Source organism: Metopolophium dirhodum, chromosome 9 (assembly GCF_019925205.1).
Source record: "Metopolophium dirhodum isolate CAU chromosome 9, ASM1992520v1, whole genome shotgun sequence".
NCBI classification, from domain to species: domain Eukaryota; kingdom Metazoa; phylum Arthropoda; class Insecta; order Hemiptera; family Aphididae; genus Metopolophium; species Metopolophium dirhodum.
In genome coordinates, this window is record NC_083568.1 from 4,478,277 (window position 1) to 4,550,365 (window position 72,089).

Below are 72,089 nucleotides of genomic sequence, written 5' to 3' on the forward strand. Positions count from 1 at the left end.
TTTTCCAAGTTCTTACGAATACAATTCACCGAATTCCTAAAAAATACCTAAAAACGTTATTTTTCGTTCACATTTCCAGATTATTGTTAAGACTTTAATAAAGTCAGTATTTGCAGTACCGTACGAGTGTGTGACTACGGAAAAATATTTTCATTGAAGCCCACTAAGATTTTGTAGCGGCATTAATTTTCCATGAAATCATGTTATACGCGATGCGTGGGGGGGGGGGGGGAGCAAACTCCCCACAGTACCGAGCGAATAAAATATGTGGGTGGTGTAACTAAAATGTTCTCGAATCGCCGACGAAAAAGTTCGCACCGCCACTGAGTCTGCAACAGCTATATATATATATAACTGAACTCTTACGTTATTTATAATCTCATATAGTGTATACCATCATGTTGCTCACGTTTTTTCTTTTGATTCCCGTTTTTTTTTCCCCGACGATTAACAATTCACGACGTCCTATCGTCGGATCGATTGCCTCGCTCCCGTGTAGGGTTTACGTTACCTCCATCAATCGGGTCGCGCGCGCGATGTACCTACCGTCTGCAGAATATCAACGGGTGTTACATATATGTATAATATATTTGAATGTATATTATATATTATAATACGTTTGAAATGTTCACGGTCTTTGTATATTATTTATATTATATCATAGAGTAGTCTCTGTTTCGATTCACCAGGACGAGAGTATCGCGATGAAAATCAGTCCCATCCCCTCCACCGGTGCACGTCATCTTATATCGTATATTATCGAACGCGTGTTCGGTTTGGCCACCTCCGCCGCAGAAAATGTCATTAACTGTGTCGAAGTAATCAGTCGATTGCGTATTCACGGGCTTACCACCGTGTGCGGTTGTAACACGGTCATTGTGCCATCGCCAAAACCAGTAGATTAGTGATTTCGGTTTTCAATACTTGTGTTTTGTTAAACGAAAATAATTCCCTTTTTTAATTTTGTATCTTTCACAATATATTGCTTTGGCTTTAGAACGAATTTTTCAAACAATGGAGATTAGACCACTAAATCGTTGTAAGTCACGCATTGGCCTGTTGCCAAAAAAAAAAAAAAACAACAAATAAATAGAACTCCTAAAATCACATTTTCCTTGTAAACAAAAAAAAAGCTGTTATCCGCTTAGTTAGTATAAGTAGTGCGACAACGTCAACTCTAAGACCGTTTAAAACACTACATTATGTTTTTCCATACTTCACTTGTACTGCACTGTGCTAATGTGTTAAGAGGAACTAATATATTATATTGTTTGATTTTTCAGAAAATTGTTTCCAACCATAAATTATATAATATAATAAATATAATGTGTAATTAATTAATTTACAAGGTATACATAGACAAGCATGGAAAAACTGTCGGTTAACGGAACTCAACTTTTAAAATTGTTGTACATAATTCTTAATTTGATATGCTATACTTTTAGACTAATAATATAAAAAAGTTTATTTGCAGGTGGTGTGACGAGGTGGTCTACCAAAAAGGTTATTAAATTTTAATTCCACGATCAGGGGATTTCCAAGATTTTGGAATCATTTATAATATTATTCAAATATTTCATATAAGGAAATATTTAATGAAAAAAATCGCAGCAACTATTACGCAACAATATGTTACAGTGTGATCCACCAAACTTGCTCATCCTCATCTGTTCCTATAGTAATAAAGTTATTTAAATTCTGATTTTTTGAATTTTTAAATATACTCAGACATTTTTTCATACTCTTCATTTTTTTTTTTTTTTTTGTACTTATTAAGGTGTGTCCTGTACTCCTGTGGCGATACAAACTTCAGTTTTTCAAACAGGAATTCTCCTGTACATTATTTAGTGGATATTTTTTATGAACATTTATTGATGTACTTACCAAATTCAAAATTCGGATGAGTAGTTTTTCAGTTATTAAAATGTTTATTCTAAGGATAGTATAGGTAGTCTTTAAACAAACTATTAATGTTAATAAATTAATGTTAATCATCAACATGTTTAAATGACCATAGCCCCAATATCTTCCAAACCCATTATCATGGGCCTATTATTCTGAGAACACTAAGGTAAATAACTTATCAACTACATGTTTGAGTTTTGATTTCTTCAACAGAAAAATTTGAGAACTCTCTTTGAAAAACAGAAGTTTGAGTCACCACAGAACACTCCTTAAGTGTCAAGAAAATCATTCAAGAATTTAAAAAAATGGTCTTTGGGTAGGTATATTTAAAATTTGAATAATTTCATTATCAATGGAAAAAACGAGGGGAGCATGCTCGTTGAATCACCCTGTATATTTTATGTATACACCGTCCAATAGCGTTTCAGCTGCTAAATTTTGCATAACGGAGTGTAGCAGCAATGTCGACACAATAATAATATGACAGTATATATTATTTAAATACAATCATCACATTCCTGCAACAGACGTATTCATATGATTGTACGGAATACTGTAATATTGCTGTTGTTGAGTATTGTGACATTATAATAACAATATAATATTATGTATGTAAAGTGATGATACAAAAAAAAAAGAAAAAAAGTCGCACCTAGAATTTATTTAAAATATGAATTAAATAAAAACGCGGCGGCGAACCGATAATTCAAAATCGAAATGCTATATTTCATGCTTGCACAGGATGTCGGCGGTATATCATGTATAAATATTATATTATGTGTGTGCTCGTGTGTACCTATATTAACGCACTGGTACAATTTTTTTAAACGCGTGTAGTAGACACACACACACACACACACACACACACACACACACACACACACACACACACACACACACACACACACCACAAGTATAAATACTAACGCCCAGATATCCGACGTGGTATGTTTTATGCCATATAATATAATATTATATTCTACTGGGTGATTATGTAATTCTATTGTTGGTCACGATCATTATTTTCTTAGTCGATTACCGAAACGCGTGCTTTCGATGAAATGCTATATTTATACGATATTAAAGTGTATATCAATTTTGTAACGAAATCGAGTAATAAATCGTTCGCGTATACTGTTTTTGTTTTCAGTTGCTCGACGACGACCTAACTTTTGATTCCGTGTAACCAGGTCGATCGAATACCAAATAAATATTTGTTTTTCTAAACAAACATATTATATTTTAAAGTTGCGACGAGCAGATACGTTTTTCCAGGAATGCCTCCTACTCATCAGTAACTGCGATGCTCGTCCACTACACTCCGCTCGTTAATTAAAATAACTGCGGTAGGTACAACTGCTATTTTAAATGATACAAATCGGTAATAAATATTCGTAGTTTTTCATAAGAATTAAGTCTTATGAATACTATATACATAATAATTATTTGTTTTTCAAAAACACTAAATTTTACTTGGAACGTGTTATAGTTACCCTCACGTCGAGAATGCCGATAGATCACCCGGTATTACACAAAATATATTATGACCACAATATTATATAGAGAACGATCGAGCAAAAACAAAGCCCGTGCACCGACGTATTGTGTTGTATACCTATATATTATATGTACTATTATACTGCAGGTGCTCTATGCCTCTATTATCCGACGGTATTCGTGGGGCGTAATTAAAGAAAATAAATAAAGCGCTCGACGGCGGATTTATATATTATGTATATGTAAATACGACTTTTTGGAAACTACGTCATTTCGAGTGGATGGGGCGAGAAGAGGACGTCTGGTTTCGAAGTGCGTGAATTATTATTACACACAAATCGCGGAAAACACGAATAGTTTTTTTTTTTTTTTTTTGGAAAACGGCCGACCCTGCGGTAAACGTTTTAAAATTTACGATCAACACAAGGATCAGATTGATATGGGACGAAGGATCGATATCGGTGGAATAGGTAGTCGTCCGATACTCAGTGTCGTAACTTGTATTACTTGTTTAGACGTATCGAGTGAACTCGTCTCGGCGTGTGAGAAAAGTCGAGGGGTAGGTGGCGCGCGAAATACGATTTCCACTCGCAAACAAACAGATAATATTATGACGATGATAATATTATTATTATCATGTTCATGTGCGGTCATACCTGCAGTATTGCGAGACGCGTCAACCCTGTCTGATATCGCATTGTCGCCGGTCTCGCGGGCCTTCCAGACGGATCGCTAATGACGTCCCGGCGGGGATAGGGTATATAGACCGTAAAACTTTGAGCACTCCGTATACGTGTATACGACCCCTGTCGGCGAACCCCGGCGACCCCGAGACCATTCTTTTATGCCCTCGCAGGACACATCATCTGCAGTGTGTTCGAGACAAAAAAAAAAATACAATTTAAAGAAGAGAGAGAGAAAAGCGACTACCCCGCCGCCTCGCCGCGGTCGTCGCAACGGGCGTATTACGCAGCGCCTTTGTTATACGCGATGCTAATAATAATAATAATAATAATAACAAAAATAATAATAATATAATATTACGATAACGACGATGACGTGCATAATGTATAACATTATGTATATAACGCGTGTGTATATTAATATGCATAGAAGTAAAAAAAAAAAAAAATAATAATTTAATAATGCACCGCGACGGCTGCACATAATATGCAGTTGCAACACAATATGCATGTGATTAATTTATATTATTATTGTTATGCATGCTTATTATACTAACTGAAATTTATAGAGAGGCGAAATGACTTTTATTTTTAGAGAATAGGTCGTCGGTGCACGCAATCCCCGTAGTAGAGGGATGAACATGTTATTATAATAATAATAATTATTATTAAAATACCTGCAGCTATATTATAATATCCGCTGTTCGTCATTATTATTATATAATATAATATCGAAGATGGCGGCGGAAGCGAACAGATTTGCGGATATAGGGTTGGACGGGCATTCGAAGACCTTTCTTGATGGGGCCTCCTTAAATATTTGTCGTATTTTTCTCATACCTATTTCAAATATGATGTGAATCACGGACGATCACGGGTGACAAAGGATTTCGTATTGTTTTCTGATAATAAACATTCTTAAAAATGGATCGAATTCGTTCATAAGAATAGCTTATCATTATGAAGACGATCGATAACGCAATCTTAAAATGTAGCGTTAATACTTAAAAGATTCAAGATAAAATGTCAGCCAAGTCATGGACTGATTCATGTGTGCCAGAGAGCGTGAGGCGAACGCAGTAAACTGCAAGTGGTTCAAGTATCAAGCATTAAGAAATATTATGGTCGAAAGAGTGAGTTTTATGAACTATAACAGAAATCACATTAGACTCAACATAGTACCTACGTACAACAAATGTAATATAAAATTAAAATATTGATTTACGAGTAAAAAAGATACTTTCAGCACATACTACAATCTATCACGCAAATAAGGGACGCACAGAAAGTTGCTTCTCTTCTTCGATCTTTTATTTTTTTCTGCTTTTATTCACATTTTTATATATATTCACTCCGTCAGTTTGCTTTCACATTCTTCGTCCGAGTTTAAATCGTTCGTTCTATACTATATTTTAATATATTATATATACTACTAGCTGTCCCAGCCGACGTTGCTCGGGCCAAAGATTTATATTTTTTAATAAATATATTTGTAGAAAAATTTAAATCAAGTGTGAGTTATTCTTTAGCTATAAGAGTTGAAAAAAGATATAAACAACCTCGTCCAAGTCTCGAAGAATCTATTGATATAACTTTTGTCAAAAACAATTCGGTAGTTTTTGAGTCTATTCACTTCGAAACGAACCACGTCCATTTTTAGCTGTACGACCCGACTTGAAAAAATTAAAAATATGAAATTTAGCGATATACCTAGGTGTATCTTGATTTTTGTGTACTGGCAAATTTGAGTCGGTGTACCTCGCTTTGGGAACTAATTCGACTGATATTGACAGTATTGGATACAGCACTTGATAGAAATCGAACGCGATTCAAACTACTCTCTAAATGTTCCTGATATCTCTAAGAACGATTCGAAATTTTCACAAAACCGGTCAAGTATTTTCGGAGATTGGCGTGTTCGATCATCGTGACACGAGATTTATATAATGTCTAAATATATATTTTTTTTTTTTTTTTTTTTTATTGGGTAACCCGCGGCAACATAGGCCATTGGGTGTGGGGAGGGCACTGTAGGTTTTATATTGGGTAGGTTTGGTAGGTTTTATATTGGGTAGGTTGGTACACGTGTGTGTTGTGTTTGGCAGAATTTCTAATGGGGCACCCGTAGGTTTCTGCCGTGCCCCGGGGTGGGGGGATGGCGGCACTTGTTCTCCGGACACCGTGACTTGCACGGAGAAAAATGCCGCCCAGTGGTCGAGGATCGAACTCGGACCGGCTGTGCCGAATCCGTCGCGTTAGACCACTCGGCCACCTCGTCCCCCTAAATATATATTATACAGTATTAAGTCGCGGTTAATATATGAGTTTCATTATTCGATTCGTCATAGGTGTACGCGTTCAGTGCTACATTAGACATATTAATAATATGTCTATGAGTGCTACACACTGTTACAACTCAACTCTAACGGACTGGATTAGGCGCTTTGCAGTGGAAGACATAAGCGCCAAAACGAGATAAGAAAAATATAAATCGTATCGTACAAGAGCGCAAAAGTACTGAGTGCTTCGTTCCAGGTATTAAATTTAGAACTAGATAAATATCGTTTAAACATTTCCAAAGGTATAATCGCTTAATCGACAAATGCATATATTATCTGATTACGATAGAGCGTCAGAGTTTTTAATAATTTATAACAAAGTATTGTTAGTATAGGTAGGTACTTGGTATAAACAATCGCGTAAGCAACGCCGTAGTGACAGTTGGTTTTACAAAAACAATTGCAAATTGGTGTGCAAATTTCGTATATACTTATCACTTGGTAGTATTGTTTCATGTTCTTTTGCAAATTAAATAAATTAAAAATTAAAATTCAATTGCGTATAAAGGAGTTTTATTGAATTGATATGACCTAATTAATGAGAAAATTAAATTTAGACTCTTACAACATTTTATATCGTTGTAATAGGTTATTTGAGATTTTCATTATTTTTAAATAAATAAAATATTAATATTGGTACAAATTATATTTCTTTTTCACAGTCTGGCGCTTATGTCCCACGCATTTCGGAGCAAATATTATGTGTGTTTTTTAAGTAACTTTGGCGCTTATGACACGCTTCGTTTCTTTTTTGGCGCATACGTACCATAAATTTAGTCGGAACCTGATGTATTGGCACACGTGGTTTATATTTCCGCTTTTGAATAAACGGATATCCAAATCCCTCATGCCGATGATAAAGTGAGCAGGCGGCGTCCACCTGCAATTGTCTTAAACATAATACAAATACCTACACTATTATATTATTATACATAAATTGGTAAGAGTATACGAAGGGATGAGATAAACCGTTTTTTTTTCAAATATACAATCATAAATCATTCATTGAGATTTAAAGTATTTATATAATATTATTATAATGACGTAGATACGATTTTTTTTTTAGGGTTTGAATTATGTATATTCGCGGTAAGTGTTAGTGTGTGCGTTCGTTGTTAAACATAAATTATAAGTTGATACACTATTATTCTTGTTGTTTTGTGTTTTTTTTTTTCTGTTGAGCGAGTAAATGGTGCGGCCCCGCCCAATACCAACCCCTTATATATATAATATATCTGTGGACCGCAAGCCGTACTGATTTACAGTAACGTTTTTTCCATAACTTTCAACAGTTATTCGAACAACAAATGGTTGAACATTTATATACATATTATATTGATTTACTGTCCAAAATATCGATAAGTTTAAAAACGAAATTGTTAAATTGTTGTCCCGAAATACACAGAAGTTGAAAATTCGATGTTATACAACTTGCAATACATTCGAATCGTCGTACCGTAACCTAACAGAAGTACAGAACACTGGTGAATATACGAATTTTTTTACAACCATATTATAATATATGTACATATGGTATAGCATTCAAATATATTATGAACAATGCAAAGGTCCGAATAAACATTCTTACGTAATACAACATTTAGTATGTTATACTTATACAAACACAATTCATGTATATATGATATGTATAGTTATTTGTTAACAATGGTCCATTGTACATAAAATATATTGTTTACAAGATAAAAGAAAACAAATAATTAAACCGTCTTTTATTATACGTGAAATTGTTCATTATGGGAAACGAATAATGTTTTTTTTTATTTTGCATACAATCTATATGGCTCCTGTGAATACATTGTAAAATTATATTCTGAGAAAGTCAATTTATCTCTCTGGCAAAACTAATAATGTGCAAAACTTCCTCTTTATTTTTCAAAAACATCAGCTATAGAAATCCCATATATGGCCTCAGTCCCTAAACATTCTTGGTATTAATGTTTATATACCCATCGCATCATCCTTATGAATAATACTTAGACAACATATTTCAATAAGACGAAAATAAATTTAAATGCATATTTCGTAACAGGATTCATAGAAATTAGTCAATATAATACTTTTTCACTTAAACGAAATGACATTTAAAAATAATAAATCCCACTAATTTGAGATGTCACACCAATGGATATAATATTATGATGATAGTTATTGTGTATTAACATATCGAGTGTACAATTGACTAATTTGTAGAGAAGATTAAAAATGAAAACTATTTTTTTAAATCTTTATTCATTATCAGACAATTACGTTTTTTAAATGTAACGATGTCGAAAAATGAAAAGTGTTAAAACAAAAATACGAAAAGAAGAACAAATTCATCAAAAACTGTGCTGTATGATTATTTGCAGTAAATAAACACGTTCGTATATGGATGAGATAAAATAACAACGAATAAACGTAATTTTAATTTCGAATGGTTATAACTTATAATATATTATATTACCAAACATTTTTATTTTTTAATTGCTATAGGCCTCAACACCATTGGGCCATTATGGCCGCTATTCAACACACTGTTACCCATAGGTTATAAGTTATTTTTTATATATTATCTATAATATCAAATTAAATAAATGTTTAAGTAACAATTAAAAATGAATAGATAAGTACAATAATTGTACTTTTATTCTGATTATATGGTTTTGTATAAATTGGTGTCTTTGATACATTTTATTAACACCAAAATATTCAGTATTTATAGAAGATACAAAATTGTACATGATTTGATGTTTAATGTTTTGTTTTACAGTTATGTATGACGTGTGTAATACTGCAGTACCTATCAATATATGCTATATATTGATCGTTATGAATAATATATTATAATATACAGTATATACCTAGAAAGTTTTCTGGTGGATATCATCGAACTGACAGTATTTTCGTACACGTACTATATATTCCACCCAGCTCATCCATAAAATATATTAATTAAACTGTACAAATAAGACCTACGTAAACATTACACGAAGGACATCTCGTGCTTGACCGTTATAACAACACTTTTGAATTTAATTTCACTCGACAATATTATAATAACACAATGGTATACGTATGACGTATGTGTATTGTGTGTGTGTTCTCTACATGATTCGAAAACTAAACTCGTTATCGGAGTAGAGATATATCGAACGTTTGGATTTTCCAATCATTGTTTGCCGCGGTTCCTTTATGTTATTTATATTTTCCAACGGGATTTGTAATCCAAAGAAAGTCAAGTGCGGTCTGTCCTATAAATCATAAGTAGGTTATGTGAGTGCATGCAGTGGTCTATAACATGATCGTATTGTTCAAAGATTTGGATTTTAAGACCTCACGTGAATCAGCATCGTCTGTGTATATATATATATTCAAATTGAGATCAGCACCGTCCGGCGACGAGCTTTCGTCGGCAACGGTCAGATTACGTCAACAGCCCCCCCCCCCACCAAGTCATTCGCCAGACCAAAGCTTTGGAACGAAGACACGCCCCTGCGCACGAGTTGACCGCTCGGTACTGATCTCATTTTGAAAATAGGATTTTTGTATCTACACACAATATTTTGTCGCTTAGAATAAGTATTATGATATATTATACAACCTGTAGTGTAGACGATGTTGTAGAGTATGTCAAAAACGCGGAAAAAATAGTATTTTTTGCTTACCCGAAATCCGTCTCAAAGTAGATAATACTAGTTTTAATAACCTCCTATCGTCAAAACTGATTTCGGAAAGTTAAAATTAACTAGGACCTCAACGTTGGAACTAGTTTTAACTCGCTTTTCTTAGTTAAAACTAGATGTGTCTGAAATGTAATAGCAATAAAATAGGACTATCTAGAGAACATCGATTTTTATGAGTAATTTTTATGAGTTATTTTTATATCGTTAATTAAAACTAGTTTTAACAAGGGAAAAGTGAAAATAACTATAGGTGAATATTAAATTCATAGGAAAAAATGTACTCATTTTTTGAACAAATAATTGAACTGTATTATTTGTTTCGGCAGGGCAAACTATCGTGGAATATTTAGAATTGCACAATATTTGATTTAAAACTAGGTTTGACGGATTCCGGGTTTTGAATTCAAAACACAAACGATATCGGAGGATAACGAGAGTGCATCATCGTTGTGCGAAATCCGATTACACTGGCGTATTGTCTGTTTGGGTACGCAGGTTCACCGACTGATAAAATGGATTCCACGAACGGACGGCCGACTGCATATTATAAGGGTAAGTTATATGCTTATCTGTCCATACACAATACACATATTTAATATTATTTACCGGAAACAAAATATGTAATGCAATCGTGTATTCCATGTAAGTACAAATTGTGCGACGAATGTATAATGTAGGTCGCTGGGGTATTAAAAAAATTCAAAGTCGACGGTTTACCGGGTGATCCATTTACCGTTAGACAGTCTGCATTATTTCTAAAGCTATCAAAGGTTTTGATGCTACATATATTCTTTTACATAATTGTAGGTCATAAAGAACAACATTTAAAAAAAAAAAAAGGTGGATAAGTGGATGTCGCTCTGCTGTACACTAGGTTACAAGTAGGTCACTGTAATGGATGGTGTTAAAATTGAATTCAATGATATAAAATCATTGTATAAGAAAAACGATTCTGAGCGAAAACGGTCAGTCAGCCTATGATATTACCAAGTATATTTGATGATATTATTGTGAATAAAGTAATTTATATATAACCTATTTACGTGGAGCCTTCTATTAAATTTTCAAGCTTTTTTACTCAACAGGTAAAATTTTATTGATATTTATACAAAAAAAAACTAAAAAAAATGGAAATTGACAATGTCCGTAAACAGCTCAAAATAAGTCAAAATATTTGGAACATTTTATGGTGTATAGGAAATGCAATTATAAACATTCAGACAAAATTTCATGTCCCTACGGTCATTTGTTTTAGAGTTACATTAACCTAACCAAAATCGATTTTCTCGAAAACAGATTTTGCGTAAAAATTCCCATTTTTCCTTAATTTTTCTTTTGTTTTTCACGTCGCTTTTGAAAACTACTAGAAATTTACTTTTGACCCCCAAAGTACCAACTAGATTCACTTTCCTATCAGAAAAGTTACTGTTGAAGAAAATCCAAGCACTTTTATTGTCCTAAAATGTGATGACACAAAATTTAAAAAAAAATAAAAAAAACACACATCATTGTAAAATTAATACATTTATCGCTTTGCTCAGAATCTAAAATATAACGTATTTTTTAGTTTTTAACTTTTTTAACGACAAAGTGTATTTTTAATTCCTTTATACGATGTAAAATATTTTTTGTGTATACTTGGATATATTAAAATCGAATTTTGGACGAGTAGCTTTCGAGTATTTAAAGTTTATAGATGAGACGATACGTTTAGTATATAGTACTTATACCCCGTAAAATATTGGTCCACTATTCCCCTCATCTAAACTTTAAATACTAATTAATTACTTGTCTGAAATTGTATTTTTATAGATCGCAATACTCCGAGTGATATTCTGCTTCAAATAAATAGTGTCTTACGTTTAATCTGATCACCTCATATACTTCTTATAGGTACATTTGTACCTGCAGAATGTTATAACATAATATTATGCTATTAGTTTGAATAGGCGGAAATTAGATGGACGAAATTGAGATGTGAAAAAAACCTGAAATCCCCTTCTGAGACTATAATATAAACCATCTCGATAATTGATAAAATTTAACGATATACATATTTTATTATAATGAATGTATTTTTTCGTGTCCCGGCATGATAAAGTTTTTTCGCCACGATTCGATCGACGTACTTCCCACGTACTATCTAACAGCACGAATTCGACAAAACCGCTCTTCCAGTAGTCACGTAATTTAGACGTCGTGTGAAGTTGGCCGCAGAGTTAAAAAATAGTTCAAACAAATAGAAATTTAAAAACCAAATTTGTTAGTGAGTTTTTCAAAAAAGTTTTAAATCCGCGTTTATAGACGTTCTCGCCGAGTCCATCGCAGCCGCGGCTAAACTGATTCGGTCGATTTGCGAGTCATACATAATACAATACGCAAACTTATTATTATGTATATTAATACAATTATCAAATATTAATTTCATGTAGGTTTTCCAAATTTATACGAACATATTTTATAATTCCATAATCCCCGAGGGACCGTACATTATTATTATACTGTATTCGGGATTTTCCACTATTCCGTATATAGTATTATACGCTCCAATGAATCGCCTTGCCGGCCGCTAATAAGACACTCGCAGAGGAATATAATACAATATAATATTATATTATATCAGTATATCTCTAGGACTTGTTTATAAAGAAAGTCTTCGCGAAACAAGTGACGGAGATTACTGGGCGTGTAACGATTATAACTATAGCTGTGTGTAGGATACTATAATGTTAATGACTTTTGCATTTTTTTTCCTCTAGGAACATCGCCTGCACTCGACGATGCTAATCTAGCTGCGAATTCGTTTCGTATTTTACAACTATACTGTTCGGCTGAGTATCTAGTTTAAATATTATTATTTATTTTTTTAAAAAAATGCTTCCAATTGTGTCATACTTTTATTGTTTGTCATAAAAATTATTCCAAAATATTAAAATCAATGATATAATGTTGCCTATAAATTATAGCCATAGTTTTTGAAGCATTTTAGATGTTATTTTTTTAACGAGGTTACTACAATATAATATTATGTACTACCTATCATTATATTATTAAACTGTTGTATTGTTTTTGTGGGAAACATTCGAAACCCATTATAATATATACATACGACGAAAACATTTCATTTGGCTGGCAAAAGTCCTTTGCGCTATAACTGATTCAAGTCGCCACGTTTCACACTCCGGTAGGGAAGTCTAATATTATGTATATATTATATACTTAATACTATTTGTTCACCATTAAACTACTTAATCGAATGTAATTGCACAGTAATATATATAACCACAATTGCCGTCAACCATATTAGCCCTTTTGTCCCGTTTTCCTTTGACGAATTCCTTTGGTTCGGAAAATGTTCCCTCGTTGACCTAGCGGTGGTTTGGGTCGTGTGTGCGTGGTCAGTGGTTGGAAGTGAAGAGGAAGAACTTTCAATTCGTGACCAACGACTCGGAACAAATATAGTCTGTGCAAGTTGTTGGTAAATAGGCTACACTCATTTTCTCAGTCAGTTTAATAATATTCGTTCAGTTTAAAATATATTTCTGCAAATTTTTATAATTTTTTACTTTTTTTTATCTCACTGATTTTTTTGTGTAGCACTGCTGTTGATAAACGATTTTTTATTTTTTAAATACATGATCCGAATATTCTTGAGATTTCATATTCCCGAGATCAATATACTTTATATCTACAAAAATGTCCTGCAAATTACTGTAAATTATTATTACCCATATAAAATATCGATAGTTAAAAATTGAAAATAATGATTGTTTTTATTTCAAATTTTATTCCATTACAACGACTAACGAGTTCTAATTATTGTTCACTATACATTTTTCAGCTATTGTCGTGCTTCGCCGCCCCATATAAACAATGTATATAATATTATGTAAGGTGATTATGTTTTTGAGAATTTCATTACAAAAAAATCGAATTTTGAATAAGTCGTACATATATAGGTAAAACAACCGAAAAATTCGGGAACAAAAATATTCAAAATGGATTCAACGCAATTTAATGCGATGGGTGGCGCTCAATTATTAGGTTATCGCAGTGTTATTTACATTAATGTCCAATGAGTTTTATACCATAATGTGATATGACGGAGTAAAACACAAAAATTAACGGAGTATTATTGTGTAGTATAATATAAGCACTGGTCACGTTCGTTTGACAATAATCGACTCGGGAGCTTTCGGGTTTAGCAGAAACCGTTGCGAAATTATAAATGTGTAATACCATCATCGCAATAACGCCGCCGTTGCAGTATTTCACACGGCAGATTCAATTTCACAGCGACATTATCATTATTGTTATCGTGCGATGATGATATCATGTTATGCGCTGTATATGTGCTCTGTGTGCAGCGTAACGATTGCTCTGTATATTATAACAATTAAAACGCTACGTATACATCTTCTATGCTATAGCTGAAAACGCACTGAGTGTAATGTCGTTTTCCGGGCACAATAATAGTGGTGCTAAAAACGATATTTAAACTAGGATTTTATGCATCGCGAAAACACGACGCCGAAAACGCTCAAAAACGAATCGAAATTAACGACGTGATTTACATATTCATTTCGAAACGGGCTAAATTCGAAATTTATATTCCTCCGCGACAGCGACAAATTGTGCGTGGCCACCGTTTGATTTTCCTGCTCATAATGCGTGTAACACGCGTATTTTTACTATCAGGCTGTGTCTCGTTCACGCCTATACGTCTTATAATGTTTCACCAAAGCCAACGATGGCTATAAGTTTCGAATTTATAGCTGTAATGTGGGCCGCCCGCGTGCTCTTGAATTCCTGTAATGCGCATACTCTTCCACTCTAATCCTCACCTATTATAACTCCACTATTTTATTATGATATATGTTATGCCTCATTCACTTATTATGCATATCGACTCTTGAGAGTACTTGTATCTTTGTCCAGTGGCGTAATCTGGGAGGAGGGGTGTTGCATTTTCCCCAGTCTAGCTTTTATATCAACCTTGCTGACCTTGTGCTGACTGCACATTTAAAAATTATAAGAAGTCTCATTTTTAACTTCTAAGGCCATTGTCATAATATTGATGTTTGATAATTTATTATGATAAATATAATTTCTATAACTTATAATCGATGCGGTTACCAAAACGTAACCCACATCAGAATATCAGATAAGACATATTCGCTAAATATAAATAATATAATATATAATATTATAAATAACTATGTTTCATTTCCATTATTAGTTATTTTTGACTATAGAGACATATTATTTTGTATTTTAGTACTTCAAAATCCGGTGTGTGACTTTCAAATACCTGAATATTTACCTACTATAGCACTATGCTATGTGAATCTGAGTGAAAAATATGTTGAGTAGAAAAATCAGTGAAAAGTTGCTCTAGTCTAACAAAACTGAAATGACGCCACCTGGTTAGGCATCCATCACATATTATTATTAAATTTTGATCATTCTATGTATTCTTTGTACACTATGACGGTGGTTGCGGAAACTGTTACACCTACCGTTGCACATCCTTCATCTTTGAAACGCCTACCTACTACAAGGTTTGATGTTTTAGCATATTTTCCTACCCGTGGTCTCGTACATATCTCCATTAGCACTATAATAACTAAAACGTATTAGGAACCATTGTCATAAAATATTATTATGACGTATTATATTATATATACTTAGAATATTACCGTTAAACTGATTATTGAATTTGAATGAACGATGTATCCATCTGGTGAAAGGATGACTAATTCCTTCACTTTGTCTGCGCTGTTTTGTCACTCACTATTCCAATGCAATAATCTATAAACAATATAAACATCCTCGCTTCTGCTAGTATTGTATAATAAGAATATTATTCTGGATTCACTATGTATTATTGGTATGTCACAAGTAATGAAAATATATTTTATACCGAGTTAGTCACTTAAGATAGTGCATTTTTGGTGATTTTTTTTGTTGATATCCTTAATTGACAATAATTTGGCTGATTATACTTTCACTGTATATATTGAGCATGTGGTTGGCAGTTTAAACCATTTTTTTATTTATTAAAACTAATTTATAACATTATAACGTGACGAAATAAACTTTAATTTACGACGGTACCTACAATATATTATATTATACTATACAACTCAATTTCCTTGTAGTGATAAAAGAAAGTTTTAAAAGTCATTAATATCATACCGGAACCCGGTTCCCTTATAGACACCGATACTGTGAATAATCGTTTTTAGAACAGTCTTATGAGCTTTATAGTCATGAGTCATAAACAAATCGACGGTACAAGTTCAGTTTGTAAAGATAAATTTGAGTTTTAATTTAATAATTACCGTACTGTTTTGAAAATGACAAATTATAACACTTCATTAAATTTAGAAATAACCAGGTTATTAAAAAAATTTGGTATTTGAAATTATAAAAAAATATCGATGGTATTGCATTACGTAGTATATTTACAGGTACTGCCGTATTACAGTTTTAGAATAATTTCAAAGTTATTTATTATAATACGATAACAGATATAAAACATTTTAAAATTGTATTCCACTTCGATGACGTATAAATTCAAAATTAAAATATTTTTAACGATACAAAGAGTATCAAATAAAAAAAAATTATGAATAACTCAGGGAATTTATCACACAAATCTATGAAAGCATAACTTTTAGATTGTTGTGTCGAAGTAAAAAGTCAAAATTGTGATCAATTTTTGTATGAACATTAACAAAGTCAGATTTAAAAATTCATCACAATAAATATATTATAAATTTCTAATGAGTGAGTATTAATGAATGAGAAAAAAAAACAGATACAGTTGTTAAATTAAGCTACTTGGACAAGTACATTTATAATTGGAAGAAATACTAAGACAATTTTTTGTTATTTTTCACGATTTTCTAGAAAACTACTGATGAATCCAATAAATTTAATTTAAAGTATGAACTTTATTAAATTTAATAAGTGGTGGCTAGTAGTGTATCTAACTTATTTAGCTTTTCGAGCGAGCATTATAAACTTGTAAGGTCACTCATACCCAGCGAACATTTTTTTTAAAAAAAAATTGATAATTTCAAATGACTATTATACGTGTATAGCTCAAAAAGAGTCAACATGTTATCATGTATATAGAAAATGGCTTATAAACAGTTGGGAAAATCTCAAGTGTCTACAGTTATTTGTTTTTTATTTACATAAATATTATAATGTGAAAAGTAGATAGGTGATAGGAATGCATTATTTTCGACCCACCAAAGTACCAACTAGATTCAACTCGTTACACCAGAAACCACCCTCAAAATTGAAAATCGAATCATTTTTAATGACTCAAAAGGGATGATTCAAAAAAAAATAATAAATATAAAGATATATATATAGGTATACAATAAGTCCTCATTTAACGTCAAGGATAGATTTCAGAAAACACAACGTTCAGCGAAAAAAAAATATTTATGTTGTAGTTATATTTACTGGTCCCTGGTTACCTTATTTTCTTGATTATGGTATGTGTTTCATATAGGTAATATAGGTTAGTTAATTAGTAGAGTGTTACAATGCTACTAGATATTTCTCCTCTATTTACAATTGTTAGATTTTCATGACTATTAAACGATAAATATGAACTTCAATTATTATTGTGATAGGTAGTATAAAACACTTAATTTTTTTAAAGTTATCATCTGATATAAGCTTAATGAAGTTTGTGGTTGGACAAAATCACAAAATTGTTAGAATATTATAATATGAAAAACGATCAATAAATTCTCTTCTAATATAATACTTTTTTATTTCGCAAAGTTTTTAGGTAATATTAATTATTTAATATTATTATACACTGATGTTAAAATATGGTATGTGTTATCCTGCTGAAACTAGTGAATAATAGTTTATTGTTTTTAATATAAAATTGTTTTTGTTACTTCTATAATTCCCATGTTAATAAAATCGAAAGTATATAATATTATGACTGTTTTATATACTTGGACATTTTGACTATAATACGCAATAAACGTTTCAAAAAAAAAGTTTTGTAATATAGCGTTAACTGTCAAAAAGGAACGAACAATATTTCAAGAACACCTCTTAAAGGTTGAAATATGCTAATTGGCTAATAATAATATATTACGTCATAAAAACGTTTATTTCTTTCACTGTGGAACATAATAACTTAAATAAAACGTGGAACATAAATTTGCACAAACGGTAAACTCAAATGTGATAAATCAACCGAATATATTTAATTATAGTAATAAGTATTAATATATTACATACTGTATGTCTGTACGTTAAGACACATAATTATTGTAAACAACAAAATCATCATAATAATTATGTACTGTTGGATAGAAGTAAATATTCTAACGTTTCCTGCTTATTACGTTAAATGCCTTAAGCCAAAAATTCACACAAAAAAAAAATGTCTTAATATAAGAACTCATTTTTAAATATTTTTAGACAGACTTTTTTTTAATAAAATATATATTATACATTTGATTTTTTAATACGGTATTTACGCTAAGGTCACAATCAGTATAATATATCATGTTACAATAATATATTAAAACCATAATTTGTTTTACTTTATAGGATAGGTGGTCGACCACGAATTAGATAGGTAATATAATTTGATCGATAGGTATCTACAATAGAAAGCTTTATCTATATCTATATCTTATCTCGTGTCCTACTATACATTTAATTTATGTATGTTCTCTTTGATTTAGTTAAATGTAATATTACATTATGAAATGTAAAATTGATAATATTAAAGTATAGTATCAATTATATTATCAATTTCATATCGTAGCGTGTACCTATTATGTTCTATTAGTTCACACTAATTGTTCTGGCGAGCCTAGAGCTATCTGAGTGGTCCGCTGTAATTAGGCATTTGTGTTGTTCCTTGGTAGCCATCAGTCTTGGGCTGTTGTCTGTTCGTTTTTGTAGATGAGAAAAATATGTACTTTCCGATTCGCACTCGTATTTATAGGCGGCGGCGACACCATCCGGGGTCATCTGTGATTGGCTCTTACGTTCGGCGTCACCCGACTTTTATGTCTGCATTACCGGTAATCGTTGCCTGCACTCATGGCCACGCCCTATGTAGTTATCGTTGTGACTTGCTATCGAACACCGGTACGTTGGTACGCCACCGTGCCTCGAGATTCATCCCTTATTTGATTCTATTGGTGCAGTCCTTCTTCGATTGGTAAGTAATAACTGCATGGTATTTATAACAGTAGCCCGGATATCTGTGTTGTTTTATAGCTCAGCAAAACATTCAATTACGTGTGACGTAACAAGCATTACACCATAATGCACCATGCACGGACGTGGTCATCAAGAATAGATCGATTGGCCAAGTTAGTCATTGTACCTAAAATTGCGTTTGTTTTGTCTGAATAACCAACCGATCGTGAATCGTTGATTCTCGTAAACCATACAACAAATAGTGGCCGTGGACCTCAAATCATGTAGAGTATATTTACTAAGGGCTCGAACACAATAGTTTATAGCTAAGGTTAATACGTCAATTTAAAACAAGGAAACAAGCACGGTTAACAATATTTTACTTACTTCGAGTGGCTAAATCACTTATGTTATATCAGGGTTTTTTTTTAAACAACCCATATTTTAATTTCATTGAAGTTAATATACTTATGCCAGTCGTCAGTGTCATTCGCCAACCATGCTCATCCCCATTTCCTCCGTTAGTCCGATATTTGGAATTTTAAGTAGGTACACCTACCTACTTCAGGTCTGTATTTGCAAATACTTAGTTTTTTATACTATATGTAAACTACTTAAATTGTTATTTAAAGACTAGCCTGTACCTAACTACTTTTTTTTAAACGGTATTCGTCCTTTTTCGTAATAGTTGTTTAATGTAAAATTCGTGGTTTTTAAGTTATTTAACTTTGTGTAGGTACTAAGAACAATAATTATTATAGTTCCACGGTAATATACAATTTTCATAAGCCTGCAACCGGTTTAACAATTTAGAGTGAAAAAGTTTGATTCTCATTTGAAAAGAGCGTTATACGTGGCTACAAGGTACTCATTTAATGGAATATAAGCTTCAAGTATTTAAAAATATGGTTTTTGAATAAACAAGAATATTCCAAATATCAAAATTTGAATAAATTCATTATTAAAGTAAAGCTCGATGGTGTGCATGCTTGATGGAACACTGTGTGTATTACGCAGAAGACCGCCGTTTGGTACAAACTACAAATTCAACCATCCACAATAATCATTACAACAAAAACCGCGTGCCGTATAGAGTGAAGAGTGAAAGAGAAAGGGGGGGGGAAGGACAGACAGAGAGAGAGGGAGAGAGCGAGTGAAATAGAGTGAGATAGTGAACGAGTGTTGAGCGAGCGTTTGATAATTGGACAATGCTCGGCATTAAATAAACCTATATATTATTATATGCTCGAGTCGTACGTAACTATACCATCGACCGAAAACAATTGCGCTGCACTATATTATATTAATTCGTTATATTGTGTGTATGGTGCGTGTACTATACAAACAGCGACAAGGATTTTGGGAAATACTGTCGTTTTAGAAGATATATATTTTCCGCGGACGCGCGCAGCTATAATACGGCGTACGAGCACAGCTGATCCATTTCGTCTCCACTCGATCGTAACACACACACACACACACACACACACACACACACACACATATATATTATAACCGTGAAATCACTTAACAATATACGAAATCGCGTATATATGGATCGCGGGCGTGTTGCCGTTATCGGACACGAGTATACAATGATCAACACGACCGCTCGAGCTTTACGACCGCGACGGTCCCCGAACAGTAAACATACAGGGTGTTTGAGGCGAGTCCGCCGCCCGCAATACTGTCGATAGCTCGTGTTTCGATGTTTTCTTTTTTTTTTTTTAAATATTTTTCTGGTCATGGGAAATAATACTATTATCGTACACCACCCGCCCGTGCACTGATGTCCCCGAAATCGTTGGCGTTTCTCGACGTTTCGAAAAAGCCAACACGCGAGTTTATCGAGTTGATTCATATACGTCAGGTATATAGTGTTTATTTAAAAATCGAATTTCCGATTCCCATTATAGGTAAGTATTCAAATATTTGTGCGTACCTATACGTTTTGAGATTTAGCCGTCGGGCGGGTATTGCGGGGGTAAGTTGTATAGTGGGCGGGCGCAGGTGCAGTGTTCGAATAGACATGAACGTATAATAATATGGCAAAACACCCTGTATATACGATATTCGACCCGTTCGTCGTATCCGAGTGAAATATATTATATTAATATCATATCGGACGCGAAACACGAGAACCGATGGTCGAGAAATAATAATAATAATAATAATATGTTGTACGGAAACCCGGCTATCGACTCGTGTGTATGCAATAAAATAATATATATACATTATATTATTGTCCCTTCGGGGTCGGAAAAATTGGAAACAAATAAAATGCGGACAATGCGATGTCGGTGCTCGTGTATAACAAATAACAATATAATATATATATATAATACTTTAACGAGTTGCAGTGCGGGTGATTCGGGGTGGTTAGGGTTGGGGGGAGGAATGGTTGAGGGGGTTCTACTTGAAACGTGAATTTTTTTTTTCTTTGTCTAACGGTGGTCGAGACGACGACGACGACGACGACGACGATACATCAGCAGCTATCTCGAGCTGAAATTTATATTGCGTTCGGAATTCGAGGTTAAACCCAACAGCTATTCGTGGCCGCCGCCGGTGTCGATCAAACGGCGGAGAAACCGTCGCCGAATATAAACGCGCGGTAGTTTAAATGATATACGCGTCGACAGAGAACGAGAATAGGGTTTTGGAATTCGTTGATGATGATGATGATGATGATGATGATGATGATGATGATGATGATGATGATGATGACGATGGTGATGACGCTGATGATGATGATGACGATAGTAGTGTGGCAGCGACAAGGACAAGAGTTTCCCGGACGCGCGACGTTCGGATAAAAGTATAATATGTGCGTAGACGGTTTTGTATTATACACTCTCTTGATTATATTACTTTTCATTCCGTGTAATAATAGTAATTTTTATTAAGTTTTATAAAATATGTTTAAATATGTATTACTAACCAAATGACAGTCGTTTTATTGTTTCCTCGATTATTAATTATGTATAATATACCTATTTAAAATGACGCGTTGCACGCCTAGTGCCTACACGTGTTTAAACGACCTTACGCTTTCAACAATTTTTTTTTCATTTTGAAATAATGTTTTTGTATATAAATTACAAAGTGCTAACAACACTCCTTTTTTTTAAATTAAAATTTTTTTTTAGATTTATTATGACGGTTCATACTTTTAATATCATATATTATTTTTTAAACGTTAATGTACATTTTTATAATTTAATATTAAACTAAAAGTTTTATATTAGGTATCTATCTAAAATAACTTTATGTTTAGTATAATATAATATTAAAAAAAAAACCCTAAAAATCATTTAAAATTACTACGATAAAAAACACAAGTATTATAATAATGTATACGTATATCATACTTATAAATATAAAGTGCAAAAAAATACGCTTTATTTTTTTGGAAATCACATAAATTTACCGATATACTAAATGTAACACGTTAAATGGACCGTCCTGTATATGAAATACTGTTTAAAGGGAACAGACGAGAAAAACAATTCGCCGCCGACACGACCTTCTCGTGTAACCGTTTTTATACGAAAGTCGTTTGAAGGAAAATAAAATACTAATATTATAATAGCCGTCCCTCAAACTTTTGTCGAAAGAGCTTATACAGCATAAATCGGTTAGACGGCATCGCGTCGTTGTATTTCAAGAGTTTCTGAGACATTTAATGGGACTTGCGAAAATAAATCTGAATGGAATTCCTCTGTTTTTGTGCACGCGAAAGTCTCCAAATAATAGTTTATCGCTTTTAAGTGTGTACTCGCATTGTATACACGAGGATAGTATTATTATTATGCAAGACAATCGAAAGTATTGTTATAATATTATGCACATCTCAAAATGTCCAGAACGAATTCATCCCTATTGTGGAAACAAGACAATAGTAAATATCGAATAAATTTCGTTTCGCTGTGCGATATATTAACGACAACGACCAGCATCCGACCACTGCAATTGTCGCGTATCTGCGCAGTAAACTGTGCGATATTAATAGATATTATCAATATTATGTAAAAAAATAAAAATGCCACACCAATAATATCATATGAACGCGTTTGTTTGCGAAATAAAAAATATGAAACGTCGACTTACGAAACAAAACGCCGTGGTGACAATAATAATATATCAATATTAAAATTTTATCGGTCCCGCGTAAAGTATATAACTCCGTCGGAAACGCGGCGTTTCGTACACATATTATAATATTATAGGACACTCGTCGAAGAACTATCATTATGTTTGTGTGCGCTTGGAAATCGTCTAAAATATCCAATTCGGATGGCTGCAGAATATCGTTCGACGGCCGGCTATGTATCATTATTTTGATTTCCAAATAAACATTCGCGTTTGCGGTCGCCAGGTCACGGACGTTTACGGGATATACGACCCAGCTCGGGACGTTAATTATGTCACGTATCTCTGCGGTCGCCGGTACGCGGAACCGTCTGGATATCGTGGGTTTTGAATATTTTATTTTATGATATTTTTTCGACCGACCCGCCAAGACTTGGTGGCGACGGCCGGCAGATCCGTTTCGGGCGAAAGTGCGATATAATAATATATTAATGCCCCGTGGTCATTACTCATTACTCATTTGTCACTAGAACGCACTATATGACGTATCGTATGGACCAACCGATCTTTGACCTTATTGGACTCGCGCACCCATTTTAGTTATAATTTATTGTTTACGACCCACATCAAACGACAACAAAAAATGTGATTGACAAATATCTATTGTTTCTATATATGCGGGTAAAAACGGACCATTTATTCTTATAATTAATGTAGTATTATTATTATCGTTCTTATTGTCATATCGACTGAAATACATTTTTACGACATAATAATTTTTTTAATAACCTATTATAAAAGTATAATGTCGCAGTGGTTGAAGACCACGACTGTTCAGTTACGGGGATCGAAACGGTCTTGAAACGATGACGGTTAGGGCTCTCCCAAGCGGTCTTCAGTCGTCTCACCCGATAATGTAGCCAATAATCAACGATCATAATCCATAATACCTATATATAATTCATATTTTTGATCCTGGGAACGCGTTTCGATTTTAAGACTGACCGATTGTTGGTTAATTTAAATTTCACGAGTACACCGACAACTTAGTGGTAAAAATAAGCAACGGAAACGTGTTAGGCATTTATTAGATTCAACCGTGGTTTATGGGTTTCGACTTTTATGATTCATTTTTCAAACATTTCTTGATTTGAAACATCTTTCAAAGCGATCAAATAAGTACCTAAATTGGGTAAAAATTATAAAAAAAATATTTTTTTTCTCTAGGAAGCTTGCTCATGTGAAGCTGTCTGCTGGAATTTTGGTGACTATTTCTTAAATGTATGCAGTTCAAAAAAAAATTAATGAGAACAGCCTTCATCTTTAAATTCTCATGTAATTAAATAAATCAATGTTCTTATCAACATAACAGTTGTGTAGATCTACAACAATGTATGCTGTAACTATATATGCTTTATAATTACTATACTGAACATTGTTCAATGCCTTGATCGATACCTTCTAGAAATACAGAGACACATCGAGCAAGGGTACACAATACGCTGAATAACAATACCAACAGATACAAATGATACAATACATATTATAGTTGATTAAACAAACTTTGATATCGCATGTTTGCGAAATTAACGTCTCCGGTATGCCGGTATCAATATAAGTGTGTGTGTGTGTATTGTGTAGTTTCATATTATTATGTGTATAAACAAAAGGTGTAAGAATTCGGGAATAACATGTGATCTTAATAATTCTTATGAAAGGCGCAGTATAAAATTGAACGACACCCTTATATTTTAAAAAAGATTCTATCCATCATTGAAATGAGATCATTTCTCAAACTTTTAATGGACAACTCCGATGTAGGTACATGATACACATCGTTGCGTACTGAGTGATTTTTTAATAATTTTTCTTACATAGTTTGAACTTTGAAGTCATTACAAAACAACATTTTTGAAGAAAACTAAATTTACCTACCTAACTATTTTTTAAGTTACTATACTTTTTCGAATGAAAACCTAACATTTAACATAATACTCTGCTTTAGCATACAATTTATACAATTAAAATGCATTTTGCCACTAAAAAAATAAATAAAAAGTTTTTCAAAAGAAATAATAACGATAAAACTTTTATAAACATAATATTTTTTTTATTTCATAAATTCTTAAACTATGTAAGACTATAATTTACAATAACTCGTAATGCTTTTCGAGATGATGAGTGTAAAATGAATCGCAGTGTACGTTATTTTTTCATTGGTGACGTCATGCACGGATGTGGGTGTCTAAGTTGATAACGCAGTGGACGACGAACGAGACCCGCCGACAGAGCGTATAAATTAAAACGGACGTTAAATTATTATTATTATTATTATTATTATATATCAGGGGTATTACGGGTTTTTATTTTCTCGCACCCAACGGCCGTCGTCGAACGTGCTCCGAGGTCGTACATCATATACATTCGTACACCAACGGCGGCAGCAGCAGCAAAACTAAATACGGTCGACCTAAGTCGGCTATGATTTTTTTTTTTTTTATGTTTTAGTTCTTTCCTACGTTCTTTCATTTCTTCTCCACCCGTTATAATAAATAATAATAAATAACATTGTTTACGTGATATTTACATAAAACGTTCGCGTACACGGTATAAATCACGCTCGCGTTTTGAAATAAATATATATATATATACACACGTTCGGGTGTATTAATATAATATACGACGCGTTTGTTCAAACTATAATAATATATATATATATATATATATATATATATATATATATATATATATTGTAATAATTCTCGTTCTGCGGCATTCGGAATGAATTCAGGTGTGTGCGCTCGAGAAAGTATTGTAATACAACACACACTGAGAAACGTGTAAGACGAAAAGAACGTCGTTATAGGTGTGCGTTGGCCTGTTCGGTATTTTAAGAGGTAAAATAATAAATAATCGTGGCCGCGCAACACGGCGTCTTGGATAGGCAATTTCGGTACATCCGTGCGTATGGGGCAAAACCACGATCTTGAGTTTCGGGTACCTAACCCGGATAAAGCAGGTGCGACAAATCTGCACGATACGAATGTGATATCATTATTATTATTACCTATACGACATTAAATTTTGATTAAAACTCATAATTTCGTATCGTATCATATCGCTGCACGTGTTCGGTACTCGTTCAAAAAAAAAAAAAAAAAAGCTAAAAAATCGTTAAGTTTCGTCCCGAACGAAAATGTGTATACGGTGATTAAAAGTTTAATGCCGTCCCGTGGACGGCCATTGAAATAAAACCGCGTTGTCACTCCAGTGGTTTTTATTTTTTCTAACATGCAATTCCTGCGCTAAAAGTCACGGTCTCTGCAGGGCGAACCGTTATTGTTGTTTTTAATCAACCGCACTTTTAAAACAAAAAAACAGATTTTCATTAATTTTTTTTTTTTATTAGAATTATTAATTAAACTAACGATATTATTAATAGTAACTAGATAGTAATCGGTGGCAAGCGAATGGAATTAACAGTTTCGGTACTTCGCTCGTAATTTAATGAAAACATCCAGCTAATAATTTGGTTTAATTTCTAAATCTTTTTTTTTCGAATAAACGACTGCGTATTTAGTTGAAATATTATTCTGATCGCTAATATTGAACAAAATATTAAAACCAATCGTTTGATTACCTGCTCTCGAATTCTGCTTTACAAAAAAATAAATAGATTTATGCAATACTTTTTGTAAAATCGTTGAGACATATAAAATAATTATTTTTATATAACTCAATAGTATTTATATTTAAACAGATCAGACTTTGACGGCAGAGCGTCCGCAACTTCAAATACATAGTAGCTCGGTAAAATAGATCTTAATCAGCATTTAGTTTATAAATGCGAAACGTAACACAATTCTCGTTCATAAATTTTAATTTGAACGTCCAAACTAATTAAAACAACAAATTAATATTTATTCGATTGGAAATACTTTTACTATTTCATCCACCGAACTTTCATCGTATGAACGCAATTATTTACATCGTATAATACCGAGAATAACGTTATTTTAATTCCGAAAACAAACGTATATTTTTTCAATGAACAACAGTCGAATGAAAAAAAATGTGAACTTTATATCAAAATAGTATACACATGAGGAAAAAAATACAATAAACATAATTCAACACGTTTTTTTTTTTATTATGTTTTTATTGTCAGTGCAGGTTATAATATCACAATGGACCGTCATCGGTTAATCCAAAAGCCACGGTTGTGGAAATGACAATATGCAATGTTATCGCTTTTTCCGAAACGGCCGTCTAATTTCCCAGAAAATCGTTTTGTATTTAATAATAATTACTGTCGTTCGGAAATTTTACTGTACATAATATACATACGCTGATGAATGCAATACTAATATCATTATACTCACAGTTTCTCTTTCGCAGTTTCACTGTACAGCAGGGGTCTTCAAAGCCGTCTCGTCTTTGTTTTGAGGCCCACAAATACATTTTATGTAGGTTAGCGTGTATTTTTTTTATACATTATTAATCATTTAATTCACGTTTTTATTACGAGTGTGGTCCGCGAATTTTTTTTTTTCCAAAATAACAGGTGGTCCGCCGCCCAAAAATTTTGAAGACCCCTGCACTTCAGTTGTACAGAAATGTTTTTTTCTCGATTTTTAAATCGTGTACGCAAACAGTAATGCACGTGATACATAATTTTTTACGATCTCAATTCTCAGCCCCACACGCTTGTTATCGAAATCGTAACAATCCACATGAAGGATATTATGTGTATGGTTTTTATCTCATATTTCCACTGTCGTATTATTTTATCTACGCTCGTACTGAATAATAACACAATATAAATACATATGTGCGTAAACCTAGGTAATCTAAATATGTTCGAATTTTTTTTTTACAATTTACATTCTTATTTAGCTTTTCGACTTTAAAGTCAAAATTAAATATTATTATAGCTTACATACCTGACAATTCAAGTAACATGTTATCTTTAGAATCTAGTCATTATTTCAAAACAATTACTCGTCTAACTGCAAATCAAAATGTCCCTGTAAAGTGCAAATAACTAAAATATATATTGTGTAATGTGATTAAGAACAAGTGACTCGGTATTTATTATTTATAATGGTTTACACTTGGCTCACCGAGACACGAACATTATACAGTTTTTATAAATATTCTATACAGTAACAGTGAACTAAAAATTGAGCATTGGAAATTATAATAAAATAGAAATAACTGTGAAGCATAATTTATCAGTGACAATCAATTTTTAAAACAAACGAAAAAAAATACTCAGATTTATGGTTGATATTTTTGAAAATGAACAAAGCACGCCACATATATTATATACGACCGAATATCGCGAAAACAAAATTCATTTATTCGCTAACAATAGTCTTGGTTTTTTCAAAAGCTCTGTCATCTGTTCAAATATACTCATTTGAATCTGTATTTATTGTTTGTACCGATTAATTTAAAAATGGCATTTTTATTGCCAGCAATATATAGGTACATTTGATATTAAATTACACGATACAATAATATTATTATTCGCGATTTAATTAACATTTTTAAAGTATATATCTAAGAATTAAATAGGTTTTTCCAAATAAAAATAAATTAACACTTGTTTGTCATAATGAACTGCATACGAATTTGGGAAAAATACTCTTATAAAATAAAGTTATACTTGCTTTAGATCATCATTTCCAGCGCAAAAATATAATTTTAAACCATATAAACATTTATAATTATACATATGTAAGTACCTATAGTAATGTTTTATGCATAAATAATACCATCTATACATAGTAGTTAATACTATAATATTACAGTTGTTTTCATATCATACAATCGTCTTTTATCACACGAAATTCGTCATGGACATTAAACGTTCGCCGAGTCTTCACTTTGTTCTCTTCGCAAGCGTCAATGATAATTATTTTGTTTACTTCGGAATAGTATTATTGTTAAGACGTTTATTGTAATATATTTTACCGGCAGGGTTTCCATTTGTCTTTCTCTCGACTTGAAAGTCATACGCCACAGTATTAACAGTGTACGCCTATGTCGCATGATTACAATATACTATGCGCACTACCGCGTGCGACTTTCTCGATCAAATGTTATCATCGCCAGCTATATATTATATTCTCAGATATGTCGAGTTTTACTCACACCCGCAGTTTGCATATCATGCGGTGTGCGCATTCCAAAATAATTATAGCGTATTTCATCGTTTAAAAAAACAAAAAACATCATTAATTAGACCTCGTGAGATGTTTACGGGTACAGCTGGACACAACACGTCCCCCCGCGGCTTTTGACGGCGTGCAGTGAGTCGACTCTTCGGGGTGTCTCGCTCCGACGTATGGTTTTATTATATCGAATTCGCAGTCGTGTGCATTATATATGGTGCGTACGAGAAAACAAACGGAGCGTAAAAGATGAAATACATTAGAAAATAAATAAAATGTGCACATAAAAACGCGGACCATCAAGTGGATGTATTATATTTTCTTTGTGCCCAAGACCGCATTGAAAAATATTGATCCGGACCGCGCGTAGAGTTATTGTAAACGACCTTAGCCGGTGATGTAGGTACTGAATATATTATTATTATTCCACCAAACGAACCTGCCGCAAGTGTATATATATACGTACATACACGTATAGGTATAATGCGCATAAATAGCCCATTTCGCGTTTTATATAAACATTCAATTTGCCCGAATAAACGCTCGTACTTTTATAATGTATTGTAATCCTCGACATTCCGTTTTATTTTTTTCGCTGTCGTTACGAATACGCGCACGGCCGTGAGATAACCATAACAGATGTTTATCATAACCGATTTCGTATAATTTTAGGGGAAAAGTTTTCAACTCGTGTTTTTTTCGTGTTCAACATCGATGGTTTCCCCTCTCGCCGCGGCTCTCGTGGCTTAATCTACTTTTAACCAATTTATAGTGTAAAAACTGTGAAACGTTTAGCCCGTTTAGGTATATTATTATATTTATTGGTATAATATGTGCGTTTGCTATACCGTATATATAGTGAAACCATAAACATTTCGCCTTAAAGGCTCTGTTAGAAAGCTCGCTTAAGCTGACACACACACACACACACACACACACACACACACACACACACACACACACACACTACTACACATACTGAGGTAGTGAGGTGTTAAAAGAAAAAACGCTTACCTATATACGAGACGCTTTAATGCTAACCGATCATCCTCGCGGCTCGATGATACCGTTTCTTGTTGGGTTCTCGACGCGTTACAAAATACCTCCGTCAAAACGAAAGGTATATAGGTATATGCGTTTTGTTAAAAACAAAAATAATAATAATAAAATGAAAACAATGGTCGAAAAGGTTCAACACGCGGTGCATTTCGGGTGTAAATTGTAGTAAACGTTTATTGCATAGGTAATGTAATATATATTTTTTTTGTTCGTACCGCAAATAAATCAATATATCTATATATTATTATTGTACGCGAATACATATTGTGTATATCGTAACAATAAAATGATCTTTGCAGCAATATAGTCAATAAGTCATATCGTCGATAAAATGTAATATTGAGCTCGATTATTATTAGCGACCGTCGGGCAATGGTCCGTCGAATTAATTTCCGTGGGGAATATAATAATATGTAGGTATTATATTTTACAATAATATTATATAGGTATGATGTAAACACTGCGACATGATACATAACTCGTGTCCACGGTCATTTTTCCAAATTGTTATCGAAGTCTGTTCGATTGGAAGAACAACGATTATGTGAGCGTTCTATATTATATTATATAGTAATATATTGTGAACAAATTGCTTTATATATATATATAGTCATATAGATATAAAAGATAAAATGTATATAGATAGAATATATATATATATATAGATAAAACGGAAAACGGTCTTACGAATAGACGTCGTATGATCAAATTAGAAAATGTCAACTAAAATAATAATAATAATAATATATCGAAACCGTTCGATCGGAAACCCGATGCAACATAATATAATAAAAAAGTAATAATATAACGACGGAACTCGGCCATTTACGCAACGCGAACATTACCGTTTATAATATTTATTTAAATGTATTACACACACACACACACACACACACAAACCGCGACCAATCGGTTTTTATCGTTCTGTTTATATCATAATATATAATGTGTGTCGTACACGGACGCGTCTAAAGTATTTCGATACGAATAATATAATATATCGTATATCGTAGGTGACGTTTGATAATCGTATCCTTATATATACCTGCGCAGCTCGAACGAGTATAGAATTCCGCCCCGAGGAGACAGTATATGGCGGAGAAACGCCATTTGTATTAATACCCCGAGCATTGTATTTTCAATTCGCACTCACATATATTTATTGTGTGTGTGTGTGTGTGTGTGGGTGTACTTCGTTTCGATGGTTTGCGAATCGGTGCATGTATATAATATATATATGTGCATGTATACGTATCGGGTCGGCAAAGTTTTGGTAATAACTCACTATGTGGTCACTGGTGCTTGCAGGACGATGTATATTGGTTATATTGCCGTTTTATCGGGCGGATTGCACGCATATACTATTACCATATCATTACGTCGTTTGAGCACTTCGGGTCACTGTTAATATTTTTCAAATATCATTGTAACAATAGGAGTAGGAGCCTTGTATTTTCAAGGTTTTTTACCCGACAAATAGAGTTTGATTGACGGCCCTGGAAAAAAAAATACTAATGAAATTGGAAACTGAAAATGTAAATGGTGTCGTCTGGCGATGCTGATAATTGACTGTGTTGTGTTTTACTAAACATCTGATTGGATAGGCGTTGAGTATAATATTTTGTGTGTTGCATGTGTCGCATATGTGTGTAAAAAGAATACGCATAATATATGTATATTGTATCATTACATATGGCCCTTCGCTAGTTGTAGTTATTCCGTGTTTTTATATCAGACTATATTTTATATATTACAAATACGTCCGGACATATTCATTTTTTACATAAATAGAACAACATATTCAATATTATCTAAAACATTACGAGTCTGAAATTGAATGAATTTTTTTTTGACAAAGGTAACAAGTCCGGACTTGTTGAATTTGTCCACTTGATATTTATATAAGATTAACCCAATAGATACGGTTTTGAGAAAAATTATACACACAACTTTTGGCCTCTTAGCCATAGAATTATGGTGGCCTATCATTGGATACCAATGTATAGTGTATGTACAAAAATCATTTTCATAAAACATTCAAACACTATAAAATTAATAGAAAAATAACGAAGATACTATTATACAATACGAGAAAATAGTAATACATATTGAATAAAAAAAAAAAATATCACGAATGCCAACAAGATTTAAAATATTGTGGCACATCAATGGCTACAACTCCTGGCCGAAACCTTGCAACATTCATTGAAGCTGTGATCATGGTCGACTTATTAGTGTTAGGGTTGTAAGATTCGACAGAATCCAAATCGGAATGAGTTTCGTCCTTACCACCGACAATATACAATAAACCATCTAATACCGCTACTCCTATAAGGTAAACTCAAATTAAATATATTTTTAAAAATATGTTTCATATAATAATAGTTAAGAATTATTAAATGATTAGTTATACCTGCGTTACATCGACATAAATGCATGTCCGGAATACTAGGCCAAACTCCTGTACTTGATCTGTAGGCTTCAACACTTCTGTAAACTCTTAATCCATCATAACCGCCTACAGCATACAGTACATCGTCTAAAACCCCAACACTCAATCCGCTGCGATGTACACACATGTCTGCAACTGGTGTCCATTTATCAAGACTGGGATGATAACATTCGGCGGATTTTAATTTATGCCCAAAATTATTACCCCCTACCCACACAGAATAAACAATTCAATTAAAACAACTTGCAGATTAAAAATCCCTTGATTGTAAAATCTATGGAATACAATAAAGTATTTTTCAATAACAGCGAATGAATGCATATATGCATGCACTCAAACATTTATTGATAGTTATTATATTATATCAAATTTAATAATGTTTCAATTCAAAAATTATCAGAAATTTCAAATCAAGACATACATTAAATTTTACTTTTACATAGTTTGTATTATTATTTTCAAACATAAACAATATAACTGTATAACATGATTAAGATTATTTTTAACAAGAACATTAATACGTCATACATAAAACTGAAAAAAAAAAAATTAAGTTTTAATAATGCTAAAATATATATTATAGTTTGACAGTTAATGAAAAAGTCAGTTTTCTTGTAATTATTAAATCATTGGACTAAGCCGGTTTTTTAAACATAATATATTTGAATTAGTATATTATGTAAATGTTAATTTAAAATTGTAAGTTATTAAAATATTTAGTTTTGGGTATTCATTCCATTACTTTTCTCTGGGGACTTTATTCATTCCGATTACAAATAACAATTATAGCAAATGTACCTATTAAAAATTTTAAATCATAAAGTAATAAACATTTTACCGTATATAATAGATTATTCAGTACTCCAAGCCCAAGATGATTTCGTATAGTAGACATATACTCGATATCATACGCCATTCTCGAGTTCTGCAGTCTAAAACTTCTGCACTATTTAAATTACTTTTGCCATCAAAACCGCCAACCTTGAATTTATAATATAATTTATGTTATGTACCTACTTTATAAAAGATATCACTAATAAAGTAATAAGCTATATTTCAAAATGACTTACGGCATATATACAATTGTTTATCACACCAACTCCAAAACGTTGTCGTTCAACTAACATGTTGGTGGTTGGTCTGTCTCCAATCAGGTGATTCTGAAGATAAATCTAGTACATCGACAGACTGACAAGTTGAAAAGGAATCATTGATACCACCAATATAATAAAGCACACTATTATTATCTTTGACTACAGCTAGACCACCAATAACAGAACGTGCAGGTGTAATCATTTTTGGTCTATATACCAATTCCTTGATTTTTGGGTCGTACCATTCTATACTATCTGATATAATGCCATTGCTTAATCCACCAACAGCTTAAATAACCTGTTATACTTAAAGCGTTAAATATATTCGAAAGAGAAATAAATTATAATGAAATCATATACTTTATGTGTATCATTAGGCTTTCTAGGTGTTGTCCGGATGTTATGTGGAATTGTGATAAGTTCTGACTTAAGTTAATGAAAATGTAATGCTTCAAATACGTAATCTTTACCTTAAAAATAAAAATACATAAAATATAAACTAATCCGTAATAAACCATATAGAGTAAATAAACTTACATGTAGAACAATTAATAAGAAGAGGTTCGTCAACTACATTTTTTAATATGTAATCTTTTGATGTTAATGGTAAACGCACATGTTCCATTGATTGGGGCAAAATTTCTTTTCTGGAATCCAAATCATGTTTTACCCATTGGATAACACTTTCAAATATCTACAACAATCAATATACTTAATTATATCATATTTATGTAAGAAGGTTACTTCAATTTCCCATCTGTTATGTGTACTAAAATATAACAATTATTTTCAATTTTACATTGCATACTGCTTTTCCTTCGGATGTAGCCCCAAGTTCATCACTAGAGATCAACTTAACCATTTTCTCGGATGACAAGGACAGGAATTCTTCTCCTTCTAAAACATCTCTAAGAATCATATTATAACAATAATAAATACAATTTGTCTTATAGAACCATAATAATAAATAATATTTCGTACAAAAAGTGTTGTTGAAAATATAATTCTGAACTTGTTAACAATTTCGTACAGCTATGTAAATCAGCTAAATCAATTATCCCAATAACATTTGTAAGACATAGTTGTGCATGTAGAAAATCACAACATGCGTTTTTGACTTCTTGTAACTGCAAATGATTTGATGCTGGCAACAAAACCTAAAAAAAAAAATTATAAATAAAATAAACAATTTTGTTTACTATAATAAAATAAAAAATTATCTATTATTACTTGTACATTCTTTTCAGTGATCGAGATTTCCCCAGAATAAACAAAGTCTATCAAGAGCTGTAGGGCACTAGAGTCCATCCGCCTGATAGCGACTAGACCTTGATCCTTTTCTGAAAAATGTGTGAACATTGCAAGGAAATATGGACTAGCTGATGCTAAAACCACTTTATGGCCGAATATAACTCTACCGTTGTCTGTTTCTAGTTTAATATCACAAAGAATTTCATCTCTAAAAATATAAACTTGTTACTAATATTTATCTAGCACTTATAACTACTTACTTTCTGATTACGGTTATATATACACATAATAATATAATATTAACTTCTTGTAGTTTAACTTGGAAGACTGAAGACTAAATCTGGTCCTAAATTCGATTCCGAAATAAATTCAAATCATCGATACGAATTGTTAAGAATTTTCTGTGAAACAAAAAGTAATAACGAAATTGACATTTTCAATGATTATGTTGAACGTAAATATTTAAAAAAAAATGTATTTAAAATTCAAATTCATCATAATCCAACAGGTCCAACAGGTATGTTAATTTGTGGGTTATTTCGTTTTGACATGGGTTTTTTATTATATTTTAATTTTAAAGCCAGTTATGTGTATTTTTAAATTGTAAACTATCTGTAAATCTTAAAATACTTATAACTCGCTTTTAAATTAAAACATAATAAAAAGCCTATGTCATTGTCTAGATAATAATATTACCTTAAGATTGTATAATAAGCCAATTCATTCTAATTTTTAAACGAATGAGATAAACGTTTTCTGCTGAGCGTAAAATTTGCTATGTTATGCACTTGTAAGACGGAGACAACAAATGTCACTGTAACGGCCCCTTAAGTAATGTACATACGGAGAAAAAGGATCAAAATGTCACCTTACCTACATATAAAATTAAAATTTCTTACCTTTATTAAAAATGGCATGTGAGGTAATTGTCGTCTTTCTAAAGGTACCTAGTTTTGGAAGAGCAGGAAAAAAGCACGGCTATATTGTAAAATTATAATGCAAAACATTGGACTTCTATATGAGCTGAGTTTTGTCTGAATGCTCTTCGTCTTTCGGGATTAGGTTTTATAAGTCTTCCATGCACTACTAGCAACTAGTTACTGACTTGCTGTTCATGCTTCTACATCGATATAAGTATTATAACACTATTGTGAGTATATTATTTTCATATAACATTTAGATTTAAGAACACAAAAAAAAAATCACATATTAAATAGCATAATAATCGGTATTACCGTTATTAAATATAATGATAGTTTAAATAACAATACGAAATAACTTGGTAAATCGATTCTATAAATAATTGATATAAATTGATATAAATGATTTTTAGACTTTGGACAATATATATTTAATAATATATACACAAACATTATTAAGTATTGCTATTATGAGACATAGGTAGATTGTGCATAGAAAATATAAAAAAAAGCTGTAAGACTTTTTTTAATAATACTGTTGTTTTCATCACTGTTGAAATATATAACGGTCACGTCCCGGTCATTAATACTCACTTAGTACTTGGCAGTCGTTTTACATAATGTTGTTAAAGTATTAACTACTTAAAAGAAACCTTGTTCAAAATTGTCGAATATTAAAGAAATTAATTATTTTATACATATTTAACGACTGGATTTCGCCAAATGTTCGTGGTACTAACGAATATAATAAGAAAACATTTAAATAAAACGACCAAAACCAATACAATTAATAATTTATAAAAACAACAAATATATTATCATATGATATGAAACAATATTGAAGTTAAATCTGGCCTATAAAACAGGGAGACGCCTTGTCACCTGCATTATTCAACTTAGCCCTCGAAAAAATAATAAGAGACACAAACGACGACAGAAGGATGGAGATAAGCAATGAGCAAGTATTATGTTAGCTTATGCAGATGACATTGTGGTAATGGGTGAAACCAGGGAGGGAGTCATCAACTCAATATATAAGCTCATAAATGCAAGTAAAGGAATAAGATTACATGTACACGAGGAGAAAATTAAGTACATGGTCGTATCGAGAAGTCCGCCAAATATAGATTTCAGAGAAGTTGATAATTTTAAGCACTTAGGCGTGAACATCTACAACAAAAATGATATGAATATAGCAATAAACGAACGGTTCACTAGTGGAAATAGATGTTATTTCAGTAAAATCAAACTTCTGAGATCTAAGTTGTCATCCAGAGAATCAATGATACTACTATACCATAGCTATCTTCGACCTGTGATAACATACGCCTGTGAAACCTGGTCGTTGACTAAAGGTGATATCAGAAGACTTATCACGTTCGAAAGGAAAGTGTTACGAACCATATATGGACCAATCTTTAACCCAGAAACACAGACATACGAAAGAAGAAGTAATGAAAATGTAAAGCTTCTTTATAGTATGCCAAACATTAACTCTCCTTTTGTAGGAAAAAGCGGTTAGAATGGTTTGGACATGCATGGAAAGCAGATGGACAGTTAATTAAAAATGTACTAATCAATAAAATAAATAAAACAAGACCCCTAGGATGACCCAAAACCCGATGGATTGACGTAGTTGCCAAAGTTATAGTTATGTTAGACCTGAACGCAACATTAGAAACGGCTTATCAGAGAGACAGATGGAGAGAGGTTTTGATGGCAGCGATGGTCCTGAATGGACCGCTAAGCAGCTGATGCAGAAGAAGAAGAAGATGAAACAATATTAATATACATAGTATTAAAAATAATCATGAATGCTGAGCTTTAAAATATTATTGTTGCTAATCAATGGCTACTGCTCCAAAAAAAGTTTGACAACATTCATTGACGCTGTGGCCATGGTCCAGGTATTATTAGTGTTGGAGTTGTACGATTCTACAGAATCTATATTAGAAGCTCCGTCTCTTTCACCAATAAAACATCTAATACAACTAAGTATCTTCCTGTATTGAAAAGTTAAAGTTAAATTAAATATATTTAGAAAAAATATGTTTCATACAATTTTATAAAATTATTGAATTAGTAGTCATACCTGCATGGTGTCACCACAGGACACTGCTTAAGTAGTACACAAATGTAAAAAATTGAATATAATATGATTTTAAGTATAATACAAATTTTCACAGTATTCTGATTTCTGAAATTGTATAAGTTCATTATTAAATGAAATAAACATGACGTCACTGTAATGGATGTATTAAATTTGAAGTCAATGTTATAATATCGTTGTGTACGAATTTACGATAAACGAATCTGAGGCAACATAGTCTGTCAGCATATACAATTACTTAGTAGATACTAAAAATATTCTATGATACTATTATAGTTAATGTAATTTATTTTACTACGAGTTTTCTAATGTAGTATACATATTATAGGCTATAGGTAATAGTAATAATTTATTATATTTTTTTATATTAACATTTTAAATTTATTATTTAATATTAATATTATATTTTGTAAATTGTGTGAAGTCAAAATAAATAAACAATTTATTTTTTACAACGCATTTTAAATGAAAAAATATCAATATAGGTAATATTATACTTTGATACCATTAAAATATTCCAATAAGCAAATCTTGTGCCTATTTTTGTATTCTATCGTTGATTTGGAGAATATCAAAACAGAGTACGATTACCTATTTTTTTTTATTATCTGTCTATAAAGTATATCAGAATGTATAAGGTACGGTGTCATGTGTTCGAAAATCATGTGTTAACCTAACCTAACATTGATGTATTATGTATTACTATTTATATTCAGTGCTGCGTCAACAAATTTTTAATTTTTATGGAGTTCCCCATTATTTACCCATAGCACAAAGAAACTTAATAACAAGCATACGTGATGTCTGCAAACTGAAATAATGTTTTCAAAGTAATACTTACACTGTATTATAATATCTACAATAATATATTATAATAGTAATTTAAAAATTGTGTAGAATTATAGAATTTTTTAAAACTATAAGTATTAGAGTTCGATTATATTCTAGCCCCGATTACAATAAACTAGTATACCTAATTGTTATTTATTTCATAATTGTACAATATTATTTTAGACTATTTTAAAATAGATCACCTCTATGGATGAATAATGACATTGGACTTGCAAAGTCGTCAATAATTTTTACAGTTATATTGTTTAAAAAATTATCTTGCAATATTATTGAGTTATGTATTTCGTTGAGAACTTTTACAATCTAATCACAAAAAAAAAAAAAAAAATAATAACATACTACGCAGTTGTAAAAACTACAAAAAAAAAATTTAAAGCAATATAGTTCCATTTATAGTGCGCAGTATTCCATACTCAGTCACCAGTTGATTATCGAAATGCAGTTGTATAAAACGATCAATGCCCTAATGCTCTATAATATGGTTTGCCAGTAACATAATAGGTATATTTTATCGTGCACTTATAATATTGCACCATTGTGCTAACCGAGTTGCGCGTTATAAAATTAATTTTTATTATTTGTCGAACGATAATTTATCATCTGAAATCATAATGGGATATCTACCACACTATAAAAAAATTCGTCGTGTAATTATCACGCTTTTTACAATAACATAATATTATATAATGTTACCATGGCTGACGGAGTGATGGACACGTCGCGTTTTTATCCATACCTATGTATAACGGTGTTTCACGTCGTTGCAGTATTTATATTTTATTGTTATAATATACAATATAATATTATAATATATAATATATCCCAGATGCGTTAGGTGTCTCTTACATTCAGTGACGGATTTTACTGTGGTGCAGAGGGTGCATTTCACCGAGGCCTCAGGCTGAAGTCTTAAATTGTCTAACTTTGTAAATTGAAGAATCATTAAGTTAAAATTTTATTGAAATTAAATAATGGTCAAAAAATATTTTAAGAAATTACCCGCTATCGCTCATTTTAGACGGTTGGGGGATTTGATTGACCGATTTATATCATTATTATTATTCGTTTTACACATTATTTATTAATTATTTATAAAAAAAAAACATTACCTATAGTTATAGAATACAATAATATAACAGTATAATATGTATACAGTATACTATTTTTATACAATCGTAGTCCGTAGGTTAGAGGTTACTATATTTATTTATTTTTGTGCGGCTACAGCCAACAATAACTCTCTCTCTAGATGAACTATAGATAACCGTGATTATATTTATTTATTGTATAGACACGGTCACTTGGTGTAGTTCATAGTGCATTTAAACAATTTATTAAGTTATCGTTATGCGTTTGTTTTGTCTTTTATTTTGTGCATACTATGATATATTTATTTTAAATTTTCTTATTAAAAACATAATTTAACTACAATAGAATACAATATAGTCTATTATTGACTTTTAAAATAAAAATCTGTTACGACAGACAGTTTGAAAGTGGGACATCTAAAAGACGAAGACGAAATTGAGTAAATATATTTATTAAATTATTATTAAATTTAATAAATTCAAATTTACCTATATTTTATATGCGTTTGTTGTATAATATCGTGAGATAGAAGAAAAAACCAATCTAAACAGGGGTTATTTTTTATTATTTTATTTTACTCAATAATTTAATAAAGACACTACTATATAGTATCAGTAGGTTTTTAAACTGTTAACCATGCTTTAATATTGTGAAAAGTAACGATTTATAAAATAGTTAATGTATTATATTTGGTATATGATTTATAACTTATTTAATACTTGTATTGTTTTATTTTAGCATAATTTCGAGAATACAGTTATTTCTTCATATCATAAAACCACATTATAGTATACTCCATCGTATAATATAAAAGGTATATATATATATGTGAAAAGTTTTTTTTTTTTTTTATTGGGTAACCAGCGGCAACATAGGCCATTGGGTGTGGGGGAGGGCACTATAGGTTTTTAAATTGGGTAGGTTGGTACACGTGTGTGTTGTGTTTTGGCAGAATTTCTAATGGGGCACCCGTAGGTTTCTGCTGTGCCCCGGGTGGGGGGATGGCGGCACTTGTTCTCCGGACACCGTGACTTGCCCGAAGAAAAATGCCGCCCGCGGCCGAGGTATCGAACTCGATTTGGCTGCGTCGCAGCCGACGCCTTAGTCCGCTCGGCCACTCCGTCCCCCGTATGTGAATAGTGTATGAAATATTGAAATGTATAATTTCATAATTAACCTATAACCACCTACTTAGGCACTTTTTAGTATTAAAAATACTTTACTATTTTGTGTTTTTTAGTTATTTATTATATCAACACGTATATACAACAAATAGATAAGTGTTAATAGTTTTATGTCGGGTAATTTTTTAGATTCAGTGGTCTCCAATTGGCAGTTGCACTCCTAAAACTTAGATCCGGTTCTGCTTACTTTCGATCTATATCATCATGAAATTCAGTGGCACATATAGGGTCAAAGTGTTGCTCGGGCAATACCTTAAATACGGGTGGTCGGGTATTGACAGAAGAAAAATAGGACAACTTATAGGTCGGTACAATAGTAATATCAGAGGTAGGTCACCTAACCTAACATTATTTGAGCAATACCGATTTTTTTTTACCATACTCGACACTGACGGAGTCTCGCCATAAAGGTATAAATATTTTTTATATCTAAAAAGAAACCGACCAACTAAATCTAAGTGAAAAATAAATGTATAAAAATTATCTTTCTCCCTGCTTCATATACTTATGCGCGCGCCGAACCAGTGTCGTTCCATCGCTTGCTCCGTGTATTGCATCCTGCTGGCCATCATCGGCAAATATATTACGATAACTTTTTATTACAATACAGGTGGGCACCTACGTCAAATATTGTACTCGGTAAGACGTAGTGTCCAATGTACTATTAACACCAAAACCCGAGCGTGTTCCCCCGTGTTTAATCCGTCACTGCGGCAGATTCACCGTACCGGAGATAGACGCGACGTGTTAATGGGTATAGTAACCGCGTATACCACGTCATGACTATATGGCACGGCGTTGGTTTTTTTGTTTTTTACACACAATTTCACTATATCAAGGACGTTCGATGTACAGTTTGTACGCATTATAACTGCTGCACTATAAACATTTACCGCTGGTGGCCCCGTTCTTATATATATTTAGACAGTGTTGTTATATAGGTAGCTGGCGTAGGTATATGTAGGGCACGACGGCGAGCTTCGATGTCTCTGAGCGGCTGCCATAATATATAACAATGTAAAGTTGGTTTTGTTCACTGCTGCTCCGATGGCCTTAATAATATGTAAAACTCGGAAACACACACATATATTATATTATAAGCGCTCGTACGTGTACGCTGTTGGCTATGCACATAAATATAATATAGTACAATTACATTGTACAATTAATTCAAAACAAAACTGTTTGTATAATACGAACGTGTAACGTTTTAGTCGCGTAAAACATATTATTATTATTAAAAGATGTCATCATGCGAAATGAGATATTAAAATATTGGCCGAGACGGTTCGGATGTTTGTTGGAAATATTATGCGCGCTGCCGTACTAAACTTTGCGCGAGTAAATTTAAATAGTTGTGAACGTATACGCGATATAATAACTGCACAAAGGAAAAGGATTAATTCGAGGATTCCTTAAATATCCGAGCTTAAATATCAAAATGTCTAAAACGTAATAACAAATTGAAATATTTTCGAAAACGTGTATACTACTACAACAATAATACTATAATAATTTACTAATACAACAGTAGTCGCTGTATACGGCTGTAATGCGTGAGTTTGGTGCGCACGTAGCAGTGTCGACGAATATGATTTATTTATATGCATTTCTGCTTTTAGAGAATTAACTAATGAAACACGTATTCGTTTAGATAACGTAATTTTTACGCGTATATAACGATTCGTTTTGTTCCGTTACGACGGACCCGTGTAAAAAACACCACACTTTTAAACATACGTTTTGAAATAATTAATTAGTGCTCAAAAGTCTTCACTCCGAATTCACAAACAAAAAAATAATATAAAAAAAAAAAAAAACAACAACTCGAGATAAAATAAAAACGTGATATTAATTAATACGAAACGTATCGTAGACGCAACCACAATCTCCCGCGGCAGCAGGTCGTTAAAAACGATAAAACTCAATTCTACCGAGGGCCGCGTGGTTATATATTCTATAGTGGGTTAACCTACCCACCTATATATGTATACTTTTCAGAAGTGGTTGGGCAAACTCCATTAAACCTTATATATTTACCACTTCAAATACACCATGTCGTTACCCGAGCCTTTCCAGACGTAAAATCAATATTTAGATTCAAGAACGCGTGCTGCTATTAATTATCGTCATCCTTTTTGCCGCGGCTGTCGGCGTTTTGAGTTGCACATTTCACATGATGTATTTTATATATTATTCTTTCGGCTGACACGCGCGGGCGCGAATAATTCATACCGAACCTAAGACGGCAATAACGGTTATACCGTCCGCACATGCACAGTGGCCGTCCGATGGATCACATTGTATGCTCAGTCGTATATAATATGTGCGTATAATATTTTATTAATATGATATAATATACGTGCGACGTCTCGTACAGCCTCAACCGCCACCCCCCACCCACCACTATGCAGGGCACACAGTTCCCGCCACACTATCACTGGAAAGTATTATTATTAATATCAATATTGACTGGTCCTCCCCTTGCGCCGCCGCCGCTGCCGCCCCCTCCCCATCCATCCGCACACTGCGCGTTTAGGTATATCATATTATTATCAGTCATTTTCTAGGAAACACGATCGGCCGGACGGTAATATATCATCTTTTATCGCCTTGCTGACGGTACTTACATTAGAACGTGGACTAGTTATGTACAGGACTGATTCAATTTTATACGCAGCTATATATATATATATATATATAGTCGTAAAAGCTCGGCTTTATTGTCAACCGAGGCCGAGGTGGGAGGGGGAGGGTAGTAGCAACTTCAGCGGCGAAAAGGACACCGGAAGTGATTAATGACGTAATGATATAGAAAGAGTGCAAAAAAAAAAAAAAGTATATCCGTCGATAATTTTTTTTTCTTTCTTATAAACACACACACACATATATATATATATATACAGGTGCCCGTTTATGAAATTAAACTTTGTAGAAAAAAAAATACCCCTTAGTCCGTAGAAGTGAAATGTTTTGCTATGTAATGCGTATTTTCTTGGATTTCCCGGAAGCTTTCGCGCCAATCAATACCCGAACCACTTAATTTATCTGGGCATAATACAACGCGAGTACCTTCCGAAACGCTGCGGAAGCTATATATGTATATATATATATATATAAATATACGTTTTTACAATGACGCGTATTTCTTTTTTTAATACATATATGTGTGTGTGTGTCAGTATACACTTTTCCGTTTCCGAGGAGAATGGATGCTCCGAAAGTTTTTTCTTATGTATAGCCCGCCTCCATACACATAATATAGGATATATTTTGACGTGGATAGTGCTTTAAAGACCGTCGTAGTTTTTTAAGAAAATTGTTAAAAACTATATACGCCAAGCCCTCCAGTACGACGCAATAATATGCCAGGGACTAGGATTCGCGGAAAATGCCTTTTTGTTTTATTTACTACTTTATCGTAATCCTATAAAGGCGACATATCCAAAAAAAAAAAAAAATAAATATACATGTACGTCGCCCAATCGTTGTATTTTCCTTGTATAACATTTTCAATTTTATTTTAAATTACAAGAAAATCAAAATCGGATCGATATCCTGATGAGATATTGTTTGAAAAAAAAACTCGAAAATCATTATGCGATTTTCAAGATTAACAAATAATGAACATATTATAATTTATTTTTATTAAATCATATTAGGTATAATATAAAAGTAAACACATACATTATTTATATATAACGTATATCCATAATCTTGTTAAGTGTATAATAACAACATAAAATAAACGGATTACATCACTTTTAGTAAGTAAAAAATATGCATGATTATACAGGTATAACGGAAAGACCTGAAAGTAAAAATAAAAATTTTATACTAGTTAAACATCTGACAAAAAATATGAAAAAAAAACCAATTTAAGAAATATATTTTCTATATTTAATTTGTCTGATAATTTTTTTATGAATTGTTTAGGTGCTCAGCCAGTGCTTGGAAGGAACGAGCTTAAAAGAACTAGTTCTAGTGATTTCGTTCAATTTTCATTTTGCAGGAACTTAACGGGAACGTATTTTCTTTTTCGTGTGATGGAACTTATTGAAGTTTCGTTCACTTTTTAGAGGAACATGATCGATTTTATTTATTCTTTTTTTCGTTCATTTATTCTTAAATATGGGGAATTTAAATAATTTTTAGAGCAAGAGTTTTTCAAATTTTTTTTTTTTAGAAATTTAGTCAATATAATGAGTTACATAATTAAACCTTTACACAACAATACACGATAATATTGAAAATGTCAAGTCAGTCACGGTGGTCACTTATATGAAATAAAAATCAAACGTTTTAAATATTTTAAAAACAAAATAACTATACATAATTAAACAATTTATTACTACCTTCAAATTATATCAAAACAATTTTAAAATTATTGAGAAACGAAAAATGTTTTTAATTTAGGAACGAGGAATAAAACTACCTAGTTTCTTTATTCATGTCGGGAAAGAGAAACGATTTAGTTCCATTTAAACAATTCCATTATTTAAAGGAACTTTCCAAGCACTTTCCTTAGGTAGCAAATAATGTTGCATTTTTAATAGAAAATTGCAAAATATTAAAAAAAAAAAAATTCTCAAATAATAATATTTTAAACGTCGCGATTCAAACGCTTGTAAGACTGACTGTTAGAATGGTGATAATTAGCTAAAATTACAAGTAAATTTATTCCGAAATCTCTATAGGTACAATATTAATATACGTTATGTATTTCGTATAATTATATGTATCAATCGACGAAGTCCCGACGTCACGTCAAACACGCCGTTTTTCAATTATTATTATTATTATCATCATAATTACATTGTCATCGTTGTTAGTCATTACTCTCGGATATCTTATATATCCAGCTGGCGGGCTGTCAATTTAGGTCTTTGATATACGGTGCAGGTAACAAAGCGTTTCGATGATTACAAACGCGTTGATCGCGATCGTCATCATTATTGCCGCTGTGTTTTCGCCGCCATGTCTAAAATTGAAACTTAAACGGCGAACAATATATTGTGTGTGGGCAGTGCGCAGGCGCGTCTATAATATGATCATAATATCATTCCAAATCGACAATATAGCTCTGTGAACCGTGTGTGGGATAAATGTCACCGAGACGAGACGAAATCTAAATTTGCGATGACGTCATATATAATTATTTTGTTATAATATGTATATTGCGCATAGGCGTACACAGCTGACTTCGATTTCTGGTCGAGCCTGAAACAATTAGTGCCCTCAAAGGGCTCGGACAATGCCCCTAATTTTATTTTACACTCATCTACATACACTCTAATTGTAATGTTATAATCGCCGTGTTATCGATATCGATAAGAATAAAATGAATAGAAATAATGTCTTAATATCAAACAATGTCATAGGTGTATTGATATATTATTATTAACCTATAATAATGTCCGTATTTTGTTATAATATGTATGTATTTGTTATTGTACACAGTGTTTTTTTTTTTGGTTTATGTTAGATGAATAAAATTGTCGTGGTGGTACGCACAAATATTTTTAATTTTATTACACGATCACGAAAAATAAAATTTCCACGACCATGACATAATATTATCATTGTAATATAATAATCACTATAACAAAATACATACCTACGCAAACATTTTACCATGCCACCAAAAAATGTCCCGTCTGAGCCTCTGTCGGCTCGCCCCGTGCGCACGTCTATGTGTAAGTGTTGCACAATAATATATTATTGTACGGTATCATAATAACGTGTTGTTTTCAACACTCTTTCCGCGCTGCCCGCGCCAATGGGCGATCGTCACAACGTAAACAATAATAATATACACGCCACTGGAGTAGTGGCGTGACGAAGCGGTGTCGATCGGTCGGCCTTATAATAATATTATTATTACGACACGACTCCATGGTGACCACCGCGCGACGATGATAATAAAAACAATAATAATATATTGCGGGTAAAGCGACTCGAATGATTGTGATGAATTTTTTTTTAAATGTCTAATCTTAGTGAGTGTCGTTAGTGGATGACTTCTCACATCAAGTGGAGCCAACTGTTAATATTTAATTTTAATTGTGTAAATGATTACTAAAATTAATTTATATGTATACTCTAACCACGTGAACCTATTGTGCCCCTGTATAGATTGTTTATTTCAAATTAAAAAAAAAAAAAAAAATGTCAAATAACTATTTACATAATATACCAGCCGGCCCATATCTAAAACGTTATCGATTATTATTAGACTACTTGTGGATCGCACGCACTCAACGACTAGGACGCCTGCGAGTTGGTTCCCGATCACAGACTCGTTGGTTTCTGTGTAGTTTATTGGTGTACACACGCCTGGAATTACTTCCCGGATGCACTACATAGATTACAGGTATAACATAATATTATCAACTGGTTCCTACGAACTTCGTTGTAATAATAAAACTACGCTTTTAATCAACTTTAACATTAAACTGTATAAACCACAAACGTCGACGGCATCATATAGAACCTACTACGTTTGACGCTATTTTTATGTTTACCGGCGAACAAAAGTGTGTTCGTCATAGACGTTTTACTACCTGCCGCAATCGCCGTGTATAATGGTCGTGTCAATACTGCCTAGACCCAATATTATACATGCAAAGGGCAAATAGTATAGGTATACAATTTAACAGTAAAATTGTAACAAATAAACTAGCTATGTCTTATCCGAGCTACAAACGACAAGAGCAGAGCACGTGTAACGCGCTATACACCAAAGGCGATCCACCAAAGCGATACGCCAAAATAAATCACCCGAATGATTATTATTTTAATAACCGTCTCCGACGAATCCCGTTCGCATTGGCACTACGTCCTATATTTTATCATAATTATCTTTAGAAGTGAGTGGTGTAAACTGTAAAGTATATATACTTATTATTTACTAATAATAAACCATTACATAAATGCAGACTAGAAGAGTCATGGTTCAGCTTCAGAGTATATCTACTACCTGCAGTGGCGTGGCGAAAAGAAAATTTTCCAGAGGCAAGTCACAAATATCACAAGTATTAATAAATTATAATGTATTAATAAAATATAACTAATTATATTTCAGATCGTTATTGACTAAATCATATTACATTTACAAGGGGACCCACCGACTACCACCCACCCCTCTATTTAAAAAAAAACCTCAGAGGATATTGCCTCGGAAATTTCCGTTCACCACTACAGTCGTAAATTACTACAATACTACAGTAAATGGCTATACAATTATTGCTCCTTTTATACGCATTTATTTACACGAACGACATCCTTTAATCATTTACTTTTATTAAATTTATTTTCATAATTTGTTGTTTGTCAAAGACAATTTTTTCTGAACACTCTGCAGAATTTGGGTCTATAGTTTACGCCTCTCGTATCAATCATACGTTGAACGTGATGATATTTTATAAGAATTTTTTTTTTATAACTATAACAATTAAACTCACACATTAATAATTATTATACAAAGAAATAAATAGCACAACACAACGAACATATATCATAGAACTTTTAGGAATAATGTCAAACTTTACCTTACTTGTTTATTTTGATATTTAATTATTATAATTTCTGAGAAGAAATGCAAATACGAGTTTTAGTTTTTGATTGTAAAATTCAAACAATTAGGTTTTTGGGAAAATAATTTTAAAATGTATAGCACCTGTTTTTCCAGATAATTCACTACGTTATTTTTGAAAAGATAATCTTCTTTACTGTGTACTTTTAATGAAAGATAAAAGTTTTAATCAAATTATCATGTTCATTCTTACCTATATGATATTTACATATTCAAACATAATATTAAATATAATCGTTTCTTGCGTTCAACGAAATATTATTTTTGTTCTGAGAATAATGTTTATTATGATAATAATATGCTGTCAAGCATAAAATAAACGATGAAGTTCAAAAAGAAATATGAAACCAAATTAATCAAATAAATGTAAAATGGAATAATTTGCACCGCATGAGTAGTTTGATGTTTAATTTAAAAAACACTTTGACGTTGATCGCTTATAAAAAAAAGCATTATACATGAGTACTTACTTGATTATGGACCATGAGCATTTATTACATAACGTAGTCACATTATATTACTTTGTCAAGTTTAGAACAACGTTTAAGGTGCCTACCTATTTATACAACATAAACTAAACATAGATTCTAAACGGTCCGTCTATTAAAAAAATAAATTAATAATTGTTTTATGACATGTCCGACGGACATTCGAAATTGATATACTCGATATTAATGGTATATCAAACTATGATAAACGTCTGAACGGCCAAAACCGAGCAATATTTTTTTGCATTTTACAATAATATGATAAAATACAAATATTTGATTGCAGAACAGTCGCAGTTCTATCAAACACGACACCACTATGCACAGAGAGCTAAACCGTTATTATTATTATTATTATTTAATCATGAATTATAATTATCGCCTGTTGTGTACATATAATCGGCGCATTGTAGTAAACATAACAATTTGATTAAATATTTGAATGTCTATCGTCCGCAATGCGCATAAGAATATTGACGAGCTGCAACGTTTTTGTTGATTCTAAACGCCGCGAAAATCTTAATTTTTATAACAACTAATATTAATACAAACATTCGAAGCATTCCCGCGAAGTTTTCACTATTCATTTTGATTAAAAACGATTATATTATTATCCTTTAAGGAAAATATTATGCAGTTTCGCATATTGTTCAGTCATTGAATAATGAAATATTAATAATTCGTAAAAACGTAGGTAACCGGAGCATTATTTTTCGCGATGACGTTGCTGGAGGCTTATAACGCGGTTGCTAGGGAAACTACACGGTTTCTAGAGTAAACGAGTTACGGCGGATGAGTTTTTTTAACGCTAACATAATGTGATAAAAAAAAAAAAATAAAAAAAATACAATACAAACATGCGCAGCCCCCGGTCCAATAAAACTGCAGTTGAAGAAGACTGAATTCCGTGCAAAGGCTAGAGGTCTGCACGGTCTGGTCTAGACCAGTCTGGTCTAGACCAATCCGGACCGGACCATGGTCCGGTTTTTTTCGGTCGTTGTGTATTATAATTTAATGTGGTTCGATCCGGTTCGATCTCTTCGTCTAAGACAAAAAAAAATGGTTCGGTCCGGTTCGATCCTTATAAAAAAAAAAAAAGTCCAGTCCAGTCCGCCTTCAAATTTATATTAGGTATATATTGTCCGGTCCATAGTGATCTGAATTCTGAACGTTGATTTAATAATATAATTTATATTAGGTACGATGAAATATAAAAATCACTATCATAATAAAATAATCGTTCGGTCTGGCTTCATTTTTATTTTGTCGGCCTGGTCCGGTCCGGTCCTAGTCTTTGTTGAAATAAATCAGTCCGGTCTGGTGTGGCTTCATTTTTATCTTATCGGTCCGGTCCAGTCCTGGTCTTTTGTTAAAAATTATCAGTCCGGTCCGGCCGATAAGAAAACGGACCGTGCAAAGCTCTAGCACAGGCATCGACGTGCGAACATTTGCAGACGACTTTCGCGCGCAGTAGAAATTAAGAAACGATTTCATCCCTCAACGCGACGTCGGATTTTCCGCTGTCGACAAAAATACAAGCGGGACGCGCCATCGAAATCTTACAGTATAACTTGTATACTTGTGCAGCGCCTATATATGTATAGAGTTTCGTGGAGACATGCAAGCGCACTCGTATAGCGTCTCCTAACCTTTGATACATTATACTTAATCGGCGTGCGTTTAATTAGCATACAGGTTGTTTCACTTTTCGACATATTGTTCCGACCCGACGAAATTCCAACCGTACGCTTTTCGAGTGGATAGTACGTGAACCGTACGTTTTTCTCCGTTTTAAAATAATTAATGTGCACGATACAAGGGGAAATTAATAATTTTTTTTTTTTTTTACTTAGTGAACAAAAAATATACAAAATAATCGAACTATTATAGAATCAAAGATTTGTCTTTCGGGGGTGTTGGTTAGTGCAGAGAATCTAATTAAGAATCTCGTTTATCTATTGACATTTTTCGGGGGTGGGTAGGAAGCTTCACTTTATTTTATAACTATAATACTATTTTAAATTTAAAATCCATAAAAAATGCGTACATTCAATCCCGAATTGAAAATTACGCTCCCTAAGTATTAAAGTATTACGATATCGTCAATAAATGTTTGGGATCAACGGTGTACAATGATTTTTAATGGCGTGGAGGTAGATATTGTATTAGGTTGAACATATGTTTTATAAATTGTATACATTTAAGATGAGATGATTGTATAGGTTCATATAATAATACACCGACAGTATACTATCGAAGGGTGAATTGCAGAAACTTCCTCTTGGACGGCTTAGCAAAATAGTTCTCCCTTCAAAAAAAAAAAAAAAAAGATGTATACAAGTTACGCCATGGCAAGTTACGCACTTTAGTGTCACTTATTCGTAACCTAGCGTTATGACTGTTACAGGGTCATAAGCACAAATAGGCTTTATATTTCGAGGGGGAGGCTATGTTATTTTAAAATAAAAATCCAAATCCAATAAATAGATTTCTGGTAATGGTGTTTACTTTTACGTCCTATATCTGATCAGTTTTTTTTTGGGCGGCTGAAGAATTTTTCTGCCAATATTTTCCCACTATCCTTCAATCCGCTTGCGCCTATGAATAGTGTACCTACAGTGATATATATATATAATATATAGGTACAGAATATTAGTCTTCGTCTTGCTGTCGTCGCCCTGGACTGCAAGGCGTGCAGTTCACATTTCGTTTACGCCTGGAACACGCAAAACACCCTAAACCCTTAGCGTCTTGAATACATTATGCAAAATGATGTGTCCCTATTATACAAGCGCACTTTACATAAATACTTAATGCCACTAACATCGCATGTACCGTCTCGTGCGATATTTCTTCATCGCATTGTATTTATATTGCTATATTCTACCAATCCAAACATTATGTCCGCGCACGTATTTGTCATAATAATATTATAACAGAACAAATAAAAAACTCCACGTCGCAATCTCTCATATTGAAATCTTTTTGATTATCCGCAACATCATTTCATACACCTACGTACATTATATTATCATTGTCTTCGACCATTGTGCACTCGTCTTAACGATATACATTACCACGACCAGAATATTCATCGAATTGTCACAAGTGCATGTTATCATGCACACGATAGGCGTACGCACAAGGTGTATCGTGGTGTGCCGCGGCCGCCGTGGCTGTTGCCTATATTATTAGTACGACTTTTATTCATTCTGGGACTTTGTTTAATGTTTAACCTACAAAATATGACAACCCACGGGGATGAAGTGATTAAACAACCTCGATCTACGAAAATAGATTAAAAGAGTTTTTCAACAGGTTGAGTTTGTTGAGGCATTAAGCGATGGCGGCCCATTATAGCTTCTTGGCCATACGCCTGCTATTATCCTGCAACATCTACACACACGTACCTAAGTATTAAACACGACACGTTATGGTTAGGTACCTCCTACACGCAAGAGCGGAGAGCTCTGTGGCCAGGTCCGATCGTGATCAAACAACATTTTTGTTCGCAGTGAGTAGATTTAGCGGTTATATTAACAATATGTCGTACTATCAATGTGCCGTTGGGAGTTCATACCAGCTGTATATACTGTTATAAAAATATATAACATGTTTCGATTGAGACGTTTAATCGGTATATTATACATCATGCGCCGGTGGCAATATTTTTGTGCAAATGATTTAAAACAGAAATTTTGAACTTAAATACATCTCAAACAGGTACCTACTGACGATGGACGCATGTTCGCTGTGTCCAATAGAAATTAATATTGAGACTAAAAAAAAAAATTACGACAACGACGAGCGGCGGAAAGACGAACGATCGTTTCCGCGTCATTCGTTCAGTTGTCGGCAGACGGAGAAACGATGCAGGGTAAGTCCTGGTTGCGGTCACGGTTTAGGCTAGGGTGACCTACGTCAAGTTCAGGAGCATCAAGTGTTCTGTGATAAGACAATCTCCCTGTATTCGATATGGTTTTATCCCGCACCGCCCTGTGCGTGTATCGCGTACCTGACATATTATTATATTTATATTATCGTATATACGTAGCGTATAAAATATATTATATATAGTGCGTGCGCCGAGTTCTCGCGCGATACCCAATTAAAATATAACGAGCCTGCGAGCACTTGGGCAATATACGTATATATTATACTTTTCTACATACATAATATTATATATAGTTCCCGGCGGACGTTCTGCGGTATAATAATACTATAATAATGATCGTATTTTCAATGATCCATATGCACACGCACACTCACTCTCACACACACACACACACACACACACACACACACACATACATACACACACCCCACAATACTGTTATTATTGTTTCGTATGGTAATAATATGTGCGGCGTAGCGTCGATATTAAAATATTATATAATTGTACGCGTGTAGTGATATTATCGTATCGTAGGTCTGCGATAAAACGAGCAAACAACTAATAATATAATTTTAAAACTAAGATTTTTTTTTCTCTAAATATGTTTTTATTAAATTTAAAAGTTACGATTTGTATGAGACATATATATATTATATATTTGTTACAGCACTATAGAATACTAAACTAGTTTGAACCTAACTATGTGCGGCTTATTATAGTTTATTATTTTCTTTTGTGGGGCTACCATAATAGCTATAAACGAAATATATAATATTGATTTTAATATATAAATATGTTGTGATTTAAAAACAATTGTTATTAACATTTTTATTTATTTAATTGAAATACTTAAACCATATTTCAACAAAAATAATAAATTACGTAAATGTGTATTGCAAGTGATGTAGTATATTATTTTCTTAAATAGTCATGCAGTTACTCAATGTTTTTGAGCTATAGTATAATATGTATATAAAAAATAATTTTCTGGGGTATTCTCATTTACACGTGCTCATCTTCATAGGATTCAACGCATCAGTAATATACATTTATGGTAAGAATATTTATTACGTCTGATAGTAGAACATCACTATTTATTTATTCATATAAATGTAATGTTTAAAGATATTTCGAGATTATGTATAATCAAGTGTCGGAATTTTAACTGGCTAGGACGCTAGGTTGTTGAGATTACGTTTGTATACCTACTTAAATAAGATGTATATTATCATTTATCAGTAAGACACTATATAGGTTTTTTTTAGGGTGCTATTCTGAATTTTGATAGAATAGACTACAAAGTTAGGATCTAAAGCGGTTAATCCCATAAAAACCGACTTAAGGGCTCACTCAGTGCCCACTTTTGATACGACTTTTATTTTTTAAATGGTGCCGTTAGTAACATTGATCCCGTGACTTATGTACACAATACATATTTTTTTATGCATTGCAACGATACAATTATGATCACACGGCCTCTTGGATAGGCAATTTAGCTACACCAAAATCATGCGCGAATACAATTATCCCGATAATCTACCTAATAATGAGTTTATTTAATAATACTATAGCGAGTTACATCACTTACATCCTACTCAAATTTCTTAGCCACGACTTATACGCACGAAGTTTGTGCAATATTAACAACTTATATTATTCGTTAGATCTCTGATGACTTTTAGGTACGATATTGTTGTACGCTGTAATAACTCGTTACAATATAGGTAGGTAGTGTTCTTTACGCATTGACATGAATGAATTCGAACTGAACAATTATTTTTTTTAGTCGAATACAATAGATACAAAGATACAATACAAAACGATTTTATGTTTATGAAAATCTTTAAAATTTATTTTATTCCCTCGTTTTATACCTAGCTATTTTATTTCGGGTTTTGTTGGTGATCTCAACAAATAATGTTCAAACGTGTAATTACATATTATGTTTCATAGTATATATTTATATAAAATGTGTTGTTTTTGCTTATCACGCTATGAAAAATTGTTGGCTTTCAGATGTTAAATGTATAATTACCGGATATCCGCTTTTCGTCTCTACTATTCAATATAAGTTGAAATTTCTCTAATTAACCAAGTACCTAGACAATATGTAGGTAATACATTTAAAATTACTATTAAATACGAGTCCCTTATACCTTCAAATCGCAACTAACAATATTAATATAATAAATTATCAATAGGTGCATAGGCTCAAAAAAAAAATACCTAGAAGATATTATACACTAAATAATCCAAATTTACTACGCGAATAAAAAACAAAAGAAAACATCTGGACATTTTCGTTATAGGTAATTATAATATATTTTTGAACTGTTTGAGAATAAAAATAAAATATTATTATGTTATCTGAACACAACATATCATAATAATATATTATTATGTTTATGTCATGAAGTCAGTCGATCACAACTCTGCACGGACCGCACTTCTACGATCTACAGTTTGTGAAACTATATACAATATAATATTATACTGTACTCTGCCCATCGCTGGTGGCGGCAGCGGGGGCGGGGAGGGGAATCCGCGGGGACCGAAAACGGATTTCCTAATCCCCAATATAATTCTGTCTCGAAGTGTGCGCGTCTCGCGTATAATGAGCACCGTTTAGTCTAGCTGCGGGAAACCGGGACGTGCGTCCACACCCCTCCCCTTCCCTCCCCGAAGTGGTTGCAGAGCCAAAGTCGAACTCCGCCGTCGGATGACCACTGCGCGTCGTCGTTGTCGTCCAGGTATGGCGGGCATGAGGATCGCGCGATGTACGAGCGTTTACGACACGCTATATAATATATTAATATATATGGTACTGTGAGTACTATTATTATAATTTTTGAGAGCACTATACGGGGGGGAGGGGGCTATAAATACGAGTAAACGCGAGTGCGCTCGCGAGTGTCAGTGTGCGTGCTCGCGGAAATTTTTAATACGTGCCCTTTGCGTTTGCGGGGCGGCGATGCGAGCGCGGCGGCGAAGGACGGCGACCGTAGATTTCGATTGGATTTCGGGTTAGGCGCAAGCCCATGACGTCATCCGGCCGAACGCCGTTCTCGCCATGGCAACCGTCGACTCCGCCGCCGCAGCATCCCCGTCGTACACACACACACACATTTATATACAGGAGAGACGCGGTGGGGGGGGGGGAGGACACCAGCTGCATTTTCGCGGTGCGCGGGCGGACGTTGCGGCGGCGGGTCGCCGGCGGTAATGTATATAAAGGGGGGTGGGTGGCGGTGGGTGCGAGTGGGGTGCGGGGCGACGGACGACGGCGGTGTATGTGTATATACGCGTGGAATAACGCAGCGACGTGTAATACGCCTATATAATATGTGTACACGCGCAAACGCGATTACGTGGGTGTACGCGGACGCCGACCGGACCCGAGACGGATTTACGGTTATTGTAATTTTTTTTTTTTTTCTATTTCCACCGAAATAATTAATATCGCAGCGAAACACAGTTTTACGCGAGTGGTGGTGCTTACGTCATAATATAATATATATACGCGCACACCGTTTGTATATTACATACGGTCTGGCGAATCGGCTCCTGTCGGTCGTTTAGACGTATATTATAGTGTCGTTTCCCCGAGACGCGCGCGTACATAACAATATAGCTGGTCTCGCGACACCTATACGGAGCCTCCGACGCGCGCGTATATAAACGTGTGTAGGTATATACCACCGTATACCTGGTTATGCAGTATCACGTCATTAATATGTCCATGCAGCAGACTCGCGACTCGGCACTCGAATGGTCCGGGAATCTCTATTAGAACTCGAGAAAAACTCGTTCGCCGCGGCTCGGTCCTTTTTATTATTAATTTACTGTGTTATCGGCGCGGACGGTGGCTCGAGAGTCGTCAAGGCGGCTCGTGTACAGACGCACAACAAGTTACACCGAGTACCTGCACGTGGGGCAATCGATGTCGACGAGATCCGTATAGGATTGCGCAGCCGATCGACTGAAACCAGTTTTGATCGGTGTTATGAGTGCATGGAGATGTGAGGATTGCCGCCTCTGATATCATTTAGCAGAGCGGCGTTTTGAAAAAATAATTTTTTATCTGTGCAGTATTTGAAGATAATTTGTCAGTATCGGCGTTTCCGAAAAGAAACGATAAGGATATCGGGTCATTTATCGAATATAGGTACACGGAAATCGGAATTCCGAGCAATCGCGGATCGATTAGTAAATGGAAAAAAAGATATAGGTATATGTAACGTATACCTTTAAAAATTATTGATTTTTGGGATTTTCTACATTTTTTGATTACTACAAAATATAGTTGTTAAAAAATAAATCTGTGACCGAAACGATCACTTTTGAACAATAATTGTTGTGTGTGGCGAAGGGGTATAATATTTAGCTTTATTCTAGAACTCCAGGTATACCACCAGTTTGGCTTGCAATTATTTTAACAGGGCGAACGACATATTAAACTGAAGGGAGCCCCGATGAACGGACATTTTTTTTATCGTTTTTTTATTTCACGTGCGACCAATTTTCTGGGCAGAATATATTATAAGCAACTGTGCCACAAATACTTTTTCTAGCTTATGTTTGTAGAGATCGATCTTTTGGGGATTTGACCGAAAAATAAGGTGTACGCTGAACAGAGGTAGTTTTTTTTTTAGGATTCAACCTATATTACTCGGCTTTTTGTTTTCCATGATTTCAAAGTAAATCGTTTCTATAGGTTTTTTCATCAAGCCTATATGCGTACGTGAACCTATAAGTATGTAGATATGTAAAAATTCATTCACCGCCGGCTGTATGTGTTTATATATTGTCTTATGCATTTCGTATTTACGTTTTTCATTTATTTTTCGTGCCAAAATCACGTTTTGTGTTCCTATACTCTGTACCTCTATAATTATATTTGTCGGTTGACCACTAACTCTTGACAACCTAATCGTCTACGGCTCTTGAGCCAAATTTTCAGGATATACAACGTGATCAGTTTGTAAGTGCCTACTTACACTCAATATTTCGAAAAGTTCTAACTTTTCTGGAAATATTATTTTTACAATTTATTAAGTTTATTTTTTTTTTAAATATTTCGATGCATAAAAATTGAATTACGAACTAGTAGTTAATTATTATAATATATTTATACTATAGGTATTTAAAGTTTCGACAAGCCGAGTAAAATGCCACACAGAGATACCCCGAAAAATGATGTTCTATTACTCCTACTGAAAATACCAAATAAAAATAACAATCAATGCAGACACCAAAATGGATCACGCCGTATATACACAAAATTTGAGGTCGGCCGATCTCTGAAATATATTATAAGATATACTCATGTGACGACAGGCCTGGACGCGAAGAATCGCTGTAGATTTTTGCCAAATATTAACACGTATGAGTTATATGACGTTTACGTCGAAAAAACTACATGCATTTCGGTCGGTGCAAAACCAATATTTCTCCGAAAAAAATAATTAAAAACGTATTTATTACGGTTTGGAATAATTAATAAGGCCTATGACTGACTACCGTGGCTGTGTATATAATATTATATAATAAGCATTGTGCGGATTGTAAGTGAATTCAATGGGACTCGACGAATAGAAAATATCTATTGTAGAGGCTATTAAAGTCATTAACGAAGAAATAATTATTCCATAACAATTACGGCATAGCGTTGAGTATTCGTAATAATAATATTATCGTCGAACGTTTCTTTCCCTACAAATAAAATTGATTTTGATATTCAGCACGATTACGAATGAAACGATTCCGCCTCGTGTAATAAAATAATAATATATTAAATTATTTTTTGCTGTGCACAAATACAATAATTGACTCGCCACCAAAAACTCAATGAATTCTCAGGTATTCGATTTCAAGAATATCTATTATATTATTACAGGCACCAAATTATTTTTATGATTTTTTCTGTTCTTCATATTATTGATTTGTTTTAACGCAAAAAATGACGTGTCGAAACTTACAACATTTTTAAAAAAATTTTTTTAATTAAATTCGTATTCAAACGATACGCAATAGATAACCGTCTAAAGGACGTCTAGGTACGAAAAAGGAACACACGAATATTAATTTGTGATAAAAAAATATTTTGCATTTGAAAGTTATTTTAATTTTTTTTAATTAATTCGAAAAAAATTGTAGGTACCTACCGATACATAAATTATTATTTTTATTAATATAATTATTTTCAATACAAAACATTAACAATATTACTATTTACTGTATTGTAAAATTTTTAGTTTTTAGTTTGTATTGGTATAATTGTTATATCTAAGTAATTCAATAGAAATATATTTATAATTACTAACAAATATGAATAACAATTATTATGGATCCAATAATTTTTACTTATAAATCTATTAAGTAATATACAAATTAAAAAGCAGGAGAGTATGGTAAATGTCTTAATATTGGGATGAAATATTTAAGCGAGCACAGAAAAAAATTTAATCCTTAGGACTTAAGACAGTTAATTGATATTATAATGATTAATAATTGTAATTTAAAAAATGTTTCTTGCGATTTAGATTTTTGAGGTTTAATATGCGTAACAAAGTTTCCATTAATGAAAGTCAAAGAAACAAAAGTTGTTGTGACTTAGAAAGTATTTTAATTAAACTCTATGTAAAATCTTTTTGTTCCTTTATATTATTAAAACTCTTATTTCGTAATAATAATAATTCTACATTTATGTGCATAATAGTATATTGATAAGATTATATATAGTACATAATGTCTTGTAAATCATTGTTTAGCTTAATACAATATATTAATACAATTTAAGCAAAATATAGGTCATTTGTCATTTAACATTAATGACTATTTAACCATTCATTAATATTGCACAGAGTTCATAATTTTTAATTGCAAAAACAATCAAAGTTTTATAAACATCATTAATCAAAAATAAATTAAATGATGCTGCTGGGTATCATATATATACGCTATCTATAAAAAAAAAAAACACGAAAAGTCAGTTAACTTGAGTTCGAGTAAAAAAAAAAACGCATAAAAGTTGATGCTATAAAATAAAATATACCTATTTTTAGCAATCAAATTATCTAAAAACAATTACTATTAATTATTTACTGATTTTTCCTAGAAACAATATTAATATTACATTTTATGTTTTATTGATTTTATGAGACCCCGTCGAACACATCCGTGTTTGATTGACTATTCAAAATAAGTAATATTATATAATATGAGCATACATTCAGTTTCATATTCTCAACAATTATAGTTTTTTTTTTTTAAAATCATAAGTACCTACCATTAATATTACTATTCTACATTTTAATTTTTAAACTTTATAGAAAAAAAAGTATACGCAAATACGTACAACAATTACAACACGGGATATAATAAAAACTCATCAATCATGGAAATAAAGAATGAACCTATCGACTACAAAAAAAAAAAAAAAATTAACACATATTAATTAATATTAATATTTTAATTATACGAAACACTACACCACGATTATAGTCCTGAAAAAAAATTTGTTATATATATACTAAGAATATAATATTATGGTTGACGATTACTTTGTATAAGGTATATTCACAAAGTTTCGTATATATATTTTGCTTACGTTTTATGTTTTTTTTAACAAAACACATTGGAATCGTTGTACGGTATGAGGTTTAATACGAACGTCTTCGAATGACACGGAAACTGCACCATACAAATTGCGAACAAAAACAAAATATTACTCCGATTCGGGGCCTGTACGACTTTAATATGCTTTTTTAATTGGATTTTCAGTTATTGTATTTTTAGGGATGAAATTCCTGCAAAGAAAATGTAACAATAATATGAAGGATAATAATAATATAAAAATGAATATACAATGGATTAATTTTAGCTGGCAAAAGTTGTAATTAATAAAAATTTTAGACAAACACGCTGTAGGTAATTAGTCTTAATATTAGTAACACAATTTTTACCAAATTGAATGTATGTCGTTTGAACTATGTTTTATAGAGCATGATGAAATTAAAATAATATATATATATATATGTTTTAACCTCTTATTTAATCTTTATAGAACTTCTGGATACATACTCCGGAGAGAAGTCATGTACAGTCATATTCGGAAATATGAAATAAACAAATTTAACCGTTGTGTCTATTATTCTGTATTATGATTATGAAATTATATAAGTTAATTGTTTTTAATTAGAAAAACTCAAATTTTACTTTTTTGTACAGTTTGCTTTAATGTTGGTAAAAGTAATTTTATTATTATTATGGTGTCATCAAATGTAATTTAACGTTTAGTTTTTTTTTTTTTCATAACTATAACATTTAAGTTCTCGGTAAGTCGTAATAAATGTAAAATAAGGTCGAAATGAAAAAACTTTACTTTGAATAAACAAACTGTGACGTTTACATATCTAAGCTTTTTCCGTCTCGATATAATTTTCGATAGGTATATCTTTAAATTCAAACGTACAAGCATCGATGTTTATGTTATAAATGAAAACATTTTAGCGTGTCTGACCATTGCAATATTATTGTCGTCGGAAAAGTATTGCGTTGAACTTCATTGAATCGATACGGAGTACTTACATCTACGTACAAATAACATTGTCGTTTGGATTTCACCGGCGCAGAACATGACGCACACACGAATAAATACTATTCGTCGATGTCGTTTTGAATAATATGTCGGCCGTAGAGTCCACGCGAAAACCACATGTATCGTTCGACCACGTATTATTGTTGATATGAAATTTCGATATATAGAATATTCAAGCTGAGTGATTGTTTTGATCTCGCTGTCCACGTTTACGACGGCGGCCGTCGAAAATATTTGATGATTAGGTGTAGGTGTCTACCTATTTTTTTTATCCAACATTGTAATACATTTTTACGACATTAAACTACCTGACCTGCAAGAAAACGCAATGAAAAAGTTGCTGCATATTATCCAAGCACGGTTATTACTATGCATCAGCCATATTATATTCGTGTATCGGGTAAAAAAATCTATTAAATTAATTAATTTAAATAAAGAAATAAATAATTAATTAAATCGATTAAATAATAAACATTTTTAAATAATTTTCAGTGTCGGATTCTGAGCCGAGCGATGAATGTTATGATTATGCACAATGACATGTATTATTTTTCTGTCATCGCCTTTTGGATGCTTTGATATCGAACTTTGAGGGTAGTCTCTGGTAGAAAATTTGACCTAGTAAGTTGATCAAATCTCCAATATTTTTCCAAAATATATAATTGAAAAAAACAAAACGTTTTTTGTTGTAATTCAAAAACAAATAACCATAGTAGACTTGATTTTTTACAAAATATATGAACGTACTTCTTCCAGAATCGAAAATTTTAATCTTTTTAGTTTTTTACGACAACACCGTTGTTGAATCCTAACTTTGTTCCGTTCGACTTAAATTACTGAATTTGTTAAATCGATAACTCGTATGCATACACCGATTTGAGTAATATAATTACTACAAATAATACTTTTAAATTAAACAGAATAAAAGATACGAGGCAACATTAAACGTACAATACGATACATATCCCTACTCGTTATACAACCACAGTTATCCAGATAACCATGGTTATAAATATTTAATACCGCGATAAGAGATACCCGAGAACAGCACATTAAAACGATATCGTTGCACTTGTTTATGTGCTTTTTAATAAACCGGCGTAACAGTGAATATTTATTATACACTTTTGTCTCCTCTAAAATGATCAATATTTTCCGGTAAACGGGATATTTTCTAGTTTGTTTTTAAAAACATCTCAACTATAAAATATGTTGTAATATTCTGCACTATATTATAATAACATACATAGTACATATTATATGTTTATAATATTATGTCAGACGCTGAGTTTTTTTATACCGGCAAATATAGTTTATCAGCTGTGTGTTTTTTTTTTTTTTATACAAATTTATTATTGTTCTTCGTTATAAACTTGCACATCGATTCATCACACTCGTATTATCGACGTGTGCAATTTGTAGGATTTCCAAATAGCCATTGAATATTTCAAACACAAATACCGTATAGAAAATAGAATGTTTTTACTGCTGCGCGCGGATTAACCTCGATTTTGAATTATTAAAATAATTAACCGTTAATAATTATGAAGAAAATTTTGAGTTGAGGTGAACAGTGTTGAAAAATAATAAACGTTAAGCCAGAATTAGATTTATGTGTGTTGAAAGTTTTTAGTGGAACATTTTCAGTTGAAATATTTAAAGGGAAAAAACAGTATATATATATATAGTTCGCCTTTAAGAATCATAAGTCGACGTTTTTTTTTCAATTCATAAAAAGAGGGGAAACTTTTTGAAATTAATGCCAAAAAATACTTTTAGTTTTAAACACTATATATATTGAGTTTTAAACACTATACTTATTATTAAATAAATAAAACGTTTGGACATAATATACATTTATGCTCTAATTGCTAATAAAATTAATTGCCATAGTACATTTATATTTGCATAAATATTTTAGGAAATAATAAGATGAGAATATTTCTCTTTCTGAAAAAAAACGATATACAGAGTGTATTTTATGTCAATGAATATAATTTTAAATTTTAAACGAAAACTATGAACATAGATAAAAAAAAAAAAACTCACAAATATTTATAGTTTCTTTCAAACAACTTTTTCTTTTGCATGCAAATTATAAATTTTCACAACGCTCCATCAAAAACTTGTGAAAATCCACTTATTTTTCAAAGGTAAAGCCCTATGTTTAAAAATAGATCCTCGTAGTTTTTTCACTTATAAATTGGTAGAGCGAGACCGTAGTTTTTTAGTTCGTTATTTCGTATGTATTAGCATTATTTTAGTACACATCATTTATTTGACATTATAGTTCATTACTTCACAAGCCATGACTGTTAAAAGTTTGTTATGTGGATTAATGACTTTAATTAAAATAACTAGACTACAATTTACTTAATCAACGTTTCGTTTTTTTTTTTGTTTTTTTTTTTTGATATCCAATATTCCACATAATATAACACAATGATCCACCAACGAAATTCAAGTTTTCGCTGTCATTTGAAGGTAAACGTCTAACCGAGTAAATTTTTTTTTTTTAAGGAAACCTTTTCAGTGAAATAAATACTTTGAACATCTCTGAAATACGCTGTCCAGGCGTTCGCAGTTTCACTAGCTATGAATGACGCTAAAAATCGCACACAATGAGACAAAGAAAATAATCAATCCGACGACGGATTACACAACTTCAGTCCGGGATTACCTAATGCACAGACCGAACGTGTTCTCTCCTGTCATTTATTGGCTACGTCGTGAATTTTCCAGCAAACGGATTGGACGTGGCGGACCCGCATTGAACGTCCTGCCAGGCATGATTACATCACTAGAATTTTTTTTCATATTGCTGTCGTACAGAATTCGCAATTTAGTTTATTATAGCTGCCAACTATTAAGACTACCAACTCGATTGGGACACTAGAAATGTCAAAACTGTAAAAAAAAAACGTATATTCAACTAGATAATATGACAAGCGTACAACAACGATCCGACGAAATTATTTGGATATGAACATTATTATACTTGCAAATTATTATAATTACGTCGTTTTTCCGTGCAGTGATGTGTACCTAAATTGCCTACACACTACGCCGTCTTACTCATTTTGCTAATGTCGATCAGAAAACGAAGACCGTAGTCGAGTCGTTATATTATTATTTGTAATGCACTCTATTTTATACCTACTTATATGTTAAACAATATAATCTGTTTTTTTTCTAAATCTATTTGTTTCCTATGAACAAAGTGCGGAATAATTATACGGCACTAATGTTTTGTCCTCGCATAATGTTAGAATAATTATAGAGCAACGATTTGAATTGAATTGCAAATATGACAGTAGATTTTCCCATTAAATGCTGATACTCCGACTTGAATAATTGAAAATGTAAAAACCACCGATCGATACTCAATACCCAACTCAGTAGTTATATTACTTGAATACACTTGATTTGATAAAGGTAAAATTAGCATACGTCTAATTATTCATATTTGTTCGATAACCGAATCATATTGATTTTACCGTCAAAAGAGACTGCAGAATATTATAATACCGCGCTTAGTTATAAGCTAGGTAATACTAACAATGATTCATTTAAATTTCAAACTATAATTCATTCTACCATAGTAATATAAATACTAAAAAAAAAACTTAATCAAATTATATAGAATTGTCGCGGGTTACCTACGAAAATATTATCATAAATTATATGACACAACACGTTTCATAATCATCGAGTACAAAAAATGAATGTCGACGATGCAGTAAAATAATGTATTCTATTATAATAATATAAATAATAAAAAAAACCATAATTAAACTATATAGAAATATTGCAGGTTACCTACGAAAATATTATCATAAATTATATGACAAAACACGATTCAGAATCATAGTACACAAAAAAATTCATGTCAGTTAATATGCAGTAAAAATATATAATGTATATAATATTATATTGTATTATTTTTCATTTTTACTATTAGACTTCTTTGAATTAGTGCAAAAATAATCAAAAACCGAATTTATCATAAACAAAATTTTATTATTAAAATTTTTGAAGAACCAAAGAAATATCTTACCCAAAATCACAATCATATACAAATAAATATACTCCAAAACCATATACCAAATACCATATACCAAAACCATGTAAAATAGCATAGATTTAAAACAATTAATTTTTTTTTTTTAAGCTTTTATTTTATAAAACATATAATCTATAAATAAATTTTACAATAAGCATGTATGATGATTTATATAACAAATTGGCATGGTTGACATGATTTAGTAATCACCCAGCGGTAACACTTACTGGCTAGAATTAGAGTTACATAAGGTCACGGTTCCAATTACGTTTTAACCTTCTTGATGGGTTTCCGGGAATAGATTCAGAATTTAGAGCAATGATTAGAAGATTAGAGTGGTTTCTAAGACGGGCACGGAGTTTGTAGGAATTTTTGGCTTCTTCTTGAACGGTGAGTATTTTTAGGTCTGAATGTAAGGTATGGTTTGAGACATAGGGAGGAGCACCTGTAATCATACGTAGTGAGATTGATTGGAATATTTGAATTTTGTAGATATTAGATTTTTTTGCTGATCCCCATAGCTGGATACCGTAAAACCAAATTGGTTTGAGGAGGGTAAAACAATTAATTCAATTTTAAGTAGCACATATTTTAAGAAAACGTTAATCCGGCGATTCTCAAACCGTATGACATCCGAATTAAATTATAATTTAAGAATTTTTTTTTTTTTTCTTAATATTAACAACCCTGTTTTTGGGACCTTAGATTTTTTTTTATCAGTTCATGTGCATTGGCAACAAAAAAAAAATTAAGAGCACAGCTACTCTTCTGATCAAATATTTCTATATGTATATAGGTACTATGGTAAATAATATAATAAATATGAGGTGTCATTATGTTATTATGATATTATCAGCGTTGAAATTGTTTAAATTCGCGAGCTGCAGCCAATCCAACGTCGGTACACCATTAAACATACTCCGTAGTCTTAATAACATATCAATGTAAAGGAGACGGTAGAAATGAATATCGGTAACGTCATAATTTTGATATTATATCAATAATGATTTATCGTGTTGAAACGTACGTCAGAGCGTGTTTTATGATGATAGGTAATAATATAATAATCACTACACTTATCGCATACAGATTTAACAATATTATATCAGATGAAGCGAAAACCGCATGATCGTTACGAACGTCACGAAAGTCGAATAATATAATATTATGACGTAGTGAAACCTGTACACGGAGGACAGCCGTAGAGAATTAAAAAATAAACACTTTATAAGGAGTTTTCCACTATATAGGAATAACTTAAGTATAAACTATGCACATATAAAAATGATAAGTGGTCGTACAAATCAAATTTGGTGTATTTATTATAGTTTATGAAAAGTTACATATTAATATTACTACATGTATTTAATATTCATTATAAGTATGGGTGTATTAAGAAGTGGTTAGTCATTTAGTGGGTACTAGGTACAGTTAAAAAATCTATTAATTTTTTTTTTTTTTGATTGAATGTTTTTTGTTCGTCATAAAGTATTTGCAGATTGCCTACCATGGATTACCATGCAATCCCAACTTTTTATATTATTTATTGTTTTCCAAACTTCTTCATGCATTTGAATGTATATAACGACTTATTCTACAAGTAAATTAACAAATATAAAATACGGAGCGGCGCGCAATATAGGTGCAAAAACATATTCGATTTCAGTTTGCAAAAACAAAATCCCCGCGTAAAACCCTCTTTAAAATGAGAATTAACCCTTTCTTAATGCACCCCGACATTGTGGTACGAAGGTGCCATGGAAATGTCAAGTCTCTATAGCTATCATAGTTTTGGATGTACGTCGATTCTCTGTCAGTCGAGACAAAACCGTTTACATATATAGAGAAAATTAATATTTTCCATAGTCAAGTACATATTATATTATTATATCAATTTATGAGAGGTGATTCATAATTTTGTTACCAGTTTTAGTTACTATTCTCTGCACCTAACCGACAAAAACAAAAGAGAGCCACAATGTCGCGGTGTATGCAAATTATTAACCATGCGCGAGCTGAAAAAAGATTCATCCGCTGGTATTTTTTTCATTAAGACGGGCAGAAAAATTGCCTGTTATTTTAATAATATACTATAATATATTATGGTACCTTCATACCTTTATTCGTACTGTCTGCTTCAATAGTTCGCGGTACGCAGAGAATATATTATATTATATCGTAGGGAATGAACCCGGCAGTAATCTCCTAAAACAAAAATGCGCAATAAAATGTATAAATGTCTCGGGCAAACAATTTAATGACGCATAAATAAAAATATATATCTTTTCGCGAATAACGTATGTAACGCGTTTGTATAATGTAATATATGTGAAGTATTCTAAATAATATATTTGTTTAGGGATGTAAAACAAATTCAAAAATGCAGAAAATAAAATCGTTTTCGAATGGCCACCATTTACAAATTTAAGACCAGGGCCGTGCACCCTATAATTGACCGGAATCGATAACACCCATAAAAAACCCTTAAAAATTAAACGCCCAAAACCTATATACAACGCGAATGATTTTTTTTTCAAGACATCCGAATAAAACATTTTGGGTTAAACCCGTAACCCCGAATAATTTTTACTTTCAAATTTCACGTGATATGTTATTTTGTACCTATTTATTTGTTGAGGTCAGTTCCACTTTTAGTTAGTTAGTTTTGATAATCGATCAAGTGCAGACTCAGTGTCTCACATTGTGAATCATTATCATTATTTTGTGATAATTATCTAAAAAAATTGTTTAGGTGAAAATTCAATGAAATTATTTTAAACAGATTTAAAATTTAAAAAAAGCAAAAAAAACCAATGTTTGGCTCTCCTGTAAAATTTAAAAATGTCGCTTACGCCGTTTTTCCTTTCCACCGTCGATATATGTATAAAAATATACAGCATAATATTATTTGTTAGCTAATATTATTATAGAATATACTTAATAGTTAATACTGATAACAATACAATCTGAATGAGCGCCACTGAGCAAGATTGACGAGGATTCTAAATGGCAAAACTATATTCTTAAATAGAACATTCTAGAGAAAAAGATAAAATTACTAAGCAAATTGGAGAAATTCAAATCCATGGAGAGCTTTATTACACATCGTTCTTCTCGTGAAATCTCAGTGTTTTTGGTTTTCACGATGTACCTTGTTGATCAATTTTTTTGCTCATTGACCAAAGAGCAAAAGATTTCAATAATATCAAATAAAAACCAAATAAAAACCAAATATATTACATAACAATAATAACGTTTATTAGTGTAAATACTAAATGTACACAAGATTACGGCAATATAGCCATATTTATAATTTATATAGGTATCATCTTTTTACATAACATCTTTTTTTGTTCAGGGTTAGAATTTTGACCACAGTAACTTCAGCTCATCTTAAGCGATTCACATAGAAAAAACTGCAGAAATAACTGCTACTGTTATTGGCAGAAATAACTGCTACAGCAGGGTGATGCCGCAAAGTCTAGGGAAAACTAGCACGACCGCGACGCGGCGCACAACACGGTGAAGAACCGAAGGCGGTGCTGGTGCACGGAATAGCTGCAAACAAGGGTAGAGAAAAATATCTGAAGGGTGAACGCCAAAAAAGGCTAGCCTAAACGGATTTGTTCAAAGTGTCCGGCGAACAAAACGGCGTCCAGCCGGACACAAAAGAGTGAACTTGGGACAAAAGCACACGGTAGCGTATTACACAGCTAGGCGCTATAAAGGCGAGAGGGGAGGGGGCAAAGACTGCAGCGATGTTTAAAAGCCACTGCCCAAAAACACCTCTCACAAAACTTCACATAATCTATACTTGGCGGTCTATGTCGTGAACACAAAACATTCGTCGGACGAATCTCTTCACCCTTATCCACAGTGTGCGACGTCTAGGTCGGACCGCGGTTACTGTCGTGTCCGTTACTGCAGCATCCCCACGTCCGCCTCGGGTAACCATGTCCTGTAAGCCACCAGTCGTCTCGTGGTCCAGCGGTTTTTTCGATCCATTTTCCGACCAGGCATCACTGATTAACTGCGTTTCCGTGTTCGGTATCGAACATAACTGCTGGGCATCGGAATCGGCTGAACAGGTGGTTAAGTCGACGAGACGGGTAACAACGACCCGGTGGAATAAGCGCCAAAATAAGATAAGAAAAAAAAAAGTCGTATCGTACAAAAGCGCCAAAATCGTATCGTACATAAGCGCCAAAATGGGATAAGAAAAATAAGTCAAACGATTTCCAAATTTAGTGATTACATTTTAGAAACATACATTTATTCTAGTATATTTCCATCTGAAATTTGGGCTGAAATTCCGGATAATGAGGTTATACGAACTACAAATGCAGCTGAATCATATCATCGACATTTAAAAGACCAATTTTATGTTGCTCATTGTTCCGTTCATATAGTAATTGATGTATTATTAAAATTACAAAGCGAAACATATTTATTTATGAACTCGCCTCCTAACAATAAATTAAGGATATCTCACGATGAAATAATTGTACAATGGAAGAAATACCAGGATGGTGAAATAAATCGTATGGAATATGTGAAAAAAGTGGGATTAAAAAATCAACCAATTTATTAAATGTATTAAATATTGATGTGAAACATATTTATAATATAATAAATATAAGATATAGATATTTTTAAATAACTACCTACTTAATACTTATATAAAATATTAATTTTGGCGCATATGATATGTAATTTTTTGCACCTTTAGCGCTTATGTCATATGTTGGGTATAGCAGGTATACAATATTAGATTGGCGCTTATGTCCTACAGATTTTGGCGCAAATGATAGGTCATTTTTGTACCTTTGGCGCTTATGTCATACAGCCCGACGACCATATATATCGCTAGCTCCTACAGCGGCAGGTGTCATCAATTCACTGTTGGTCGATTCGGCCGACGGTGAATCCATCGAAACTTGCATTTCCGTGGAAGCGACGGACGGAATTGCTTCTGGTGCATCGCCCACGGAATTTGTTTCGAATGCCATGTTGGGCATCGATTCACATCGCATTTGCGCTTTCAAACTCTTGATATCGTTGCATTTCACAGCTATCGGACGATTTACCCGGAGATCACCAAACACCTAGATCATGATTTCTGTTGCGGACTGTAGATTAACATCGGACAAACTCTTCATGGCTTCGATAGTCGACATAATATTGATCTGATGTATATGCACGGTCAATATATTATACAAAAATTACGTACGTAATAATTTTTTACTGTTATACAATTATACGTAATGTTCGTTTTTCGTTGGAACAAATATAGATACTGAGAACAGACTAACATGTCAAAACAAGGTTCCACGTAAATAGGTTATATAATTATAATATATAAATTACTTTATTCACAATAATATCACCAAATATACTTATTAATATAACATACGCTGACTGATCGTCTTCGCTCAGAATCGACTTTCGTATTCAGTGATAATATAACATAGTTATAAGAATATAACACCATCCATTACAGTGACCCACTTATAACCTACTGTATCTCAGAATGATACCCACTTACCCACCTTTTTATAATTGTCCTCATAATTATTCATACGCTTAAAATCAAAAGTATGCAAAATCAAAAGACAATTTTGTACACACAATGTTTTGCTATAGGTAGGTACCTAACAATGTAAGACCAATGTCGATCGAAAGTAGCTGTTTCTGTGAAGTCACAGAAAAAAAACCTCAACCCCGTAGATAATAACTTTAAAGACACCAAACTGTATCGTTTTATGTTGTTGGATAAACAAATGGACGTCGTTTGGCCGATAGTTTGTGTACGTCGTGAAGATGATAATATTATAATTATAAATATTCTCCATGTTCGAAC

General features: G+C 32.5%; 1 pseudogene; it reads right to left on the bottom strand.

Annotated features, from left to right (window-relative positions):
• Positions 1 to 32,575: 32,575 nt before the first annotated feature.
• LOC132952389 (kelch-like protein 2) lies at positions 32,576 to 36,551 on the bottom strand (annotated as a pseudogene).
• Between the last annotated feature and the right edge of the window lie 35,538 nt (positions 36,552 to 72,089).